This window comes from Salvelinus sp. IW2-2015, linkage group LG7 (assembly GCF_002910315.2).
Source record: "Salvelinus sp. IW2-2015 linkage group LG7, ASM291031v2, whole genome shotgun sequence".
Lineage (NCBI taxonomy): Eukaryota > Metazoa > Chordata > Actinopteri > Salmoniformes > Salmonidae > Salvelinus > Salvelinus sp. IW2-2015.
The window spans coordinates 27197905-27269993 of NC_036847.1; the positions used below are offsets into that span (position 1 = coordinate 27197905).

The 72089-nt window shown below is 40.8% G+C and overlaps 1 protein-coding gene across 1 annotated transcript; it reads left to right on the forward strand.

Annotated features, from left to right (window-relative positions):
- Window positions 1-32940: 32940 nt before the first annotated feature.
- On the forward strand, window positions 32941-36105 carry LOC111966745 (cerebellin-4-like). Its single transcript, XM_023991645.2, has 3 exons — window positions 32941-33320; window positions 34926-35042; window positions 35812-36105. The coding sequence occupies exons 1-3, from the start codon at window positions 33024-33026 to the stop codon at window positions 36007-36009; spliced, it is 612 nt and encodes a 203-aa protein (XP_023847413.1). The 5' UTR covers window positions 32941-33023; the 3' UTR covers window positions 36010-36105.
- Window positions 36106-72089: the final 35984 nt, after the last annotated feature.

Genomic DNA, 72089 nt, shown 5'->3' on the forward strand with positions numbered 1-72089 from the left:
TTCCTGAAATTTTTATCCTAGTAAAAATTCCCTGTCTTAGGTCAGTTAGGATCACCACTTTATTTTAAGAATGTGAAATGTCAGAATAATAGTATAGAGAATTATTTATTTCAGCTTTTGTTTCTTTCATCACATTCCCAGTGGGTCAGAAGTTTACATACACTCAATTAGTATTTGATAGCATTGCCTTTAAATTGTTTAACTTGGGTCAAATGTTTGGGGTAGCCTTCCACAAGCTTCCCACAATAAGTTGGGTGAATTTTGGCCCATTCCTCCTGACAGAGCTGATGTAACGGAGTCAGGTTTGTATGCCTACTTGCTCGCACATGCTTTTTCAGTTCTGCCGTCAAATTTTCTATGGGATTGAGGTCAGGGTTTTGTGATGGCCACTCCAATACCTTGACTTTGTTGTCCTTAAGCCATTTTGCCACCACAACTTTGGAAGTATGCTTGGGGTCATTGTCTATTTGGAAGACCCATTTGCGACCAAGCTTTAACTTCATGACTGATGTCTTGAGATGTTGCTTCAATATATTCACATAATTTTCCTACCTCATGCCATCTATTTTGTGAAGTGCACCAGTCCCTCATGCTGCAAAGCACCGCCACAACATGATGCTGCCCCCCCTGTGCTTCACGGTTGGGATGGTGTTCTTCGGCTTGCAAACCTCCCCCTTTTTCCTCCAAACATAACGATGGTCATTATGGCCAAACAGTTGTATTTTTGTTTCATCAGACCAGAGGACATTTCCAAAAAGTACGATCTTTGTCCCCATGTGCAGTTGCAAACCATTGTCTGGCCTTTTTTATGCCGGTTTTGGAGCAGTGGCTTCTTCCTTGCTGAGCGGCCTTTCAGGTTATGTCGATATAGGACTCGTTTTACTGTGGATATAGATACTTTGGTACCTGTTTCCTCCAGCATCTTCACAAGGTCATTTGCTGTTGTTCTGGGGTTGATTTGCACTTTTCGCACCAAAGTACGCTCATCTCTACGAGACGGAATGCGTCTCCTTCCTGAGCGGCATGACGCCTGCGTCGCCTCATGGGGTTTATACTTGCATACTATTGTTTGTGGTACCTTCAGGCATTTGGAAATTGCTCCCAAGGATGAACCAGACTTGTGGAGGTCTACAATTTTTTTTCTGAGGTCTTGGCTGATTTCTTTTGATTTTCCCATGATGTCAATCAGAGGCATTGAGTTTGAAGGTAGGCCTTGAAATACATCCACAGGTATGCCTCCAATTGACTCAAATGATGTCAATTAGCCTATCAGAAGCTTCTAAAGCCATGATGTCATTTTCTGAAATTTTCCAAGCTGTTTAAAGGCACAGTCAACTTTGTGTATGTAAACTTCTGACCCACTGGAATTGTGATACAGTGAATTATAAGTTAAATAATCTGTCTGTAAACAATTGTTGGAAAAATTACTTTTGTCATGCATAAAGTAGATGTCCTAACCGACTTGCCAAAACTATAGTTTGTTAATAAGAAATTTGTTGAGTGGTTGTAAAACGAGTTTTAATGACTCCAACCTAAGTGTATGTAAACTTCCGACTTCAACTGTATATGTTAGATTTGAGTGTATCTGGCAAACAGCTCTAGTGCTCTGATTTAACTACTAAGTCCACAGTCTGTTAACAATCACTCTATTCAGATAAATATCTAAAAGTAATATAACTTTTATTTAGACAAGGAAATTATACTCTTTAGTATTTCAGACTAGTCTGGTTCCACTCCTGTGAGCAACATCCAATCAATAGTATTTCCGTTTCCTATGGAAACTATGAATCCTTTGAATTAGGACAATAATAACTTTTGATCATTACCAACACTCCCCTCCATATGTTTTTGGACAGTGAAGCTAAACAAAAATATTTGTCTCTATGCTCCAGAACTTTAGATTTGAGCATTAAGATGGCCAAAACATAACACAAAATACAACCAAAACAAACTGAAAATTCATCCAATGAGTTTGTAGAGTCACAAGTTTGAGGTAGTCGTTGTGTGCAAGGGATATGGAACCAAATACTAAACTTTGGACTACTTGATGCATTTGGAAAGTATTCAGACCCCTTGACCTTGTCCACATTTTGTTACACTACAGTCTTATTCTAAAATTGATTACAAAAATAAAATTCCCTCATCAATCTACACACAATACCCCATAATGACAAAGCAAAAACAGGTATTTAGAAATTTTTGCAAATTTGTAAAACATAAACAACTGAAATATTACTTTTACATAAGTATTTAGACTCTTTACTTAGTACTTTGTTGAAGCAACTTTGGCAGCGATTACAGCCTCTAGTCTTTTTGGGTATTGCGCTACACGCTTGGCACACCTGTATTTGGGTAGTTTCTCCCATTCCTCTTTGCAGATCCTGTCAAGCTCTGTAAGGTTGGATGGGGAGCGTCGCTGCACAGCTATTTTCAAGTCCGGGCTCTGGCTGGGCCATTCAGAAACTTTTCCCGAAGCCACACCTTTGTTGTCTTGGCTGTGTACTTAGGGTCGTCCTGTTGGAAGGTGAACCTTCGCCCCAGTCTGAGGTCCTGAGCGCTCTGGAGCTGAGAGTCTTTAGGTGCCTTTTGGCAAACTCCAAGCGGGCTGTCATGTTCCTTTTACTGAGCAGTGCCTTCCGCCTAGCCACTCTACCATAAAGGCCTGATTGGTGGAGTGCTGGAGAGATGATTGTCCTTCTGGAAGGTTCTCCCATCTCCACAGAGGAACTCAAGAGCTCTGTCAGAGTGACCATCGGGTTCTTGGTCACCTCCCTGACCAAGGCCCTTCTCCCCTGATTGCTCAGTTTGGCCGGGCGGCCAGCTCTAGAAGGAGTCTGAGTGGTTCCAAACTTCTTCCATTTAAGAATGATGGAGGCCATTGTGTTCTTGGGAACCTTCAATGCTGCAGAAATGTTTTGGTACCCTTCCCGAGCTCTGTGCCTCGACATAATCCTGTCTTGGAGCTCTACAGACAATTCCTTCGACCTCATGGCTTGGTTTTTGCTCTGACATGCACTGTCAACTGTGGGACCTTATATAGACAAGTGTGTGCATTTCCAAATCATGTCTAATCAATTGAATTTACCATAGGTGGACTACAATCAAGTTGTAGAAACATCTCAAGGATGATCAATGGAAACAGGACGCACCTGAGCTCAATTTCGAGTCTCATAGCAAAGGGTTTGAATTCTTTTGTAAATAAGTTATTTCTACAAACCTATTTTCGCTTTGTCATTATGGGCTATTGTGTGTAGATTGCTGATGAAAAAAACATATTTAATCAATTTTAGAATAAGGCTATAACGTAACAAAATGTGGAAAAAGTCCAGGGGTCTGAATACTTTCCGAAGACACTAAGTGAATTTGTCCAAATACTTATGACTTGTTCACATAGTGAGAACTAAAACCATAAAGTGCTTATATTTATAAACAGTAAAACAGATATGTATGAAAACAACCTTAAATAAAAGGTGACATTCAATACCATTGCCTCATATAAAACATTTGATCTCAAATCCAAAATGCTGGAGTATAGAGACAAATTTAAGACTTTAGCTTCACTGTCCAAATCAAATCAAAGTTTATTTGTCACGTGCGCCGAATACAACAGGTGTAGACCTTACAGTGAAATACTTACTTACAGGCTCTAACCAATAGTGCGGGAAAAAAGGTGTGTGTGTGTGTAGGTAAGTAAAGAAATAAAACAACAGTAAAAAGACATTTGAAAATAACAGTAGCAAGGCTATATACAGACCCTGGTTAGTCAAGCTTATTGAGGTAGTATGTACATGTAGGTATGGTTAAAGTGACTATGCATATATGATGAACAGAGAGTAGCAGTAGCGTAAAAAGAGGGGTTGGCGGGTGGTGGGACACAATGCAGATAGCGGTTAGCCAATGTGCAGGGCACTGGTTGATCGGGCCAATTGAGGTAGTATGTACATGAATGTATAGTTAAAGTGACTATGCATATATGATAAAACAGAGAGTAGCAGCAGTGTAAAAGAGGGGTTGGGGGGGGGGCACACAATGCAAATAGTCCAGGTTGGTTACCTGTTCAAAAGCCTTATGGCTTGGGGGTAAAAACTGTTGAGACGCCTTTTTGTCCTAGACTTGGCACTCCGGTACCGCTTGCCATGCGATAGTAGAGAGAACAGTCTATGACTGGGGTGGCTGGGGTCTTTGACAATTTTTAGGGCCTTCCTCTGACACCGCCTGGTGTCGAGGTCCTGGAGGGGAGTGCATGTACTGTAGACTACTTTAAATGTTTTGTTAACAACACAGACAGAAGGAAGTATGAGCTAAAGTTTGATTATATAGACCTCTGTGAAATAGATGCATGTTATGAAAGGCACTTAAAATTAAGATCATTTCATTGGTCACTTGCACACAAGGTCCAACCAAAATTTCGCAATTTCTCTTTGGGGGCTTATGTCAAATTTAAGTGATTTTTTTTATTTTTACATTGTATAGAAGTATGGACTCATAGCTGCGTAATGATATATCATACACTACAGTTGGAGAAATATATGGGAAAGCAATGCTACATTAAAAGTTGATAATCTTGTATACCCAATTTTGAGAAAAAGCCTTTCAAAGTTTTAACTTCTTTGTCTACACCCATTCAATATCATTCACACCCTCTTAAGTCTTAGCCCCACCCATCTCTTTAAGGATTTACATGGGGACACCTGTCTGTTTATGGCCTTGTGCTAAACTGAGTGAAAGTGGTGAAAGTAGTAGGCTACAATAAGGAATAACTCCAGGTTAAAATAAATCTTATCTAATCTTTGGCCTATATCTTAACCTGACTTTGGTGCAGGGCATGTTGGTCTTCACATTATTGTCTCTGGTAAACACACACTATATCAAACCAATTCAAATCAAAGGGAAGTTTATTTGTCACATGCAAAGGATACAGCAGGTGTAAACGGTACAGTGGAATGCTTACATGCAGCTTATGTAGCCTGTCTGGCTACTTTTCTGCATTGTGTTCTGGTATATTGGTAACGAACAGAACTCTGGGCACTTGTTGCTGGTTTCTGGTATTTCATTTATCTGGATTGGATGAAATAAATGCAATACAATACAATGAATGGTGAGCTTCTCAATGATGCACACAGTGCACACCTATTCTCAGTAGAATCAAAACAGACTCAGATACTGAACATTCAAGGGATCCACATATTTCTGTGAAATATGATTACTCCAAAGTAATTATGTTCTAGATGCTATAAAAGCTCTGAATTATAAAAATATATATGTTTTTGTGTCGAACAATTCACATTACAAAAGACCACCGGCTATACTATAAACAGTGACAAACTAGCCACATATGTATGCAATAGACATAGCCATTCAACTGTAGACCTACATACCTGGATTGGATTAAATAAATGTAATATAATTAATGGTGAGATTCTCAATGCTGTACACAGTGCACCCTAATGTGAGGAAAGGTAAAGTGAGCAAGTGCCAGCACGAGGGAAGCTACGTTACAGACAGCCTGCTAGCATGTACTGTAGCTAGCTAGCCTAACATTGCACCACTCGGTAGAAAACGATTTTAGCACAATAATATTTGATCACAAAAGGTTCGCTAGCAACAAAACAAGTTTCACTTGTTCGAAACGTTTATACTACATGTACAGGGTAAACTCCTGTATAGCAAAGCCACAACAGAACACAAAAAAATACATGAATTGCACTATAATGGCGACAAACGCTGCCCACAAACTGTTAGGGGTTACATAAAGCTTTCCCAACAGAGCTTTCTTTTCAGCACCATAGAGTTAATCCTTACCACCGCTACACCTGCCTATCAGCAGAGTCTTGTCTGGCAGCGAAACATTTCATTCAGCCTCATTTACTGCATAAAAAAAAAACATTGTTGATGTGGCTGACTTGCTTACACAAATGTGATTTCTACTGACAATTGAGATGTACAAACTATGGCATAAGGGGACGAAGAGCGGATCCGTAATTTTGACTAAGACATTAATGAGCGCGCTAGGATGGACTTAGTGAATATAACAATTTGTTCAGCACTTTTGAAATGTACAGCAACTGAATCAAGAACATAGGCTGTTCTTACAGTATTCTCCCTGTACACCAAGTCAGAACCGTAGGATAAATAAAGGAGGTATACAGTATAAGCAGACAATGAAAGCTCTTACAATATTCAATCATTACATTTCTCTAAAACAGGCTATAGGCTACATGTGCACCACCAAGTCAGAACAGTAGGCCAAGGACCAAATTATCAGGGTGAGGCACATGGGCTACTAACAGCTTACCACACAACATACACTTAGGATTACATTCTTAGCTACAGTATACATATCTCCCTGCATATTACATAATTTATGCAGCAGCATACAATGCATTTTTGGACTGTGCTGTGTTCACTTGAACAGGAAGGTGGAGTGGTGGTCCTTCTTGTGGGCAAATTTTGTCATCAAACTTTGTCATCAAAGTCTTCCATTCTCAGGATTTATGGTGCTTTCAAGACAACAGGGACTCAGAAAAAAACAAGGTTGAATCATGACATCAGTGAGCTTCAGGTCCAAGAGTTCCCGACTTGGAATTACGAGTTGGATGACCATTCAAAAGTTCCCAGTTGTCTTGAACTCACTGAAGTCTGAGATTTCCCAGTTCCGAGTTTCTAGATGTTTTGAACGAGGCTGAAGTCATGCTGGCTTGACAGCATGGCCAATTTATTCAACCTTTTCTGGCCATTGGTGTTGCATGTGAATGTTTATCCTTTCAAGCTTGGAAAATAGACCCTTAAACCCAGACTTGGACCACACACCCACTCCCCTTAATAGCAGGCTAGTGATTGCTTTGCAACGCTTGCAGTTAGCCATGGATTCCTTCCAAAACACTAATTGTTGAATTTGCGATTTCCAACTTGTTGTGTAATGTTTATCTCCACCGGCCGATGAACACCAATACATTTTATCTATAGTTTCTCCTCATCTGACAAGGATTGAAAAGGATTTGCCAGTAGATTGTCGACTTGATTCATGATGATGACTGCTAGCTTGCTAGCTAAGATTTTGAAAGTGTGATGCTGACATGATCAGTCCAATCAAAGTTACGGTAGATATAATGTGATTTGACCTAATGTTATCTGTGGCCGTTTTACCTTATCTGTGGCCTTCTTGGATGTGCACTTCTAATGTAAATCCATGGCAGCACCCAAGGGGCTTGAATTTTTGAGCTCTCCCCGTAGATTTTGCGGTGACGTAGTGTCCCCAAGAGTGACAGGACACTGAGCCAATCATGGCGCAGCTGAGAGAACATTACCAACCCCTAAGCTCCGTATTTTCCGCTGGCTGCCCCACTCCCACAGAAAGCACCTGCATTTTGGAGCTGCCTTACTCAAGGAAGCAAGAAAGAGACCATGTTTGTATGCGGCTTTATTAACTGAAATGTATATATATTTACATTGTTTGCAAACTGATATGTGACACGTATTAATGCCAAAATAACATTAAAAAAATATATACTTTTTAAATTGTATTTTTTATTTAAACAGGTGGGGCTCAAAACAAATCGGGCTCTGCCCCACCTGCCCTGAATGACAGGTTACCACTGATCAGCGGTAAAATAGCTGAGCAGCAGGATGAATATAATAAATAGTAGCAGCAATACGGTGTGTCTATGTGTGTGCGTGTGAGAGAGAGAGTGTTAGGAGAGTCATGTGAGTGTGCATTATCAGTGCAGATCGTCCGAGGGTGAAGGTAGACAGCCATTGATTAGCTGTTCAGCAGTCTTACTGTAGTGATGAACTAGGTCGTCTGCATCATGCATCAACAATCGGATCTGTATTCTGAGAGCCTGTTTCTGTCATGCCCCCGACTTTGGTGCAGGGCATGTGATGTCCATGGCCTCTTCATCGCAAAACTCTTGATCTGTGCCAGCAGCCTGAAGTACCGAGTCAGGTGTTGTTGCCAGTCATAACTTTCCACCAGCACTGTACCGTCCACCAGTCCAACCAGCTGTGGGATGTTGACCCCACGCCAGCAATTTCTGACAAAGTGTTCACTCTGGTCTTTCTGAAGCATTACTTGATGAGTCCGAAGCACCAGTCCGGGGCAAACTTGGTATGGCCAGCAATCAGAAAGTGGAGGTCCAGACTGTGGTGGAGCTTGTGCATGGTCTGCCAGGCACAATACCACATCACAAACTTTTTGTTGTTTTGGCCACTGCAGTTATCACAATTTGGTGAAGAAATGGTGCACGTAGTTGATGACTGCACTGCTGCCTTTGCTGGCTGACATGCCTTCATCTATCAAGTAGTTGACTTGTTGTGGTATTCCTTCACAGCAGACGCCAAACAAGCCACCCTAGCGTGGAGTTAAAAAGTAGACGGTAACTGGCTGCAGAGGGTCAGAAGGATAGTGCAAGGTTTCCCAAACTCGGCCCTGGGGCCCTCCTGGGTCCACTTTTTTGTTTTTGCCTTAGCACTACACAACTGATTCAAATAACCAATTCATCATCAAGTTTTGATTATTTGAATCAGCTGTGTAATGCTAGGGGAAAAAGCGTTCAGTTTTGTTTAGACATATAGCTAACTAAAGTTCATGAACCACAATACCAACCCATATCTTTACATACACTGTAAATAAAATAAAATTGTATTGGTTTTGTACACATATTTTGCAGATGTCATTGCAGGTACAGCAAAATGCTTATGTTTCTAGCTCCAACATTGCAGTACACCTAACAATACACACAAATCCCAAAAATGTAAAGAAAAAAATGAAGAAATATCAGAACCAGCAATGTCAGTGTCCGGAATATACAGTATATAGAGTGCCTTCAGAAAGTATTCATATCCCTTGACTTTTCCACATTTTATTGTGTTATAGCCTGAATTCAAAATTGATTAAATTCATTTTTTCTCACCCATTTACACACAATACTGTATAATGTCAAAGTGAAAAGATGTTTTTAGACATTTTAGCAAATTTATTGAAAATGAAATACAGAAATATCTCATTTACATAAGTATTCACAACTCTGAGTCAATACATGTTAAAATCACCTTTAAGCTCGGTCAAATTGGTGGTTGATCATTGCTAGACAGCCATTTTCAGGTCTTGCCATAGATTTTCAAGACAATTTATGTCCAAACTGTAACTAGGACACTCTATAACATTCTATGTCGTCTTGGTAAGCAACTATTGTCCTGCTGATAGGTTCATTTGTCTCCCAGTGTCTGTTGGAAATCAGACTGAACCAGGTTTTCCTCTAGGATTTTGCCTGTGCTTAACTCTTTTCCATGTATTGTTATGCAAAAAAACTCCCTAATCCTTGCCGATGACAAGCATACCCATAACCAATGTTCCCTCAATTTCTTTTGTCACTGATCAAATTTCACGTCTGCTGAGTGCAAACTTGAGTGTTGTGAAAATCCTTCCAGTATGCGTTTATTGTGAAAACTGAGACTGTACCCGTTTTAAGTTCCATATATGTTTGTCGTTGTTGTACTTTTACCCCTTTTTCTCCCCAATTGGTATTTACAGTTTTGTCCCATTTTCTTTATTTTATAAATGTGTAAACATTTCTGTAACGTAACAAAATGAGAAAAAATCAAGGGGTCTGAATATTTTCCAAATGCACTGTAGTAATACGCTCTAAACCGCTCTGGTGACAAACTTTGCTGCCCTCTTTCCAATCATCCACATGGCTGGGAGAACCTATTCAAGTAAGTAAATACATTTCATTTTTTTTTTTTTTTTTAACGATGTATTATTAGCTAACTAGCTACAGTGAGCTGCTAACATAGCTAACTAGCTATCGAGCCAACTTTACATAATGTATAGCTAGCTAGCTAAGTGAATGAAATATCACCAGCTACCTAACTTTATATTAGCTAGCTATCTTGATGTATTTATCATTATAAAAACTCCAAGTTCATTTGTAGGTAGCTAGCTAACAGCCATGGAGGAGGGTGAAAGGATCAAAGTGAGAGAGTAGGGTATTCGATAGAGCAGGTACTTTTGTATTGTTCCAGTCCCTAGAAGTGAGGACAGAGATAATAGTAACATAATATTCAGTGTTGTCTAATTTGAGCATAATGAATTCTGTTTCTTGTGATGTTTTCTGTCCTCAGATACAGAGAGCTGTGAAAGCCTGTCTGCAGATGAATAGGTCCCAATGAAGAGCAGTGGTTCTCAGTCCTGGTCCTGAGGACTCAAAGGGGTGCACATTTTTGTTTTTGCCTTATCACTACACAGCTGATTCAAATGATCAACTCATCATCAAGCTTCAAGTAGTATTTATGTATTAATTTGTGATGCGATCCTTGATATGATCCTGCTGTTCTCACATGCTACACATGCACATACTGTATGTGTGCACATGCATCTATCTATCCAATGTTACACAGAACCCAAACCGGCTGCACGCGTGCGCCATCGTGCGCTATTGTGCATACATTTATTTTGTCCCCCTACACCAAACGCGATTACGACATGCAGGTTCAAATATTTTTTTAAACTCTGAACCAATGACATTAATTTGGGGACAGGTCGAAAAGCATTAAACATATATGGCAATTTAGCTAGTTAGCTTGCACTTGCTAGCTAATGTGTCCTATTTAGCTAGCTTGCTGTTGCTAGCTAATTTGTCCTGGGATATAAACATTGAGTTGTTATTTTACCTGAAATGCACAAGGTCCTCTACTCCGACAATTAATCCACACATAAAACGGCCAACCGAATCGTTTCTAGTCATCTCTCCTCCTTCCAGGCTTTTTCATCTTTGAACTTATATGGTGATCGGCATCTAAACTTTTATAGTATTACCACGACGACTGGCAAAAAAGTTAATCTTTCAATCACCCACGTGGGTATAACCAATGAGGAGATGGCACGTGGGTACCTGCTTCTATAAACCAATGAGGAGATGGGAGAGGCAGGACTTGCAGCGCGATCTGCGTCAGAAATAGAAAGGAGTTCTATTTTAGCCCTTGGCATCGCAGAAGCTCGTTGGCGCGCGCGAGCAGTGTGGGTGCAATAATTGAATAACATGGATTTCTAAATTTATTTTGCAACGCACGCGACGTGTCCGGTCTGGTCAGCATGTTATCATGATTTGTTATGAGATATTATACTTTAGTAATCCACAATGACCTGGTGATGTAAAAGACTAATAATAACATTATCTTCCATATTCCTACAGATACCTTGCAGTTAGAGATTCCTTTAAAACGATTGCATACAGTTACCATGTAGGGCACTGCAAGGTTGGGTTACCAGGGCCATCTGGGACTGCCTCCTGGAGGATTCAGGCATGTGAAGGCTACCTATGTCCTGCATAACTTCATGAGGATGGACACGAGGACCAGGAGGGGTTCTGCAGCTCACCGCCGTGTGCCAGAGGAGAGGTCTGCTGCTCTGCAGGATGTTTCAAGGATGGGGGTGAGGAGGCAATCCTTGTGCAGGAGATCTTCACCTCCTACTTCTTTGAAGAGAGTGCTGTTCCCTGGCAACACCATAGACTACACTATGCACAACCAACGGCTCTTTTAAGAGCAATCCATATTGCAATAAGAGTATTCTTCCATTTATTTAGCTATGTGAACTGCAGTTATTCAATTCCCAGTTTCTCTCCTTTTGATTTTTACTTCTCAGGTGACGGTGCTGTTTAGGTAAGGGTGATGTCTTTACAATAAATATTTTAAGAGTGACCCATATTTATTTATTTTTGAACAATTAGACACCATATAATCCACACCTACACACTCGTGTATCAATCTGATTGATGGATTGTGTTGTGCAGTAAGCAGTCTCAGGTGTATACTGGCCAAGACACTTCCTTTTTTCTATTTATATAACTACGCTATATTGTTTGTCCTTGTGTGTCTGTGCATGTTTTTCATTATAAAGTAATCTGCAGCCACTTTGGTCACCAGGTGAGGCCACACACAGATTCCTGTTGAACGCTGTCTCTTTAACGACCTTGTTTTCTTAATAACAGTCTCTCTCCTTCACTTCATCCCCCTCCCCCCTTCTCCCTAAATCCTCTAGGTTATATCAGCTGTGTTGTTGAACCCCTCCCACATCTGAACTGGCTACATAGAGGGCACATCATGATCAGAGGTGAGAGGTCACTTGGTCGGGTCAATATGAAATATTATCAACGAGATTCTTTACATTGAAATACAGATAGAGATGTAGTAGTCCCAGAGTTAATGATCCAAGGTCAGTTTTGCATTTCACCTGCTGATGATTATGATGACTGACAGTGTTAAAAAAACAAAAACACAAGGCTTAATCATGCTATCTCTCTCTCTGTCTGTCTCTTGTCTGCAGGTGTGTTTTGATGTGAGAGAGGAGAGGCCAACCCCCAGTCCCATCATCGCCACCTCACCCGCTCTTAAGATAACCTTCGGGCCAACTGGGGGCCCAAGGCTGGTTAGGAGATGCTGCTAGAGACACTATTATGTATTCGTGATGAACTGAGAGAATATTAAGCTTAGTAACACTGTAATTCATTAATCATATGCTGTCTTCCCTGCTTCTCTGTTCTTACCCCTTTCCCCTTTCTGTCTTTTACACTCTCGCACCTCTCTCCCCATCTCCTTTCTTCCTCTGTTTTTATAAAGCACACCAGATGTGCATTGAAGTACAGATTGAACTGTATTTGCAATATAATATTACAATTATAATATTTATAATGCATGTATTAAGTCTCTCATTTGATGAAATACTACACTTATCCTGTGTCCTCAGGTCAGTGCAGATGAAGGGAATTAGATATTGAGATGAACCAGTTTTAGAGTATTTACATGATGCATAGGAAGTGTAGTGTACAGTTTTTTAAATGCTGTTTCTGTATATATTAATTACAAATCACTATATATACGACACCATCCTTGGCACAATAAAGTTATATTATATTCTACTCAATCCATAGGCTTCATTAATGCCATTCAGACTATTTTGAAGTCGATACAACTGGCTATGATAGCTGAGGTTCATAGCTAGGTTCTGAACTAATATTTATACCAAACGTTTTAGGGTCCATACACAGATTGGCTACATAGCTAGCTACACATCCATAGGCATACAGGTATTTTATCCTCCACTACACAATAAGCCAGAAAATAGTTAGCTAGCTACATTACTTCAGCTGTATTCCATGGCAAATATCAAATCAAATTGTATTTGTCACATTCAACGAATAGAACAGGTGAAATGCTTACCATAGCATTAAAAGCTTACTTATGAGCCCTTAACCAACAATGCAGCAAGGTAAGCTTACAAAATTGTACATTCAATTGGCAGTAAATGCTTTAGTTAGCAAGATTCTTTACATCCACTGTTTCACAGACGACAGCCTGGTTTGCTGGTTTTCTCAGGAGTCCCTAAAACATTAAGCAACACGAATTACAATTTCATACTCATGTCACAACACCCATAAAGCTAGCTAGCCAATGCAGCGAGACCCTCTTTGTCATCCATAAGTGGGAACACCGCCGCCACTGCTGCAGCGAGACCCTCTACGGCATCTACGTCATCCACAAGCATGACCACGAGATCAATGGCACGTTTTTTTAAATACACACCACAGGTAGTGTCATAAGTATTGCGACAGTGAAGTAAAGTGGGTCATTTTGGCAGTATACTCATGTGGGCTAATTGGCATTTAGATCAAAAGATGAATATGAGTCAAATGTATAGTTGTTTTTTCTGGGTTAGAAAAAAGCCTGAAACACCAGTTTGCTGTCTAAATATTTGCCTGTCATATTCATCTTTTGATCTGAAATACATATTCCATGAGTACACAGCAAGAATTAACAACTTTGCCACACTGTTCCATAATTTATGGCACTAACTACACTATACAAGCAGTATTTAGTTAACATAAATTTCACCTTCTATGATGTTATATTATGTAATGCTTGTATGAGTTGTTTTTCTCTTCCCTTCCAGAGTCAAATTAACCGACCACAGGAAGGACAGGAAGAGGAGAGGAGTTGTCTGGTTGTTGTTTTGACCTCCCTCATTGTAACTTTCCTTTCACACACGTGTCAATTCTGTTTAAATTCAGTCAATTCATAAAGTAAATTGTTACTCAATTCTAGGGATAGCATTCATTATTAGTGTTACATAGATTTCTGAATTGACAATTGACTCACACACCAGAGAATTCACAGATGCTCTTGTTGGTCTCTTACAAGACTTAAGGTGAATCGATTTTTTTCATTTAAAACCACCTGAAAACCAGGGTGTTGGAACTTTCTGTGAAGTTATGTTCCATGGAATGGTCCATGATGTCCAGGGGCCATTTGCTTGTTTAGCTGGTTATGGCTACACATTTTTTTTTCAGAGAGAGATACACATACCCTCTGCTCTTCTCCTCATGGCACCTCACATTTCCAGTGCCCTGCCCTTTTATAGGCCGTCATTGTAAATAAGAATGTGTTCTTAATTGACTTGCCTAGTTAAATAAAGATTCAGTTTAAATGAAATGTATCTCCTTCTGCCTGAGGAGGCTGGTCGAGATGAATGGTGGTGGCTAACCATATGGATGGAGCAGAGGCAGATAGAGGGGAGAAGGTAGGCAGACTGTTGAGGAGGTGGGTTGACTATCTGTATTATTCTCTCATGGGAGAATCTAAACTGTATTTCCTTGACTCCTCACGTCCTCTCTCCTCGCCTCCTTCTCAAAGCCCATTGGAGGAGAAGTTCAGAGAGAGGGAAGGTCAGGTTACTGGGAGGTGAGGAGAGGGGATGTGAGGAATCAAGGAAATGCAGTTAAGATTTTCCAACTGAACTTATTCCGCTTACTACGTCCTTGTTATTAGGCTTTTTGAGTATACAATTAATGCAATTCATAAAGTAATTAGTTACTCAATACTTAGGATAGCATTCATTATTAGTTGTACATAGATTGCATGAAAATTTACTGAATTGAAACTCACACACCGGAGAATTCAGATGCTCTTGTTGTTTTTTTGAAGACTAAAGGTGAAATTTGTATTCACCTGTACTGCCGTGTCACCAGTCACATAGTTCTTTCAACACACACCATACACAACAACACAACACCAACACAACAACACACACACACACACACACAACACACACACACACACAACACACACACACACACCCACACACACCACACACACACCACACACAACCACACACACACACACACACACACACACACACACACACACACACACACACACACACACACCTCTCCTCCACCCCTCTCCAGTGCCCTGCTATCTATCTCTTTATGGCCATGTTTGAAGTCCCCCTACTACGTCTAGTCTATGAGTATGAACAGTTCCTGTATCTGTCTGCAGTTGTGCCAAAAATGCTTGTGTTGTTCTCTTACAGATTACATAAATATAACAGTTAGAATCAGGAATTCCCCAGGTAGCTGTTTAGGCCCCTTGCGTTTTTCAATTTTTACTAACGACATGCCACTGACTTTTAGTAAAGCCAGAGTTTCTATGTATGCGGATGACTCAACACTATACACGTCAGCTACTACAGTGACTGAAATGACTGCAACACTCAAGAAAGAGCTGCAGTTAGTTTCAGAGTGGGTGGCAAGGAATAAGTTAGGCCTAAATATTTCTAAAATAAAAGCATTGTATTTGGAACAAAACACTCACTAAACCCTAAACCTCAACTAAATATTGTAATAAATAATGTGGAAATGAGCACGTTGAGATGACTAAACTGCTTGGGGTAACGCTAGATTGTAAATTGTCATGGTCAAATCATATTAATGCAGTAGTAACTAAGATGGGGAGAAGTCTGTCTATAATAATGCGATGCCTCTGCCTTCTTAACAACACTATCAACAAGGCAGGTCCTACAGGCCCTAGTTATGTCGCACCTTGAATACTGTTCAGCTGCGTTGGTCGGGTGCCACAAAAAAAAGGACTTAGGAAAATTCCAATTGGCTCAGAACATGGCGGCACAGCTGGCCCTTGAGTACACAGAGAGCTAATATTAATAATATGCATGTCAATCTCTCCTGGCTGAAAGTGGAGGAGAGATTGACTTCATCACTACTTTTATTTATGAGAGATATTGACATGTTGAGCGTACCGAGCTGTCTGTCTAAACTACTGGTACACAGCTCGGACACCCATGCATACCCCACTAGACATGCCACAAGAGGTCTCTTCACAGTCCCCAAAACAGACTATGGGAGGCACACAGTACTACATAGAGCCATGACTACATGGAACTCTATTCCACATCAAGTAACTGACGTAAGCAGTAAAATTTGATTTAAAAAACAGATAAAAAACACCTTATGTTTTTGCCCCTAAGGTGCATTCATCAACTAATCCTGGACAGTCGTTTGTTGAAAATCATTACAGTTCTTGGCAATGGCAGCTGGTGTCCAGTGTAGGGCCTCGTGAGGTTGGGCCTCAAATGGAAGGCCTCGTCACCACCGAAGACATGGGGAAGGCAGTCCCGGAGGGGCCCGCCATCACTTCCCTATCTACTCATATAGCTACCTCCCTATTGTTGACTATGCTCTACTAATTATATTGAAATAATCATCAACCATCATTAACAATGCCTTGAAACAGTACAATTCAGTCTATGACTGTACCAATATACTGTAGCCCAGGCCAACTCTACACTCCTAGAAAATATCTAGGACCTAAAAGAGTTTTCCAGCTTACCCCATAGGAGAACTCTTTGAAAAACCGTTTTTGGTTCCAGGAAGTACCCCATTGGCTTCCATTTAGAATCTATTCCCCAAAGGGTTCTACATGGAACCCAACAGAGTTCTACCTGGAACCAAAAAGGGTTATGCTATGGGGATTTGGTGACAGTTAATCATTGAAAAAGGATTTAAAACCAATTTTAAACCAACTTTGGGAAAAGTAATAGGCCTAATGAACATTCTTTAAAAGTACATCTGCTGTCACATAGGGGCTATTAACTAGAAAGCCCTTTAGCTAGGTCAGTTTGACATAAAATATATTTAAAATCAATAAATTATGGTATCAAAGGATTTAAAAACTTACTTGAATTTAGCTTCCCGAAGACAAATCACCAGGCGTTCAACTGGGCTGATGGACTCCAGGTAGTTAGAAATCCATCCTGGTGATCCTGGCTCCAACCATCTGGAGCAGGTGATCGAACTGGCTTCGGTCCAGACGAAAGTAGCGTTGGAATTCTCTCCAAACAGTCAAAGCTCTTGAATGAGACTGTGGAACTCCCCTGCCTGCTTTCGAAACCTCAACCATCCCTGGACCCACACAGACCTGCGCTTTCGGTGGGGCTGGTCCTGGTCCAACAGCGTAATCAAGTCCACCTTCCTCAACATTGGTCTCATTGTTGGAAGAGCCTACTCTCTACTATCATTATTGCAATTCCCTCCAAAACTATTGGAAATTATTTTTACATTTAAACTGTTTTTCACAATTCCTGACATTTAATCCTAGTAGAAATACCCTGTTTTAGGTAATGTAGGATCACCACTTTATTTTAAGAATGTGAAATGTCAGAATAGTAGTAGAGAGAATGATTTATTTCAGCTTTTATTTCTTTCATCACATTCCCAGTGGATCAGAAGTTTACATACACTCAATTAGTATTTAGTAGCATTGCCTTTAAATTGTTTAACTTGGGTCAAACGTTTCGGGTAGCCCTCCACACGCTTCCCACAAGTAGTTGGGTGAATTTTGGCCCATTCCTCCTGACAGAGCTGGTGTAACTGAGTCACGTTTGTAGGCCTTGCTTTTTCAGTTCTGCCCACAAATTTTCAATAGGATTGAGGTCAGGGCTTTGTGATGGGCACTCCAATACCTTGACTTTGTTGTCGTTAAGCCATTTTGCCACTACAACTTTGGAAGAATGCTTGGGGTCATTGTCCATTTGGAAGACCCATTTGCGACCAAGCTTTAACTTCCTGACTGATGTCTTGAGATGTTGCTTCAATATATCCACGTCATTTTCCTTCCTCATGATGCACCAGTCCCTCCTGCAGCAAAGCACCGCCACAACATGATGCTGCCACCCCGTGCTTCACGGTTGGGATGGTGTTCGTTGGCTTGCAAGTCTCCCCCTTTTTCCTCCGAACATAACGATGGTCATTATGGCCAAACAGTTCTATTTTTATTTCATCACACCAGAGGACATTTCTACAAAAAATACGATCTTTGTCCCCATGTGCAGTTGCAAACCGTAGTCTGGCTTTTTTATGGCGGTTTTGGAGCAGTGGCTTCTTCCTTGCTGAGCGGCCTTTCAGGTTATGTCAAAATAGGACTCGTTTTACTGTGGATATAGATACTTTGGTACCTGTTTCCTCCAGCATCTTCACAAGGTCCTTTGCTGTTGTTCTGGGATTGATTCGCACCAAAGTACGTTCATCTCTCGGAGACAGAACACGTCTCCTTCCTGAGCGGTATGACAGCTGTGTGGTCCCATGGTGGTTATACTTGTGTACTATTGTCTGTACAGATGAACGTGGTACCTTCAGGCGTTTGGAAATTGCTTCCAAGGATGAACCAGACGTGTGGAGGTTTATTTTTTTTTCTGAGGTGTTGGCTGATTTCTTCTGATTTCCCCATGATGTCAAGCAAAGAGGCACTGAGTTTGAAGGGAGGCCTTGAAATACATCCACAGGTACACCTCCAATTGACTCAAAGTATGTCAATTAGCCTATCAGAAGCTTCTAAAGCCATGACATTTTCTGGAATTTTCCAAGCTGTTTATTAAAGGCACAGTCAACTTAGTGTATGTAAACGTCTGAACCCCTGGAATTGTGATACAGTGAATTATAAGTGAAATAATCTGTCTGTAAACAATTGTTGGAAAAATGACTTGTGTCATGCACAAGTAGATGTCCTAACCGACTTGGCAAAGCTATAGTTTGTTAACAAGAAATTTGTGGTGTGGTTGAAAAACGAGTTTTAATGACTCCAACCTAAGTGTACGTAAACTTCTGACTTCAACTGGTCATTTGTCACCGAATAAATAATATTGATTCATGCTACTAAATACAAATGAATGAATTCAAATTTTAAGAAATTCTGCAGTAAAGCATTTTTTATTATGTAATCTCACTATTTTTTTAACTGGATATGTGTGCAACAAAAGTTAAACATTTACATTTTGCTACTTTCTGTCAAGTCTAGACATACAATTTGATGCATATGTTCGATAAATCCAATGTATGCACCACACAGAACGTACTGCAACTGCTTCTGTAACAAAATGCTGCAAGGCAAACGGAGCGTTCCATTGGAAATTAATGTACTTCTGTTGTACCATAATGTATTGGTGCTGTCAGTGTGATCAAGGCGTTAAAGGGAACATTGCCCATAACATGATGCAGCCACCACCATGCTTGAAAATCTGAAGAGTGGACCTCAGTGATGTGTTGGATTTTCCCCAAACATAACGCTTTGTATTCAGGACATAAAGTTCCTTTCTTTGCCACATTTTTTTTTTTTTACAGTTTTAGTTTAGTGCCTTGCAAAACAGGATGCATTTTTTGGAATATTTTTATTCTGTACAGGCTTCCTTCTTTTCACTTTGTCATTTTGGTAAGTATTGTGGAGTAACTACAATGTTGTTGATCCATCCTCAGTTTTCTCCTATCACAGCCATTAAACTCTAACTGTTTTAATGTCACCATAGGCCTCAGTGAAAACCCTGACCAGTTTCCTTCCTCTCCTACAACTGAGTTAGAAACGACGCCTGTATCTTTGTAGTGACTGGGTGTATTGATACACCATCCAAATAACTTCCCCATGCTCAAAGTGATATTTAATGTATGCTCCCACCCCCCATCTACCACTAGGTGCCCTTCTTTGCGAGGCATTAAAAAACATCCATGGTCTTTGTGATTGGATCTCTGTTTAAAATTCACTGCTTGACTGAGGGACCTTACAGATAATTGTATGTGTGGGGTACAGAGATGAGGTAGTCACTGTTATTGAACACAGAGTTAGTCCATGCAACTTATGTGACTTGTTAACTTTTTGTCACTACAGGGGGTGCTGTTTCAACTTCGACATTTAGCGTTCCCAAATTAAACTGCCTCGTACTCAATTCTTGCTCGTACAATATGCATATTATTATTACTATTGGATAGAAAACAATCTCTAGTTTCTAAAACCGTTTGAATTATGTCTGTGGGTGAACCAGAACTCTTTCTGCAGCGAAATTCATGACAGGAACTGCGAAGTCTGAAAACTAGGCTCTGTTCTCAGATCAGTTAAAGGTCTGTATGTATCCTATGGGTCGACATGAACTGCACCCGCCTTCCCCTGGATGTCAGTAACCAATGAGAATTGGAATGGAGTGTCTACGTAGCTCTCAGACCTTATAAAAGGCCATGACATGCAGTGTCCGCTCTTTTCGACTTTCGTCAAGACGCAGAGGAGGACATCAGGATGGCATGCTCAAACGCTCTCGTTTTAGGCCCTATATATATCCGTCTGTGATTTAATTCGATATAGGTGTTAGAAACATCATAACGAAGTTATTTTAAACCGAGTTATATCAGTTTATGTGAGTATATTGCTATTTTCGGTATTTCCTTAGTATTGCACCATGACGATTTGGGCATGTCTGTGCGACATAGCTATTGTTAGCTGCTAATTCCAAAGTTGAAGAGGATGTTTTACAACCGTGCAACGATTGTTTTGGACAAAGGACAACTTGCCCAAGATTCTGATGGAAGCTCGTCCAAAAGTAAGAGCTATTTATGATGTTATTCCGTATTTATGTGGAAAAATGTAAAAGTGTTTGGCCGCTATTATTGCGGCACTGGTCTGGCTGTAACGCACACTGTATGTCTAGTAAAGTTAATTTTAAAAATCTAACACAGCGATTGCATTAAGAACTAATTTATCTTTCATTTGCTGTCCAACTTGTATTTTTTTGTCAAGTTTATGAATAGTTTTCGATTAGAATAGGTCCTTCTCCAAAATGGCGCCGGACAGATTGCTCTAAGTTTTGGCCACTATTCTCATTGTATAACCACGATTTGTGCCGCTAAATATGCACATTTTCGAACAAACTCTATATGCATTGTGTAATATGATGTTATAGGACTGTCAGCTGAAGAATTCTGAGAAGGTTAGTGAAAAAATTAATATCTTTTGGTGGCTTATACTTATCGCTATGTTTTTGCTTGAATCAATGCTGTTGTGATGTTTGCTATTGTGGTAAGCTAATATAACGTTATATTGTGTTTTCGCTGTAAAACACTTAGAAAATCTGAAATATTGTCTGGATTCACAAGATCTGTGTCTTTCAATTGCTGTACGCTGTGTATTTTTAAGAAATGTTTTATGATGAGTAAAAAGGTAATACACGTTGCTCTCTGTAGTTATTCTAGTCGCTTTGGTGAGTTTTGTGATAGTGGCTGCAATGGTAAACTATGATTTATACCTGAAATATGCACATTTTTCTAACAAAACATATGCTATACAATAAATATGTTATCAGACTGTCATCTGATGAAGTTTTTTCTTGGTTAGTGGCTATTTATATCTTTATTTGGTCGAATTAGTGATGGCTACCTATGCAGGGAAAAATGGTGGAGAAAAAAAAAGTTGTGTCTTTTGCTATGGTGGTTAGCTAATAGAAATACATATTTTGTCTTCCCTGTAAAACATTTAAAAAATCCGAAATGATGGCTGGATTCACAAGATCTGTATCTTTCATTTGGTGTCTTGGACTTGTGATTTCATGAACATTTGATTATATGATATCCCTGTGGCTTTAGGCTAGGCTATGCTAGTCAGCTTTTTTGATGGGGGGGATCCCGGATCTGGGTTTGTGACTCGTTATTAAGCACATTTTTACTCCTGAACTTATTTAGGCTTGCCATAAGGGGTTGAATACTTATTGACTCAAGACATTTCAGCTGATAATGTTTTATCAATTTGAAAAAGATTCTAAAAACAAATCCAATTTGACATTATGGGTATTGTGTTAATTCCAGCGACACTACATCTTATAGTAAATGCAAGCTGTTACACAACAAAATGTGGAAAAAGTCAAGGGGTGTTGTAACGTGTACGCTAATAATCAGGAAGGAAGTACAAGGAGTGAATTTAATAAATAAACAAACATGGAACAAAACAAGAAACACGAGTAGCGTACAGACATGAAACATATAAACAGAAACAATAACGCCTGAAGAAAGAACCAAAGGGAGTGACAGATATAAGGGAGGTAATCAGGAAGGTGATGGAGTCCAGGTGAGTCTCATGAGGCGCAGGTGCGCATAACGATCAATCAATCAATCAATCAATCAAATCAATCAATCAAATCAATCAAATTTTATTAGTCACATACACATGGTTAGCAGATGTTAATGCGAGTGTAGCGAAATGCTTGTGCTTCTAGTTCCGACAATGCAGTAATAACCAACAGTAATCTAACCTAACAATTCCACACTACTACCTTACACACACACACAAGTGTAAAGGGATAAAGAATATGTACATAAAGATATATGAATGAGTGGTGGTACAGAACGGCATGGCAGATGCAGTAGATGGGTATAGAGTACGGTATATACGTATAGATGATTACTGTAGGGTATGTAAAACACTTAAAGTGGCATGAGTTAAAAGTGCTAGTGGTACATGGTATTGCATAAAGATGGCAAATGCAGGTAGATGATATAGAGTACAGTAATATATACATATGAGAGGTAATGTAGGTATGTAAAAATTGTACGCTAAAGTGCCCCAACCACCAACCCCCAACCACAACCCCACCACAAATACTGCCCATGCGGCCGCTGCCAACCTACTGACTCAACTCCAGCCACTTTTAAAATGGGAATTCGTGAAATATGGTAAAAATCCACTGCCACCTTGGAAGCCAATGCACTAATACCATGTTTTTTACTATTACCCTACATTACCCATTCTCAATTGTATATATACTGTCTCATATCATTTCTACTGCATCTCCTCTATGGCCAACAGACCACAGCCAACCTTGAACTATACATAACGAAACGAATCCTGACGTTAAGCTAGACACATTACACATTTTTATTACACATGTTCAAATAAATAATTTGGATCTTGTTTGCTAACAATCGATACAATTTCATTATGATTTATTCTAACAATGTATAATGTTTCATTGCTTAAATGGCTAGTGGTACATTTTTACATAATTTCCATCAATTCCCATTTTTAAAGTGGCTGGAGTTGAGTCAGTATGTTGGCAGCGGCCGCTAAATGTTAGTGGTGGCTGTTAACAGTCTGATGGCCTTGAGATAGAAGCTGTTTTTCAGTCTCTCGGTCCCTGCTTTGATGCACCTGTACTGACCTCGCCTTCTGGATGATAGCGGGGTGAACAGGCAGTGGCTTGGGTGGTTGTGTCCTTGATGATCTTTATGGCCTTCCTGTGACATCGGGTGGTGTAGGTGTCCTGGAGGGCAGGTAGTTTGCCCCTGGTGATGCGTTCTGCAGACCTCACTACCCTCTGGAGAGCCTTACGGTTGTGGGCGGAGCAGTTGCCGTACCAGGCGGTGATACAGCCCGACAGGATGCCCTCGATTGTGCATCTGTAGAGTTTGTGAGTGCTTTGGACAAGCCGAATTTCTTCAGCCTCCTGAGGTTGAAGAGGCGCTGCTGCGCCTTCTTCACAACGCTGTCTGTGTGGGTGGACCAATTCAGTTTGTCCGTGATGTGTACACCGAGGAACTTAAAACTTTCCACCTTCTCCACTACTGACCCGTCGATGTGGATAGGGGTGCTCCCTCTGCTGTTTCCTGAAGTCCACAATCATCTCCTTTGTTTTGTTGACGTTGAGTATGAGGTTATATTCCTGACACCACACTCCGAGGGCCCTCACCTCCTCCCTGTAGGCCGTCTCGTCGTTGTTGGTGATCAAGCCTACCACTGTAGTGTCATCCGCAAACTGATTGATTGTTGCGTGCTGGCCACGCAGTCGTGGGTGAACAGGGAGTACAGGAGAGGGCTCAGAACGCACCCTTGTGGGGCCCCAGTGTTGAGGATCAGCGGGGTGGAGATGTTGTTACCTACCCTCACCACCTGGGGGCGGCCCGTCAGGAAGTCCAGGACCCAGTTGCACAGGGCGGGGTCGAGACCCAGGGTCTCGAGCTTGATGACGAGTTTGGAGGTACTATGGTGTTAAATGCTGAGCTGTAATCGATGAACAGCATTCTCACATGGGTATTCCTCTTGTCCAGATGGTTAGGGCAGTGTGCAGTGTGGTTGCGATTGCGTCGTCTGTGGACCTATTGGTCGTAAGCAAATTGGAGTGGGTCTAGGTGTCCGGTAGGGTGGAGGTGATATGGTCCTTGACTAGTCCTCAAGCACTTCATGATGACGGAAGTGAGTGCTACGGGGCGGTAGTCGTTTAGCTCAGTTACCTTAGCTTTCTTGGGAACAGGAACAATGGTGGCCCTCTTGAAGCATGTGGGAACAGCAGACTTGGGATAAGGATTGATTGAATATGTCCGTAAACACACCAGCCAGCTGGTCTGCGCATGCTCTGAGGACGCGGCTGGGAATGCCGCGAATCACGATGGTGATAGGTGTGCGTAATAATGAGTAAACTGGTGACAACGAGTGTCAGAGAGGAGGTGCGGGAGTAGGCGTGACAGTACCCCCTCCCTCCAGCCGCAGGACGCCGACGGTCCCGAGGACCAGGAGCGGGCCGATTGCTTCTGCTGATGCTTGGGAACCTGCAGAGCCAGTTGAGGCGCGGGAGCCTGTAGAGCCAGCTGAGGTGCGAGAACCTGATGAGCCAGCTGAGGCGCGGGAACCCGACGAGCCAGCTGAGGCGCGGGAACCCGACGAGCCAGCTGAGGCGCGGAAACCCGACGAGCCAGCTGAGGCATGGAATCCCTACGAGCCAGCTGAGGCATGGAATCCCTGCGAGCCAGCTGAGGCATGGACGCCCTGCGAGCCAGCTGAGGCATGGAAGCCCTGCGAGCCAGCTGAGGCATGGAATCCCTGCGAGCCAGCTGAGGCATGGAATCCCTTTGAGCCAGCTGTGGCGCAGGAACCCGACGAGCCAGCTGAGGCGCTGGGAACCCGACGGGCCAGCTGAGGCATGGAATCCCTACGAGCCAGCTGAGGCATGGAAGCCTGACGAGCTAGCTGAAGCATCCCCAGTAGCTTCGGCAATGGAAGCCTGACGAGCCAACCGTCGGCACCCGCCTTTGGACCCAACGTCACCAGTAAAAAATGTTAATCCCTGTTACTTCCCTTTGGTGAGGCGTTATTCTGTAACGTGTATGCTGGGAATCGGGAAGCAAGTACAGGGAGTGAATTGAATGAATAAACGAACATGGAACAAAACAAGAAACACGAGTAGTGTACAGACATGAAACATATAAACAGAAACAATAACGCATGAGGAAAGAACCAAAGGGAGTGACAGATATATGGGAGGTAATCAGGTAGGTGATGGAGTCTCATGAGGTGCAGGTGCGCGTAATGATGGTGACAGGTGTGCGTAATAATGAGTAAACTGGCGACAACAAGCGCCAGAGAGGATGAGCGGGAGTGGGCATGACAGGTGTGAATACTTTCTGAAGGCACTGAGTATACAAAACATTAAGAACACATGCTCTTTCCATGACATAGACTGACCAGGTGAATCCAGGTGAAAGCTATGATCCCTTATTGATGTCACTCGTTAAATCCACTTCAATCAGTGCAGATGAAGGGGAGCAGACAGGTTTAAGAGTCATTTTTAAGCCTTGAGACAATTGACACATGGATTGTGTATGTGTGCCATTCAGAGGGTGAATGGGCAAGACAAAAAATGTAAGTGCCTTTGAACAGGGTATGGTAGTAGGTGCCAGGCACAGCGGTTCATGTCAAGAACTGCAACGCTGCTAGGTTTTTCATGCTCAACAGTTTCCCATGTGTATCAAGAATGGTCCACCACCCAAAGGACATAGAGCCAACTTGACACAACTATGGGAAGTATTGAAGTCAACATGGGCCAGCATCCATGTGGGACGCTTTCGACACCTTGTAGACTCCATGTCCCGAAGAAATTGAGGCTGTTCTGAGGGCAACTCAATATACTGCATATAATGGTGTGTATAGACAGAATGGACAGTATATCGACAGAAAGTGTGTTTACAGCAATAGTTATATAGGATGAGCCTTGACTAGAATACGTTATATACATTTGAAGTGGTCAAACACAAACAGTATGTAACCATTATTAAAGTGACCATTGCTAAATGACTATGTACATAGGGCAGCAGTGTCTAAGGTGTAGGGTAGAGTACTGGGTGGTAGCAGGCTAGTACCAGTGACTAAGTTCAGGGCAGGGTACTGGGTGGAGGCCGGCCAGTGGTGACTATTTAACAGTCTGATGGCCTGGAGATAGAAAGATAGCTTTGATGCACCTGTACTGTCTGCGCCTTCTAGATGGTAGCGGGGTGAACAGGCCGTGGCTCGGGTCACAGAGGTAATTTATCATCTTCTTGACCTTTCTGTGACACAGGGTGCTGTAGATGTTCTGGAGGGCAGACAGTGTGCCACCCTCTGGAGAGCCCTGCGGTTGTGGACGGTGCAATTGCCATACCAGGTGGTTATACACTCCAACAGGATGCTCTTAATGGCGCATCTGTAGAAGTTTGTGAGGGTCTTAGGGGCCAAGCTGAATTTCTTCATCCTGAGGTTGAAAAGGTTCTGTTGCACCTTCTTCACAAAACTTTCTGTGTGGATGAACCATTTCAGGTTGCCAGTGATGTGTACGCAGAGGAGCTTGAAGCTTTTCACTCTTTCCACTGCGGCCCCGTCAATGTGGATTGGGGCATGCTCTCTCTGCTGTGGTCCTGAAGTCCACGATCAGCTCCTTCGTTTTGTTGACTTTGAGCGAGAGGTTATTTTTCTTTTCCTTCCTATTTTCACTCCGCCAGGCGCCTCACCTCCTCCCTGTAGGATGTCTCGTCGTTGTTGGTAATCAGGCCTACCACTATTGTGTCGTCAGTAAACTTGATGATTGAGTTAACTCTTAAGGATCTCTACAGATCGGTGTCCCACACTCGGGACGGTTGAGCTAACGTGCGCAAATGTGATTAGTAACAAGAATATTACCCAAGACATAGACATATCTTATATGGGCAGAAAGATTAAATTCTTGTTAATCTAACTGCACCGTCCAATTTACAGTAGCTATTACAGTGAAAACATACCATCCTATTGTTTGAGGAGAGTGTACAGTTATGTACTTGAAAATGTATATATTGACCAATTAGGCACATTTGGGCAGACTTGATAGAACATTTTGAACAGAAATGCAATGGTTCATTGGATCAGTCTAAAACGTTGTACATACACTGCTGCCATCTAGCGGCCAAAATTGAAATTGCGCATAGAGTCCAAAGTCAGATAATGCATTTCAAAGATGATGGAACAAGAAAATACAAAAAATGTATATTTCTTTCTTTGTATTATGTTTTACCAAATCTAATGTGTTATATTCTCCTACATTAATTTCACATTTTCACAAACTTCAAAGTGTTTCCTTTCAAATGGTATCAATAATATGCATATCCTTGCTTCAGGTCCTGAGCTACAGGTTTGGGTATGTCATTTTAGGAGAAAATTGAAGAAAATGGTCTGATCCTTAAGAGATATTAACTAGCCTCTCAAAGCACTTCATGATGACAGAAGTAAGTGCTATGTGGCGATAGTCATTTAGTTCAGTTACCTTTGCTTTCTTGGGTGAAGGAATAATGGTGGACCTTTTCAAGCAAGTGGGGACAACAGACTGGGATAGGGAGAGACTGAATATGTACGTAAACAATCCAGCCAGCTGGTTTGCGCATCCGCCGAGTACCCAGCTTGGGTTGCTGTCTAGGCCGGTAGCCTAGCGAGGGTTAACATGCTTAAATGTCTTACTCATGTCGGCCACGGAGTGTCTCGTGTCTGAGCCATTTAATTGCGATTCCACTTTGTCCCTGTACTGTTGTTTCGCCTCTTTGATTGCCTTACGGAAGGCATAGCTGGTCTGTTTGTACACGTCCATGTTCCCCAGTCACTTGTCATGGTTAAATGCTGTGGGCTCGTGCTTTCAGTTTTGTGTGAATGCTGCCATCTATCCAAAGTTTTTGGTTTGGATAAGTTCTAATCATCACAGTGGGAACAACATCTGCATCATTGAACTCGGGGCCCTGGGTCTGAACCCGGCACGTGCAACTGGGTCCTGGACTTCCTGATGGGCCACCCCCAGGTGGTGAAGGTAGGAAACAACACCTCCACTTTGCTGATCATAAAGGACAGCAACGACCCGAGCCACTGCCTGTTCACCCTGTTATCATCCAGAAGGCAAGGTCACTACAGGTGCATGACAGCTGGGTCTGAGAGACTGAAAAACAGCTTCTATCTCAAGGCCATCAGACTGTTAAATAGCCATCCCTAGGCGGCTTCTACCCGGTTACGTAACCCTGCACCTAAGAGGCTGCTGCCCCATATGTATACTGTAGACTTGAAATCACTGGCCACTTTAATAATGTTTACATATTTTTGCTTTAATCATCTCATATGTACAGTTGAAGGCGGAAGTTTACATACACTTAGGTTGGAGTCATTCAAACTCGTTTTTCAAGAACTCCACAAATTACTTGTTAACAAACTATAGCTTTGCCAAGTCGGTTAGGACATCTACTTGTGCATGACACAAGTACATTTTCCAACAATTGTTTACAGACAGATTATTTCACTTATTAATGCACTGTATCACAATCCCAGTGAGTCAGAAGTTTACATACAGTAAGTTGACTGTGCCTTTAAACAGCTTGGAAAATTCCAGAAAATTATGTCATGGCTTTAGAAGCTTCTGATAGGCTAATTGACATAATTTGAGTCAATTGGAGGTGTACCTGTGGATGTATTTCAAGGCCTCCCTTCAAACTCAGTGCCTCTTTGCTTGACATCATGGGAAAATCAAAAGAAATCAGCCAACACCTCAGAAAAAAATGTAAACCTCCACACGTCTGGTTCATCCTTGGGAGCAATTTCCAAATGCCTGAAGGTACCATGTTCATCTGTACAAACAATAGTACGCAAGTATAAACACCATGGGAAAACGCAGCCGTCATACCGCTCAGGAAGGAGACGCGTTCTGTCTCCTAAAGATGAACGTACTTTGGTGCGAAAAGTGCAAATCAATCCCAGAACAACAGCAAAGGACCTTGTGAAGATGCTGGAGGAAACAGGTACCAAAGTATCTATATCCACAGTAAAACGAGTCCTATATCGACATAACCTGAAAGGCCGCTCAGCAAGGAAGAAGCCACTGCTCCAAAACCGCCATAAAAAAGTCAGACTATGGTTTGCAACTGCATATGGGGACAAAGATCGTACTTTTTGTAGAAATGTCCTCTGGTCTGATGAAATAAAAATAGAACTGTTTGGCCATAATGACCATCGTTATGTTCGGAGGAAAAAGGGGGAGGCTTGCAAGCCAAAGAACACCATCCCAACCGTGAAGCACGGGGTGGCAGCATCATGTTGTGGTGGTGCTTTGCTGCAGGACGGACTGGTGCATCATGAGGAAGGAAAATGATGTGGATATATTGAAGCAACATCTCAAGACATCAGTCAGGAAGTTAAAGCTTGGTCGCAAATGGGTTTTCCAAATGAACAATGACCCCAAGCATACTTCCAAAGTTGTGGTGGCAAAATGACTTAAGGACAACAATGTCAAGGTATTGGAGTGGCCATCACAAAGCTCTGACCTCAATCCTATTGAAAACTTGTGGGCAGAACTGAAAAAGCGTTTGCGAGCAAGGAGGCCTTACAAACCTGATTCAGTTACACCAGCTCTGTCAGGAGGAATGGGACAAAATTCACCCAATTTATTGTGGAAAGCAACCTGAAACGTTTGACCCAAGTTATACAATTTAAAGGCAATGCTACCAAATACTAATTGAGTGTATGTAAACTTCTGACCCACTGGGAATGTGATGAAAGAAATAAAGCTGAAATAAATCATTCTCTCTACTATTATTCTAACATTTCACATTCTTAAAATAAAGTGGTGATCCTAACTGACCTAAGACAGGGAATTTTTACTAGGATTAAATGTCAGGAATTGTGAAAAACTGAGTTTAAATGTATTTGGCTAAGCTGTATGTAAACTTCCGACTTCAACTGTATATACTATATTTTATTCTACTGTATTTTAGTCTATGTCTCTCTGACATTGCTAATATTTATATATTCCTTATTTCCATTATTTTACTTTTAGGTTGTATGTATTGTATGTGTTGTTGTGAATTGTTAGATATTACTGCACTGTTGGAGTTAGAAACACAACCATTTTGTTACACCTGCAATAACATCTGCTAAACATGTGTTTGTGACAAATACAATTTGATTTTGATTTGATTTATGCACTTCCTGATGAACTCAGTCACCGAGTCAGTCTATACATCAATACTATTCTCAGAGGCAACCAAGAACATTTCCCAGTCCTTGTGCAATTAGACTTTTGCTTTTGATCCAACCCCTCCGAAAGACATACAGTACATACATACATACACACACACACACACACACACACACACACACACACACACACAACACACCAACACACACACACACACACACACACACACACACACACACACACACACACACACACACACAACACACACACACACACACACACACACACACACACACACACACACACACACACACACACACACACACACACACACACACACACACATACATACATACATACATACATACATACATACATACATACATACATACATACATTACATACATAACCATACATACATACATACTTGTAGCGACCCGCACAGACAGCGGTGTGTTATGTGGTAGGCTATTAGTGGGTTGTGTTGTACTTACCAGTGTTCGCGGTGTCCGACATGCCAATCAACCTGCTATCTGCCAATCACGGGGATGCCTGGAATGTTCTGATGCCGGGCATCCTGGTGTTTGGCGGAGTGGCGTGGAGGGGGGTTGGGCAGGGGGATGGAGCATTGGAAGTTAAGACCAGGTTTAGCCATTGTTCTCTCTCTTACGTCTGGGCTTCACAAGAGAAGGTCACGGTTGGCTTGTGGGGTATCTTTCGTTTATTTGGCGTGGGCTACGGCCAAACAGTAGCCTGTGTAAAGTTGGGTTAATAAACCGTCAATTCGTAAACTCAACCCTCTGTCTGGACAATTGTTCCTTTAGGATCTTGTCAGGTCATTACAATACATACACTGATTTTGGAGGGCTGCCTCTGGCTGCTGGCTCACCTCTCTAACCTCTAGGCTACCTGCCGCTAGTCTATTTCTTTACCTCAGACAGTTCAGGGTATTGCAATGTCAGGAAAGTACCTTGTACAGACAGACAATCACAAGAGAAAAACCCACAACCATTCACAGTGCCTCTGTGACCAATAAGTATTTTTATCCCTAGATAGTTAGCCTCTTGAAGTGTCCACTGCTGACCATGTTGTGATGGCCCAAGTTTGAACAATCTCCAAATGGCTTACATGTCTCCCTCCCACTGATCATACAACTGTCTGAGGTGAATGCAACAGCCAGTCAATATTATGTCATAACTGATGCTTCTTTGACCCAATAGTTTTACTCTAAATTCAGTGGTTACCATTAACCAGATGTTGTTAGGACCATTCTTACAGTGACTAATGTACAGTATGCACTATGTGGCAAGTCAGTTTACAGTGAGGTATGTCGGCCTATAATGGGGCTAAGCAGCATTGTCATTGTTTAAAATCTCTATATCCTATCATTTACTTTGAATAGGCAATAATTGGCAGCGAGATTTCTATTTTTAATAAAGCCCCAGAGTCTGTAATTCCAATGACAAAACAGTTTTGTTCCCCTCTCTATAGATTGCATTTGTTTTAAAATGAATTAATTGCCGGGGGGCTGCTGTTGGAATATTAATTCAATTTGTGCTCTGTTCCAAAGTCAAAAGCTGAGCAATTTTATAGAGGCCTCTCTTCACACACCAGCCACTGAGCACACACTGGTTGAATCAACGTTGTTTCCATGTACTTTCAATAAAATGATGTTGAACCAACGTGGAACAGATGTTGTATTGACATCTGTGCCCAGTTGGCAGCTTTGTATAATATAACAGAGCATCATACTCTTGACGGTCTTTTTAGCTAACATTCCACTCCTTGCCACTCCTGTCATGACATGTAATAGCTGAACAGAGGGTGCAACCAGTCTACATGCAGAAGTGTGTAAAACTTTGTAATTCCATTAAGTGGATACCATACCATTTAATGGATCCATTCAGGTTAGTTTGGTGTCATTAAGGGACTCTTTTTTTAAGGGTTAGGCTTTAAATTGTTTAAATACAGCTTATTATACGTTTGCGGTAAATAAATACCAAATATCCACTGTTCTAAAGAAAAAGCTTTGTTTGATCTCCAAACAATTATGCCTATGACCAAAGATCGAATTGATTAATAACAGTCTAGTCCATACCTTGGCTTGCATCCACTATGTATCCAATCTCATTGTTGTAACTTTCTTGAACGAGGTCAGGTATAGGCTACAGAAATACTGAAGTGAGGAATATGTAAAGATGAAAGCCTGGCGATAAAGATGCATAATAGTAGAAAAGCGAACTGTGTGAAAAATATTTGCATACATACGTTGGTAAATGAATGCGTCTGGACCGTGCGTAGGCATATCACCACGGGGACTAGCAGTCATACCGCGTAATTTGGAGTCGCAGAGCATCAACCAGTCATTGCGCTTCTTCTTCTCAGATTGAAGCCCTCATGCAGCCACCTATTTCGGATTATTATTTTAATCACAAACATCATGTAAAAGAAAATGAGACAAAGAGAAAATAAACTGGATCGTCATTTCGATCAATTGTCAACATTTGAAGATCTGGATTTTGTTGAAAATATGTCTTTCGCCAATATAGCATACGGCTGGATCCAATAAGAATTTTAACGCGTCAGAAACGTGTGCGACTGGGGGACCAGAGAGGACTCGGAACTTCATACGGAGTCTTTTAAAAAAATGGTGCTGTTACGGTTGTTGTACAAGGTGATGGTAAACTCTCTTGTTCTTATGTTCAGTTTGGCGTTGATCTCTGAGTTTGTGGGAGCTCAGAATGACACGGAGCCTGTAGTCCTGGAGGGCAAATGTCTTGTGGTTTGCGACTCTAATCCGACTACGGATTGGAAGGGCTCGTCCTCTCCTCTTGGCATTTCGGTACGTGCGGCAAACTCCAAGGTCGCTTTTTCTGCGGTCCGGAGCAACAATCACGAACCGTCGGAGATGAGCAATAAAACAAGAATCATATACTTCGACCAAGTAAGACGGTTTTGTATATTTTTGAGATAGTAGATAATGTTTCATTTTACTTCAACTTTATAACATCAAAGTTGCCGTGATAAAACTGCACTGCAATGCTGTGTAGGATCCACGTTTTAGGCTACATAACTAATTGACGACATAGTGGCAGGGTTTTTCCCCCAGCAAAACTAAATTGAAATAATAAAACTAAACACAAATAATTGGAGGGGTCTAACAGTTGGTTTAGAGAGCAACCTACATGTATCAATAATAGTTCATTATTGATTGACTGATTGGTTGATTTTAATTTTAATGATTGATCAACAATAATGGGCATAGCTCACGTGATCAAACACAATAAAGGGCTATAAATGACCAGCAGGCAGAAGCAATGGTAGGGGTTCATCTGAGAATAGGACATAGCACACTCCCTGTCACAATCACACATGCACCTGAATTTACCCCTCATTCTTTACACACACACACACACACACACACACACACACACACACACACACACACACACACACACACACACACACACACACACACACACACACACACACACAGTCTTGACAGCTAACCTTTGGCACACAATTCAGTCCCATTCAAAATCCTATTTTTCGTAACCCCAAACCCTAAACCTGACCTTAAGCCAAAAACCTAACCTTAACCTGACCTAAAACTAACCCTACCTCCTAACCCTAATTCTAACCCTAACACTAATTCTAACCCTAACACTACTTCTAACCTAACACTAATTATAACCTTAACCCTAAACCCCCTAGAAATAGCATTTGACCTTGTGGGGACCAACAAAATGGCCCCAGTTGGTAAAATGTTTGTTTGCTTACTATTTTTGTGGGGACTTCTGGTCCCCACAAGAATCGTTAAACACGTCCACACACATACACACACACACACACACACACACACACACACACACACACGCATGGTAGAGGTGCTTGTTTTGGCTTCATCAATTTTATTGGGTGGTACCAGGGCCATTTCTAGCATTTTGGGGGCCCTAAGCAAGATTTGGTTGGGGGGCCCCCCCACATCACAGGCAAAATATTTGATCCTAAAATCACTGTGATAGTACAACTCCTGGTGGCACATCAACTAGAAGGACCTTACATACATCACCTCTTCATCGCCAAAACCTTAGATAAATCACCTCAACATAGCCAAGACTTTGCATAAATCATTGGCTGAATCTGCCTAATTGGAAGCCTATTGGGCAAGATTACAGCTGGGGTTTTTAGTCATCGCTGTTGTTAAAGAATCATTAACTCTATATCTGGCAGTTGGTCCTAGAGGTTTGTGGCGATGTGCTTGATTGAAGTCACGCTCGCAAATCTCTTTGTGTCTTGTAGGTTGAGTCATAGGCTGCATGGAATGTCACATTACATGATTAAAACTGTCAGTACATTTTTTTCTCTAAGGAGTTGAGGGGTCTACAACTGCTGAAATATCAGATTTAACACTACAGCCTTGTCACCCTAATTTGAGTGTCACCAGATGAAAAGCTGGTGGTTAAGCCATAATTATTTGAATAGTTAGTTGAACCATTGAGGATAATATATATTCACCTTCTAAAATGCTTTATTCTTCTTTCTCTAGGTTCTTGTGAATATAGGCAACTATTTCACATTGGAGTCAGTGTTTTTGTCACCCAGAAAAGGGATCTACAGTTTTAATTTTCACGTTATAAAAGTGTACCAGAGCCAGACTATACAGGTAAGCAATTTGTTTTGGCCTAATTGATTCAGCAATTTAGCTCCAGTTATGATATAATTTGATTCCCCAGAGACATAATTTGATATACATTTGCTATGGCTACATTCTTTGAAAGGGCCTTCTAATGGGGTTATTAACAGTGTATTACAGATTAGGAAATGTGTCTAAGACTATTGTGTCTAAGTCTATTCTGGACTATTTCCTGTGTAGGACTATTTGGACATATTGGATTTGCATTGACAGAATGGTGCATTGCAGGTTATGAGAGGAAGCTGAAACAAATCTCTGACAAATAACTTAATTTCAATAGATGAGCGAATTACCTGTGTTAATGTTAGCTAATCTTCTAATTTGGTTATGTATGTTTGCACAATTGTAGCCTCAATTTCCAGTAGTTTCATTGCAAATCTCCAAAGCCTGGAGAATTCTGAGCTCTCTAACGGTGTGAAAAGTGTGAGGAGACTACATTTGTTTATTAAACATACCATCTTATTATTCTGGCTATTTAAGAGAGTGACAAAACTAAGCTAAAAAATAATGTTGTTTTTTCAAAGTACATTGTCAAGGGAAGGGCTTCTGCATACTGTTCATATTTTAACCAAGATCAGAAGTGAATAGCAAATAGCTACAGTAGATAGCTGTGGATGATTACAATGTTTGGCTATGGGCATACAGTAATATCATGGGGACATTAACTGTAGGAGCATTAGCTGTATTTCTCCCCTGTCTCATTTATTTTTTCTCATTGCTGTCTCTTTGGGTCATCTAGGTGAACTTAATGTTGAATGGTAAACCTGTCATCTCAGCTTTTGCGGGTGACAAAGACGTAACTCGAGAGGCAGCCACCAATGGAGTTCTGCTCTTTTTGGATAAAGAGGACAAGGTCTACCTTAAACTGGAAAAGGGGAATCTAGTTGGCGGATGGCAATACTCTACGTTCTCTGGTTTCCTTGTTTTCTCTCTGTAAAAAGAAAGAAAACCTCACCATTCAAATGACTTTATCAACAATGTGTTGTTACTGTATAATTAAAACATTTCTACATCAGTTGGATCTAGCCAAAGGATGGATGATATTATGTTCCATGGTCAAGGATTGCTACAGAGAGAAGAAAAGCGACATTGGAAAGAGTTGATGTTTGATAGAAATGGGAATCCCTCTACAAATGCAATACTGCTCCAGAAAATGCCATAGTACAGCTCATTGCTATGCTCATGTTACTTGACAACTTCAACAGAGGAACAACACTTCACAACAATTCTTCCCTCACAAACTTAACAGTCCCAGAATATGTTTAGCATCTTTTAAAAAGTTTACATGACAGGCCTTTTCAAGTCACCATGCCTCTTTTTAGGATGTCTTTCCTATGGGGGGAATGGATTTGTTTTTCTTGGCAAGTGTGGCATGTGTGATATTACAACGCCGAATTCAGAGCAAAGTCTATCTTCCAACTATGAAATGACCCCCTCCTTGCGTGTACAGTCACACACGCTCTCTGTAGAAGTGATAACTAGTGTCACACTTGTCTTCATTTGGAGGGTGTCATTCTAACACCAGGATTAACTTGTGAAATGAGTCTGACAATGCAGGTGTTGAATTAATAATTGAATGCACCTTTAAATAAGACCAGGTAGATTTTAATCAGATAAATTGACGCTCTGGGAAAGTAGACATAACCAGAAAGTTAGAAAATGTTTGAGTACACCAGACAAATCCTGTCTCGTCTGATGAAACAAAAAGTTGTGATTGCATAGGACTGCATCAGAGAAGCAGGTCATTGCAAATATCAACAGCACAAGTTTATTTTGTCTGGCCATTCTCATTACAAGAAGAGATCTGGCTATTAAACAACCATATGTCTAAACAGATGTTGTAATATTGTCGTTGAACTGAGAAGTAGTGGAGGCTCAAGTTAATGCTCAAGATTTGGACACTGCAGTAGGTCTGGCCTTTTGACGTCACCATTGACCTCCCTCCCTGTCATGTGTTGGTTAGTACTTTGACCTTAGATGGGTACATCAGTGGAGGCATATGTGATACTTCGTTGAAGAGATCACAATTGTATACTGTATGTTAGCATTTGATTTTATGCACAATATTTTCTTTATTCATTTAATATTTACGCATTGGTTTATTCATAATAGTTTGTTTGATTTAAATGCTTATTTGAATGAACCGATTTGGCATTTACAGCCAATGATTTCAATTTGCTATGTCGTCAATGACTGCCACATAGCCTGTAGCACCTGCAACCCATGTGAAATTCTTTCTTACCATTTGTTTACAGTGCATTTTTACAATATTCGTTTTTTTACAATATCTTAAATAATTGGGAGATTTGAGGGATAATTATTCGATCCAATCTATCAACAGATGAAATGTAAAGAAATAAGGTGTGTGAAATGTGAATAATGTAGATAGTTCCATAAGACTAGACATTTTCCACACAAACTTAATCTCACTCACCTTCTCTAACCTTTCCCCCTGAAATACACGTAGGGAAAGTGTCCTGTTGGCCATTTTGCTTTGATAGAGCAGCTGTTGTGTTCACTCTTAAACTTATGTAATTGTATGGTCAACAAAAACCTTTCCTGAGTAAATATAATGTCACTACATTATTTATTGATTTATATTATCTAAACTCAGAATGGTTTGATTTTCTCATAACATATTCCTGAGTTGACAATTGCTTTTTGTGCATATACTGTAACTATCATGGTTGTGAGAATATATGTTTTGTCTGTGAATGTTATGCCTCTGTGGATCTCAAAAGTGTGTCATTAGAGAAATGAATGGTTTGCCTATTTCACAATTCCTCGGCTGGCAACTCAAGTCACTTTAATGTCGGTGCGTATACTGTAGGCCTACTGTGCGATCGTTGTAGGCACAGCTCTCAAATTAACATGCTTTACTACTGGATTCCTTTCTTTCAAGACATGAATGATGACTCCAACTCCCACCAAGAAACCACACCTTGGAGGGTAGCTATACAGTTAACGTGTATTACATTAACCAGATATGCGACATCTCATTTGTGAAATAAAAATGTTATAATGGACTGAATACTTTAACTTGGCCTCATTATGGACGCTGGAGAAGAATACAACTCAGTATTGTATTTCAAATTAATGAATGCACAGAATGCAAAATATATATATATATATATATATATATATATATATATATATATATATATATATATATATATATATATATGTTTACAATTGTCTGTTGTGGCTTCTATAATGTGACAAGTATTGAGTGACTCAAATTAAGTATGACTGATTTTAATTGAAAGTATTCTTGATTTGCAATATATGATCTATCCCTTGCAATTGAGAATCTAACTCCCCTTCACTTGATTGAGAGACAATTTACCCTAACAATTTATACTTATGTCAACGGATGGGAACGAAACCCAAACTAGCAAAGCGAATTATATTCTATAATAGCAGCCTAGTTATTAGGCATGCATCAATCCAATATGATGCTTTTTTTTCAACAAAGATCCACCATTTCCCGATGGTTCATGCACTGTGGTTGTATGAATAACCCCGAATAGGTTTTGTTTATGGATACAAGAAGAATTCAACATACCACATGAAGCTATGTAATCAATGTAACAAACCATTGGTACAGATATGTGTTCAAAAACATGGATGGATTATTGTTGAGATTTCCAAGAGCCTTATCATGCAGGCATATTGTATTACTTTCAAATTAAATCTGTGTTGAATTGTGGTCTTTATTGGTATACAATAATGTCATAAAAAAATAATTTGATTTATCAGCAACATAACTTCATAATCATATTTAGGCCACGTTCATGTTCTCTGTGTTTTAGAGTGTGGGTCTGAATCCATTCTGTCTGTCTTACAACTATCTTGATTTGAATTGGTGTAATACTATGAATAAATTATGTATATTCAGAATCAGCTATTCTCTCAGAGAGATGGGTTTATGATCAAATAATTAATCACTGCATAATGCCAACTATTTGGAATTTGGCAAAGGTGCTTGTTGATTATGAAGTGAGAAGTTTTATATTCATCTCTATTGTAGAATGGAGAGAGACATTACTCTTGAGGTACTGTTTCCTGTCTTGGGCTTTGATTAGCAGGGTCGTTCCACCAATTTGGTGCCTTTTGAGAAGTGTAACTTGGTCAAGAAAACCTTTTGATTTCACCTAATTTTAACATTCTGTCATAAAGAGCACATGTTCAACTTTTAAAAATAAGTTTCCCATCTCAAGAGGTTAAATAAAAGAAGTACTACAGTAAGTCCTATTAAGTGCCAAATAAAGTAACAGGGTTGACTGTAACAAGGTTGACAATTTCTTCTTAAATCAACCTTAAATCCCCTTGTAACAGGGGGGATGAAATAAAACTTGTTGTGTGCAGTAGGGAGTGGCAATTGAATGCAAGCTTCACAAAAAAAATTATGAAATTGTATAAAAACATTCTACCCTGTCTGTCTTTGGTAACAGGGTTGACGTGTTATGCTCACGGCTGGCCCACTCATTAGACAGGATTAGGCAGCCGCCTTAGGCGGCAGATTGACGAGGGCGGCATATTCTGAGCTAAACTGACCAAGACGCAACCTCCAACAACAACAAAATGACAATTTCTCTCAACCAGCGGCATATGGGCTTTTTAGGTGAGCGCTGATGCCGCCCTTTGAAAATGCAGGGGCGCCAAATATTTTTGCTTGTCCATTCCTAGCGCGCCTCTCCAGGGAACTATTGGAGAGATGCATCTCTGCAGCGCAAAACAATGATCTTACATAAATAATGTAGCAGATATAGGACATGGTAGAAAGAGTATGTGGCCTTTTCTCTAGCCTACTGGCTGTAGATAAAATGTATGACTATGTAATGAGACGGACACTTTTTACATCATGCATGTTTCTCCCATCAAATAGCCTAACCTAAATGGCACTCAATCAAATAATCAAATGGACAATCACAACTGCTTTCCAGGTGTTTCACCCCATTGTCATGATCAGTGGTTTCAAGTTTGTATCAGTACAATTTTGACAAGCTGATCACAGCGATAAGATTAAATACTTGTGTAAAGACACTGCAAATAGGCTCGTGATAACATCACATTTATTTATTCAACCTTCATTTAACTAGGCAAGTCACTTCCGAGCAAATTCTTATTTACAATTACAGCCTACTTGGGGGATAGTGGGTTAACTGCCTTTTTCAGAGGAACAACAGATTTGTATCTTGTCAGCTCAGGGATTTGATCCAGCAACCACTAGGCTACCTGCTGCCCCAGGTAACTAATATTCAGAGCTTAAATAGCCAAATTGATTAGTCACAGGAATCAAGACTAATAAAGCCAGTGCAATGGCTTGTTTTATAAACGGTTGGCCTACCTCATGGATCGGGATTCATACAATTCTATTGCTGTCTGACATGGTAGGCTACACCCCAGTAAGCACGAGCCAACATCTTTTGAATGTCTTTTTTTGGTCCTATCCGGACGTCATTTTTGGGGTGTTTTACAAACAGTAGGCTTACCACATAGATGGGCATTCATAAAATTAAATTTCAGGAAACACTGTAGGCTACACCTCAGTAAGCATGGACCGACGCCAACGCCTTTTGGATGTCTTTTCTTTGGTGCAGTTCCGGACCGGCCTTGATTTCCACATCCACGGACATTGGTTTTTGGTTCAGTCCGGACCAAATCCGAACCAATCATAGACGTCTATGTTTGGTTCAGATTTTGTCCGGTCTGGACCAGCCTTGATTTGGCCTAAACATAGATGTCTATAAAATACTTATTTTCAACTTTCATTCAGAACCAAAAATTTGCCTGATTTCAACATCTGGAAAATACATATTTTCAACATCTGTAAAATATGTATTTTCAGCATCAGGAAAATAAGTATTTTCAGCTTTCATTCAGAACCGAAAATTGACCTGATTTCAGCGTCTGGAAAATACATATTTTTCAATGTCTGGAAAAGATGCCTTTTCAATGTCCTGGAAAATATGTATTTTAAACATACGGAAAATACCTTTTCACCTTTAATTCAGAACCTAAATTGAACCTAACTTCTACTTTTTACGTTATTTTGCTTACTGGGACCATTCTAGTTTTGTGTGGGGGGGGGGGCATTTTTTGGTCTTGCCTATGGCGGCAGAATGGCAAGGACCGGCCCTGGTTATGCTCGACCCACTCAGTTTTTCAACACAAAACTCCAGCAACTTGCCAAAAAGATTAGAACCAGCTCACCAGCTGACTATTTGGTCTTGCCTATGGCGGCAGAATGGCAAGGACCGGCCCTGGTTATGCTCGACCCACTCAGTTTTTCAACACAAAACTCCAGCAACTTGCCAAAAAGATTAGAACCAGCTCACCWGCTGACTWTTWGSTSTTGCCTAWGGCGRMAGAAWGGMAAKGACCGGCCCTGGTTATGCTCGACCCACTCAGTTTTTCAACACAAAACTCCAGCAACTTGCCAAAAAGATTAGAACCAGCTCACCAGCTGACTATTAGATGTTCAATAAATAAAAAAGGAATAGTTCACCGTATTAAAACGAGAGTTCAGTGTTGGGGTTGACCTTCAAATGAGGGACAGACGTAAATTAATGAATCACTAATCACGTTAAATAAATAATAATCTTCAGAAATGACCTATACATCTGACACAACCTGATGACCAGCCCTTTGACATGTGACCTGTCTGCTGTTGTGTGTGAGGTTTGTTTTGATCATTGGGTGGGAACATTCAGTATTTTTTTAAATTATCAAATACATAGAAGGTATTACTCAATGTCTGATACAACTCTGATTCATTTCTCGATCCTCAGATTCTGGGGGCTACAATTCAATATTGGTCCACACTTTCTATATATCAAAGGGACACAAAACGCACTCTTTTTGTGGAACGACATTTTTGTATTATCAAAGATATAGAAGGTATTGCTCATTTATCATGGTTTGATAGAACTCTTATTCAACTCTAGTCCTCAGATTCTGGGGGATATATTTATCCTTGAAATATGTTTTGTCTGTTGCTGTATTGTTGTGATATTTGTCAGCCTATGTAACTTGGCCTTCCAAATGACTCCTCCACTGAAGCCCTATAACACAACGTTTAGGCTATAATCGAATGAGATGTACACACATACTGCAGGAGTGATTTCTTTGGTGTGGGACACGCAGTATGTCAGTGTGTTGTGTGTACAGGCTTTGATTGCATCCGGTGTGACATGTGACCCCTTAACTGAATAATAAATCTTAGATAACTCTAACAAACAAGCAAAAATTGGAAGATAGCACTATTTGGTAAAAGACCAAGTCCATATTATGGCAAAGACAGCTCAAATAAGCAAAGAGAAACAACGGTTTCTGGAGTCCAAATTGAAGATTTTGTTTTTCAACCGCCGTGTCTTTGTGAGACGCGGTGTGGGTGAACGGATGATCTCCGCATGTGTATTTCCCACTGTAAAGCATGGATGAGGAGGTGTTATGGTGTGGAGGTGCTTTGCGAGTGTGCAAAGCTGTCATCAAGGCAAAGGGTGGCTATTTGAAGAATCTTAAATATAAAATTGATTTTGATTTGTTTAACACTTTTTGGTTACTACATGATTCCATGTGTTATTTCATAGTTTTTATGTCTTCTAGAAAATAGTAAAAATAAAGAAGAACCCATGAATGAGTAGGTGTTCTAAAACTTTTGACCGGTAGTGTACATCCCATTAAAGTTGAGTTGTGACGAGTGTGGGTGGACTGTACCTCCGACCACATCGAGTCGCTGTCAGTTGATACTTGTAGAAATGTCCATTCTTTAATGCTTTCCTTATACCTATGTTTGTCCTGTGTACATGAATGATTTTCTTTGGGTGCTGAAATCTGTAGTTTCTGATAAAAGTAGCATTTTACTGGACCTCTGCCAAGGGAGCAGTTGTTTGTTAATGGAGAATGAGCAGCTTGTCATTGCACGGCCAATTTTTTTGTTTATGCAGGGGACACTTAGAATGCTATTATTTTGTATCAATTCCAAATCCAACTGACAACTCTATAACAATCAGGACAAGCAAAGGTACACAGTAAGCGTTAAAAAATTGATATTTATAAAAGTATCGAGTTTGAAGTTTTAACTTTGGATTACAGGGAGCAGTTTGACAGACATCACGTAAAATGTATTTGATCAAAACCTAAAGATTTCAGCACCCAAAGAAAAGCTTGCATTTACACAGGACAAACATAGGTACAAGGAAAGCATTAAAGAATGGACATTTTTACAATAGTGACACGATGTAGTGGTGGCATACTCTTCTGGGATTAACGCACTAGAAGCCTGAATCCAATATGACAGGAATCTAAACTACAGCTTGTATAAGGCAAGGTATCCAAGAGGAATCCACACAGTACCGAGTCTTTTATTAGTTGTGTTCATGTTGTCACATTGGTCTGTTAACCATAGTATTTTTTGAATTTATCTTATTTTGACATATTTAATAAGGTTTCTACAATCTTAGAAAAAAAGGTGCTATCTAGAACCTAAAAGGGTTCTTCGGCTGTCCCCATTGGAGAACCCTTTTAATAACCTTTTTTGGTTCCAGGGAGAAATCTTTTAGTTTCAGGTAAAACCTTTTTGTGTTCCATATAGAACCCTTTCCACAGATGTTCTACATGGAACCCAAAAGGGTTGTACCTGGAACCAAAAAAGGTGCTCCTATGGGGACAGCCGAAGAACCCTTTTGGAACCGTTTGCTCTCATTTATAGGTTCACAATAGCATAGTGCTGAACGTGAGAATCTCCTCTTGACAGAATCATTTTTTCCTAATGTGTTGTGTACAGTTGACTGTGTTGTCTTTTCTTCAGAGACCCACAACTACTGTAGTAATAAACATCCCCTTCATGCACTGCAGTCTTTTAAGCTCATCTCATGTACAGTATCTAATGAATGCTCACCGACACTATCTAATTTCAGCGTTATTTATCCCTCTTATTGGGACGGTAGTGTTCAGTGCAGTGTGTGCATGACAATTCTATGCTTGATAGAAGTTAAGCCTCTAGATGTATTCAGTGTTCTAATATCAAGAGAGAAGGAATTCATTTCTTTGTGTCACATTATTCATTCGAATTGTAAGTACAGAAAGCACAAAATGATAATACCATAGTGTTTTTAATAATGTTTATTCCTTATAATCCTTTGGCTACATTGGTGAGCAAGTAATTCAGGGATAAACATGCAGGGAGGAACATGTGAAGATGGTACAACCATAAAGCAAGGGTTATATGACTATCCATATAAAATGCTACTGTATATTCTACCTAATCCATTATATATGATTATACCAGCTTTATATGGTGATATACAAGCAAGATGACAGCAGTGAATAAGAATGGTCGAGTGACATTTCATTGTGCCGGAACTCTCTGAAAAGAAGAACCATAGACTAGATTCATTCCTCTGTATTAACTCCATCTGAACGACAGTCCAGCAGTGTTTACCAAGTTGAGAATGTGCCAGGGCCCTCGTGGGCCAGCAAGGCTCTCTTTGCTCATTTTACTGATCACTGAAGGGCAACACTGACAGACCTACGGTACACAGCTGTTGTCACGGTACTGGTCTGTTTATGAGTCACTGGTGGATGGTGGCATTTTAAATTGGGAGGACAGGCTCATAGTAATGGCTGGAACGTAATAAATGGAATGGTCTCAAACACCTGGTTTCCATGTGTTTGATACCATTCCATTCACTCCATTCCATTATTATGAGCCGTCCTCCCCTCACCAGCCTCCTCTGAATTCTGAGTAGTAGTGTGCACTGGGCTTTAATACCGTGTTTATAGTGTTCTCAGTGATGACATAAGAGATAGTCTATGTTTTGTTGTGAGATGTTAGATGTTCTGCTTCTCTCGCCAATTCAGTCTGTACATGAGTCTTTAATTTGATATTTTTATTAAATATTTTGAGTTTTTCCCCCAATGTTTTAAGTAGTTCAACAAGAGCAGTGGTTTTTATAGTCCCGTAGCCCTTCACACATTCAACCTCCAGCTGCATACCCCCTCTAGCACCATAATTGTAAGCCTCCCACACACACACTATACGATACATTTATTAAACATAAGAATGAGTGTTTTTGTCACAACCCGGCTCGTGGGAAGTGACAAAGAGCTCTTATAGGACCAGGGCACAAATAATAATATAATATTAATCAATAATTTTGCTCTTTATTTAACCATCTTACATATAAAACCTTATTTGTTCATCGGAAATTGTGAATAACTCACCACAGGTTAATGAGAAGGGTGTGCTTAAAAGGATGCACATAACTCTGCAATGTTGGGTTGTATTGGAGAGAGTCTCAGTCTTAAATAATTTTCCACACACAGTCTGTGCCTGTATTTAGTTTTCATGCTAGTGAGGGCCAAGAATCCACTTTCACATAGGTACGTGGTTGCAAAGGGCATCAGTGTCTTAACAGCACAATTTGCAGGATACTCTGAGCGCAGCCATATCCAGAAATCTGGCAGTGGCTTCTGATTAAATTCAATTTTCATAGATCCGCTTGTTGCAATTTTGATGAGGCTCTCTTGCTCAGATATCGGTTAGTGGACTGGAGGCAGAGCATGAAAGGGATAACGAATCCAGTTGTTTGTGTCATCCTTTTCGGGAAAGTACCAACGTAATTGCGCACCCAACTTCGCTATATCACATTTGATATTGTCCGTAAACTTGAGTTCATTTGCATACAAAAAAATCATAGAATGGTGGAAAGACCTATGTGTTGTCCTTGTTAATGCAGACAGAGAAGAGCTCCAACCTCTTAATCATAGCGTAAATTTTGTCCCGCACATTGAATATAGTTGCGGAGAGTCCCTGAGAGTCCCTCAGCCTCCAGTATTTATGCTGCAGTAGTTTATGTGTCGGGGAGCTAGGGTCAGTCTGTTATATCTGGAGTATTTCTCCTGTCTTATCTGGTGTCCTGTGTGAATTTAAGTGTGCTCTTTCTAATTCTTTCTTTCTTTCTTTCTTTCTTTCTTTCTTTCTTTCTTTTTTTCTTTCTTTCTTTCTTTCTTTCTTTCTTTCTTTCTTTCTTTCTTTCTTTCTCTCTCTCTCTCTCTGAGGACCTGAGCCCTAGGACCATGCCTCAGGACTACCTGGCATGATGACTCCTTGTTGTCCCCAATCCACCTGGCCGTGCTGCTGCTCCAGTTTCAACTGTTCTGCCTATGGAACCCTGACCTGTTCACTGTGATTACTATTATTCGACCATGCTGGTCATTTATGAACATTTGAACATCTTGGCCATGTTCTGTTATAATCTCCACCCGGCACAGCCAAAAGAGGACTGGCCACCCCTCATAGCCTGGTTCCTCTCTCGGTTTCTTCCTAGGTTTTGGCCTTTCTGGGAGTTTTTCCTAGCCACCGTGCTTCTACACCTGCATTGCTTGCTGTTTGGGGTTTTAGGCTGGGTTTCTGTACAGCACTTTGATATATCAGCTGATGTTATAAGGGCTATATAAATACATTTGATTTGATTTGATCTGTAATCCTAGGTTCAGATCATTCAGGTGAGAAAAAACATCACCCAGATAGGCCAGTTGTGTGAGAAACTCATCATCATGCAAGCGATCAGACAAGGGAAAATTATGGTCAGTAAAGAAAACTGTAAGCTCGTCTCTCAATTTAAAAAAAAAACAGCGCACTTCTGTATGTTGTAAAAATATTACATGGTCACTGCCCGTATCATTGCATAGTGCAGAAAATACACGAGAGTTCAGGTGCCTTGCTTTAACAAAGTTAACCATTTTCAATGTAGTGCCCAAAACGTCTTTCAAGCTGTCAGGCATTCCCTTGGCAGCAATAGCCTCTCGGTGGATGCTGCAGTGTACCCAAGTGGCGTCGGGAGCAACTGCTTGCACGCGCGTTACCACTCCACTATGTCTCCCTATCATGGCTTTTGCGCCATCAGTACAGATACCAACATGAGCAGCAGCAACATTTGGCTACATACAGACCGTTAGTGGAATTCCCACGAGAGAGTAATGGTAAATGTGATTGGATGTTAATTATTTGACTAGGCTACCTGTATTTGACATTGTGTTGTTATTTCGCTGAACACTAGATGGTTTAATTGTATTTTTGACAGTGAAATGAGGCTACTCAGGCGAGAAAAAAAAAATGTATAGCCCCGTTGGAAAATATAAATGGACTGTTTGAATACCCCGAATGCAGTACCCCAGTTTGGGAATACCTGAACTAGTGGATTTAACCAGTGGATGGCTTATTTTGATACAACCCTCATGTCCACTGTCTTCAGACCTCTGTTTAATCTGGTTTACTTCTACAGACACCAACTCTCATTTGTTCATCAACGCGTGCTCTTTAAATAATGCTGGTGCATTATGCATTCTTATTTAAGTCAGCTCGACCATCTTACACAGCTTCCTCATGAAATAATTACATGTTTTTCCTTCATAAGAATCAAACAAAATATGCATTAATAAACTTAAAAGTGCATGTCTAACATTAAACGTAAATGATCCTATTGTGTTAAAAACTATTTCCAGAGATGGCTGTAAAATACCTCCTATTTGCACAGAAGACACTGCCAAATGCATAGCTAAGTATGCAAATTAGCATGTGACAACATGGCTGGTTGTCATTAGGCTTGGCGAACTTGAACCCAAGTTTGCATGCAGTGCAATCTCTCAGCTGAACACCGTTTGACTGGGGCTGACTGCAACATGACAAGTGCTGATTTCCTGAATGGCAAATGAAAAGCTCATTTGGTAGTTTAGTGTTTGGCATGCCGTGGATATCTGAAGCTCTCCGTTTATGATCAGACTCTCAGCTCATTTCTCACACTGGCAGGTCAGTGCTTCCAGGCATGATGCCTTGTGTCCACAGGGATATTGCTGCTGGGCTGGACCGGGTTGGCTAGCTGGTTTTGGTAAAGCTTCAGTGTTTTGAGGTGGAGTCAATTAATAAAGAAGGGATGAGTTTCTGTAGATTATCCTGGTCATCCTGGACTTGCCTAGTTAAATAAAGGTTGCATGTCCTGCCTGCACAGTGTCCTCAGAAGTTTGGTGTTTATCTCACAATTGTTTATGTCAGTGTTTTTCACATGGTAACAAAGTCTGTCTGTGTGAAATTATGTAAATGTGGCAAACACTAAAGGTGTACACTAGATTTATTTTAATCTTTATGTCTACTGTAAGCACTGACGTGACACTGTAAAAGTGGTTTTCCCACAGTGATATTAACCTGTATTACCTACCTAGTACCCTTCTGTTAGAACTACTATTGATTACACTAATGGTAATTAATATTAGCCTGATGTCTTTCCAATCAGTTTTTCACCACTGGGATATATGCTTCATGATTAAGATTAGTGCACTTGCTATAGTTTACCCAAGCTATTATTCATTACAATTCAATAATTTAGCCAAGCTTCTTCTTCATATCACCTGTTCCAAATAACAGATGCACCACTCCATGCCTAACAGTGATTAGTCTCAGTTAGTCCATACACTCCATACTAAAACAGCAGTCACTGACATCTGTTAGCGAGGGCTAACTCTTGGACAGCAACATGTAGAGTAGGCATATGGTGTGGTGTTCAGAGTAGATGATAGTTGTGAGGAAGGTGGGTTGCCTGTTGTTTTTTTTTAAACAATGAATATTCTATGTTGATATATTGCATTGTAGTGAACCACAGAAATGCGTATGGGTAAATACTAATATATTCTAATTACTCAGAAGAGACTCATTTGTGAATCAATTAAGTGAACAATGCACAAGTACTGGCCATCACTTTCTTTATGCTTTTTTCAACAGCATGATTATGTGACAGTTAAAAAATGTAAAAATACCAGCTCCAAGTGATTTTAATTTGGGAAATCTGTTCCCAAGTATTCCCACGCATAATAGAGACACACATGATAATATACAAATGTAAGCAAGGTTTGAAATTATTATGTTTTACTCAGATAATGTATCTGTTTGGTCTTCTTGAGGTTAATTTGCAGTCGTCAAATTATTTGTAGTTATGTTCCGGCCCCCCGACCATCCGCTCAAGAAAAAAACATCAGCCCGCAGCTGAATGTAGCTGATGATCCCCGCCTTACACCATGCAGAAAATGATGTTACAGTATTTAACATTCAAGGGCATAGAACATTTCCATATTAGGATAGCGAGAGGATATCATTATTTTCAATGATCACATTAATTCATCTTCAGTACAAAGCCTCTGTTTGAAGAAATTAACTACAAATGACATCTGAAACTCTTAAGATACTCTTAACATATTGAAGCATTCCTTAGCATACATTTGGGAGTGAGGACTTGCATTATCCAATGGAAATGGGCTCTGTGATAATGGATGATGAGGAAGAAGAGAATCCACATGGTCTCTTTTACCTTGTCTCAATCACTAGAGCAGAAGGGTAGACGTGTAGAGACCACCTTGTCTAAATCACTAGAGCAGAAGGGTAGACAGGTAGAGACGACCTTCTCTCAATCACTAGAGCAGAAGGGTAGAGGGGTAGAGACCACCTTGTCTTAATCACTAGAGCAGAAGAGTAGACGGGTAGAAACTACTTTGTCTCAATCACTACAGCTGAAGGGTACAGGTAGAAACTACCTTTGGGCATCCTGGCAGCCTCAATTAAAATCCAGTTAAAATATGCGTTTGTGAGAGCTGATGGAAAGTAAGCAGGCAACCTGTGGAGGGTATGAATATATCAATTATCTGTCAGTCAGAATAAACAGGACAATATACAGCAGTCTGAGGACGCAGCCATCTGCAGTAACACACCCACTCACCTTTCAAACTGTCTCCAGGCAAAAGGGGTTGTGGCTGAGTGGATATGAACCTATCTGACCCTAAATGGCCCATGATCCAGCTTGCACATCAATGTAGGACAGGCTCTATTGTGTAAACAGCTATTTTTAACTGTTTGTTCACATCAGGAATTGCTCTAAATATTATTTATTTGTTTGCTAACAAAAACAGGGATAACCTAACCTTAGGTTATGCCCAGTTCCCCACAGTTAGAAGTAAACTTCCTGAATTGCAGAGGTGTTGTTTCCATTTAGTTTAAAAATTATACTTTTTGCAACTATTGAGCTGAGACTCATCAGTGTCTGTCTATGCAGGGGGCCCTTGACATTAAGCCAAGCTGTGTTGGAATGGAGCGCTGCTCAAATGAATGGCTCATTCAGTGTACTTGTGCAACTTCAGTTGATTAACAGTAATTAAATCAGAAATCAGAAATAACTATTTAATTTAACACTCTTCAGTTGATGATGTCTTCCTGTTCTTAGTCCACGAGGGAGCATTGCATTAAATGGATTATGAATCACTACTGTAATATCAACAGGAGGCTTAAAGACTGGAGTCTGATTGATTGGACATGCACTCAGATTTACTGTTAGAGCTGTAATGTACATTAGTACGTAAAGATTACAGCACATACACTGGTAGTAGAACTAACACTCTGTCTTAGAAATGTAATGACTTCAACTACTTTTACACAACATCCTCTTCATAAAGTAGTTAAGTTATGCTCAGTCCTCTTATCCAGTCACTTTGCAAAGGAAATAATAGGCCTGCCAATTAACTATGTGCTTTGCAATTACAGTATGTCCTCTTTTCTTAGTGGTTGATTGATGTAAAAAGACCATTCACAGCAGTCACTCAGCAGGTTGCATCGACCTCAAGTGTCTTTATTAACTGTATGACTGTACTACCAAAGTGCTTCTAAATCAATCTTAAGAAGTATATTCTACAGGACAAAGGCTGATTACGTTGATGTGCCAAAAGCAGAATCATGCAGAAGATGAATAAGTTGGGCTTTTGCTGATAATACATAACATAAATATAGGTGGTTCATAGAAAAAGCTATTAAAGTTGTATAAAGCATAGTTTGAGTTCATACAGATCATCCTTGTGTGAGAGAAACATTCCCCTTACTCCCTCTTTTGTTTTTATTTTTTCTTGTCAGAGGAAGCTTCATGGCCTCAAGGGGAAACATCCTGGCATGACAGAAGATCAACCCAAAAGGCCACTGAACCAGTGTCCTATTTCAACAGCATCACACTCTTTGTTGTACAGTACTAGTGACCTTTCAAATACCACTACGGGTCACTTTGGGATTGGCAGAGATACAATACAGTATGGTCTAAAGGTCTAAAATATAGAATAGGTCATCTTCTGATCTTTTTGAATGTTTTTATAGTAATAATTGATTGCATTTCCATATCACTTCTAACTAGGTCTCTAGATCCTTGACATTATTTGGGGTAACTCAACCTACACTACATGACCAAAAGTATGTGGACACCTGCTCATCGAGCATCTCATTTCAAAATCCTGGGCATTAATATGGAGTTGCTCTCCCCTTTGCTATAAGAACCTCCACTCTTATGGGCAGGCTTTCCACAAGATGTTGGAATATTGCTGTGGGGACTCAGCCACGAGAGCATTAGTGAGGTCGGGCACTGATGTTGGGCGATTAGGTCTGGCTCACAGTCGGAATTCCAATTCATCCCAAAGGTATTCGATGGGGTTGAGGTCGGGGCTCTGTGCAGGCCAGTCAAGTTCTTCCACACCAATCTTGACAAACCATTTCTGTATGGATCTCGCTTTGTGAATGGGGGCATTGTCATGCTGAAACAGGAAAGGACTTTCACCAAACTGTTGCCACAAAGTTGGGAGCACAGAATCATTTAGAATGTCATTATATCCTGTAGCGTTAAGATTTCCCTTCACTGAAACTAAGGGGCCTAGCCCAAACCATGAAAAACAACCCCAGACCATTATTCTAAACTGTATGTGTAAGGGCCCAGCTGTAAAAGAGACCTTGGTCTCAGTCTGTGTTCCTTGTTGAAATAAAGGTATAATAATAATACAATTCTTCATCCACCAAACTTTACAGTTGGCACTATGCATTGGAGCAGGTAGCATTCTCTTGGCATCTGCCAAACCCAGCTTCGTCCGTCGGACTGCCAGATGGTGAAGCATGATTCATCACTCCAGAGAACGCATTTCCACTGCTCCAGAATTCAATGGTGGCGAGCTTTACACCACCCCAGCCGATACTTTGCATTGTGGCTGCTCGGCCATGGAAATCCATTTCATGAAACTCCCAACAAACAGTTATTTTGCTGACGTTGCTTCCAGAGGCTGTTTGGAACTTGGTAGTGAGTGTTGCAACCAAGGACAGACAATATTTACTCGCTACGAGCTTCAGCTCTCGACGGTCCCGTTCTGTGATCTTGTGTGGCCTACCACTTTGCGAATGAGCCGTTGTTTCTCCAATACGTTTCTACTTCACAATAACAGCACTTACAGTTGACCAGGTAACCACTAGCAGGTCAGAAATTTGACGAACTGACTTGTTAGAAGGTGTCATCCTATGACTGTGCCACATTGAAAGTCACTGAGCTCTTCAGTAAGGCCATTCAACTGCCACTGTTTGTCTATGGAGATTGCATGGCTGTGTGCTCAATTTTATACAGTATACCTGTCAGCAACGGGTGAGGCTGAAATGTCCGAATCCACTAATTTCAAGGGGTGTCCACATACTTTTGTATATATATATAGTGTATGTCTCCAGGCTTCCTCTTCCGCTTCCTCATAAAAATACAGACAATTATTAAGATAGTTAATATACAGTGTTACCAATTCGGTTAATGTACCTCAGTAGTTTTTAACAGCAAACATTTCATGGTGAAAGCACAGCTGAAAAATCCCTTGATGGTGCAATGAAATGCATAATTATGGAGTGACAGACTGGCCCAAGAGGATTTTGATGTAGCACTTGAAAATAATTTGATGACAGTGGTAATAATTACAGTCTGAGCATGCTGTAAGACCTGAAATAACAGACTAATTATGACCCTCACAGTCTGTCACTGAACTCTAAGTCAAGTGTAGTATAGTCTGAGTCTATTTTGGATGAAATCCTTACTTGAGAAATGCACATAGAACTCTCACTCTCAACTTTCTCATGAATCATGCATGATGTCAACGAGAGATTTGCCATTTCAGTTAGGATTCAGCCCACAGTGAGGACAATCTGTTAGTATTTTTGTCAGGTTCTGTTCATAGTTCTTCACAGAGATACAGAATGACACATATGACTAAGGTATGAACGTTACAGATTAATGACGTCTAATCTCTCTATCTGGAGATCAAGTATACAGGTGTGGTTTAATATAATGATAACTATGTCTAAAGTGAACGAACAGCTGTGATAGCCATCCATTAACAATTCAGACCTCATATATGGCCTGCCACATTGTCTTCTGAGAGCATAGTGGGATGGCTTCCAAAGTGCAGGATGACTGTTGAATTGGAATAAAGCACACATTCAGCTCAGATAATGTGATTATTTTACTGTAGGTGGCAACATTGTAGCCTAAGTATTACAATGTTTTTGACAGCTAAATGGTTGATTCTTCTCACATCCTTGACTCTTACAGTAGCAGAAAACTGCATTATTTCTCAAGGAATATGCATTCAATTAATATTTTTTATTCATGTCCTGCAACTTGCTCTTACCTCCTCAAAATAATTTAAATACAGAATTACTCTCACTACCCTCCTTGTCAGAACTATACAAACCAATAGTAGGATTGGGACCCGGAAACCAGTCTTTGCTTGAAGCCATGTCACAAATGAATAACAAATCCCCTCATGGTGCCCACGGCTTCTACTCATCAATATTTCCCTCCGTTCTTGAGAGCATCAACATCTAAAAGTCCGTGGGAGTACCCTCAGTGGCATTGCATTAATGGTCCACATAATAACTGAGCTTACTGAGCTCAAGATAGGATGTGATAGGATGTGTTGGNGGGGGGGCTGAGAGCAGAGACGAATACACACTTCTGTTGTAACTGTTGTACAAATAAAGTTGTATTGTCTTGTTTTGATACTGTAGCCCAGTTCATAATCTCAACAGCAGTTATTTTCTGATGTGATTGATTGTGTTGAATGTCATGGACCACATGGCAATTCATCTCTCATTGATAATAACTCAATTCTACTTATAGCCCCAAAGCAGCCGTTTTATCTCAATATCAAATCATTTCTGGGTAACAATGAAGATCCTTACTGTTATTTTTACATTTTATTAAAATGGTCAACAATAATTTTACTAGGACTGTCTGGGAGGGGCCTAGTTGGACAAGCCTAATGCGAGGAATATATAACCTGAAAATTAGCTGGTTTTGGCAGAGAGCTTTGAAACTCTTTTTGTTATTAGTCTATTAACATACCGCCTGGGGATGTCGCCAAGTAGGCCAAAACGCCATCCCATCAAAACAGGCTGAAATTTCAGTATTTTCAAACAGCTCTTACACTAAATAATTTTCACAATTTCACAGTATTATTCCAACGTCATAGTGTGGAAATACAGTTGAAGTTGGAAGTTTAAATACACCTGAGCCAAATACAGTTAAACTCAGTTTTTCACAATTCCTGACATTTAATTCTAGTAAAAATCACCACTTTATTTTAAGAATGTGAAATGTCAGAATAATAGTAGAGAGAATGATTTATTTCAGCTTTTATTTATTTCATCACATTCCCAGTGGGTCAGAAATTTACATATTCTCAATTAGTATTTGGTAGCATTGCCTTTAAATTGTTTAACTTGGGTCAAACGTGTTGGGTAGCCTTCCACAAGCTTCCCACAAGTAGTTGGGTGAATTGTGGCCCATTCCTCCTGACAGAGCTGGTGTAACTGAGTCAGGTTTGTAGGCCTCCTTGCTTTTTCAGTTCTGCCCACAAATTTTCAATAGGATTGAGGTCAGGGCTTTGTGATGGCCACTCCAATACCTTGACTTTGTTGTCCTTAAGCAATTTTGCCACCACAACTTTGGAAGAATGCTTGGGCCGTCATTGAAAATAAGAATTTGTTCTTAACTGACTTGCCTAGTTAAATAAAGGTAAAATAATTTAAAAAAAGAAGCACTGCCACAACATGATGCTGCCACCCCCGTGCTTCACTGTTGGGATGGTGTTCTTCGGCTTGCAAGCCTCCCAATTTTTCCTCCAAACATAACGATGGTCATTATGGCCAAACAGTTGTATTTTTGTTTCATCAGACCAGAGGACATTTCTCCAAAAAGTACCATCTTTGTCCCCATGTGCAGTTGTAAACCGTAGTCTGGCTTTTTTTAAGGCAGKTTTGGAGCAGTGGCTTCTTCCTTGCTGAGCGGCCTTTCAGGTTATGTCGATGTAGGACTCGTTTTACTGTGGATATAGATACTTTTGTACCCGTTTCCTACAACATCTACACAAGGTCCTTTGCTGTTGTTCTGGGAATGATTTGCACTTTTCACACCAAAGTACGTTAATCTCTAGAAGACAGAACGCATCTCCTTCCTGAGCGGTATGGCAGCTATGTGGTCCCATGGTGTTTATACTTGCGTACTATTATTTGTACAGATGAACGTGGTACCTTCAGGCATTTGGAAATTGCTCCCAAGGATGAACCAGACTTGTTAAGAACTTGGCTGATTTCTTTTGATTTTCCCATGATGACAAAAAAAGAGGCACCGTTTTTGAAGGTAGGCCTTGAAATACATCCACAAATACACCTACAATTGACTCAAATTATGTCAATTAGCCTATCAGAAGCTTCCAAAGCCATGACATAATTTTCTGGAATTTTCAAATCTGTTTAAAGCACAGTCTAAACTTCTGATCCACTGGAATTGTGATACAGTGAATTATAAGTGAAATAATATGTCTGTAAGCAATTGTTAAAAAAATTACTTGTGTCATGCACAAAGTAGATGTCCTAACCGACTTGCCAAAACTATAGTTTGTAAACAAGAAATTTGTGTAGAAGATGAACAGCAGAGGGGCTAAGGATCTTGGAGATGGGGAAAAGGCCGATAAAAAGGGGGGAAAGTTTACGGGACTCCACGCAGAGGGGCAGATCCCGAGTGAACAGCCATACACCCTGCCCGAGATGAGAGCAGGTGAGTATGGATCCAGTGGCGGTCCGCCTGTCGCCGATACCTGGAGGTGGTCTTGAGAAGAGCAGACCGGGCTCTCTTCCAGGTACGGCGACAGCGGCAGATGAACATCTGGGTCGAGGGTATGCTGACCTCTTCCTCTTGCTCAGGGAAGAGCGGGGGCTGATATCCCATGGAACACTTGAAAGGGGAGAGACCAGTGGCCGAGCAGGGTGTTGTGGGCATATTCCACCCACACAAATTGCTGGCTCCAGGTGGTGGGGTTGGCGAAAATGAGGCAATGAAGAGCTGTCTCCAGGTCCTGATTGGCTCGCTCCGAACGGCCGTTGAACTTGGGGTGAAACCCAGAGAACAGGCTGGCCGACGAGCCAATGAGGGTGCAGAACGCCTTCCAGAACTGGGACAAGATCTGAGGACCGTGATCGGAAACCATGTCCACCAGAAGTCCATGTATCCGGAAGACGTGCTGCACCATGAGCTGGTCCGTCTCCTGGCTGAGGGTAACTTGGGAAGGGGAATGAAATGGGCGGCTTTGGAAAACCTATCCACCACCGTAAGGGTAGTGGTGTTGCCATCTGATGGAGGGAGATCAGTGACGGAGTCCAGGAATATATGGGACCAGGGGAGGTGAGGAACAGGGAGTGGTTGAAGGAGGCCAGCCGGAGCTTGCCGTGGGGTCTTATTCTGAGCACACACAGTGCAGGCGACAACAAACACAAAGACATCAGGAGCCATGGTGGGCCACCAAAAACGTTGTCGTACAAAGTCCAGGGTCCGATAGGATCCAGGATGGCAAGAAAGTCTGGAGGAATGAGCCCATTCCATGACCGGGGAAGGGCAGTGTCCGGGACAAACATCCAGTTAGCCCCCTCTAACCAGTGCCTGCACTCCTCCAACACTATCTTCACCACGAGTAGTTCTTGATTTCCCACGTCATAATTCCTCTCAGTGGTGTTAAGACGATGGGAAAGGAAAGCGTGGGTATGCAACTTTTGGTCCTGGTCAGAACGCTGGGACAGGACAGCACCCACTCCGACGTCCGAGACGTCGACCTCCACCATGAACTGACAGGATGGATCTGGATGGGAGCTGTAGTGAACCAATGCTTGAGGTTTGAGAACGCCCGGTCAGCAACTGGAGACCACATGAGCGGGACCTTGGGACAGGTGAGTCCCAAGTGGCGGTAGAAAGCGTAAATGGCGGTAGAAAGCGTTGCAGCTGCACTCTGGATGTGGGTTGAGGCCAATCCACCACCGCTCTCACCTTGCCTGGATCCATCTGCATATTTCCTGCAGTGATGAAGTATCCTAGGAAGGAGATGATGTAGCGATTGAATTTGCATTTCTCAGCTTTAACAAAAAGCTGGTTCTCCAGGAGACGCTGGAGGATCTGTTGGACGCAGAGGACATTTTCTTGAGCTGAGTGGGAAAAAACATGTCATAGAGGTAGACAAACACGAACCTGTTCAACATGTCACGGAGAACATTGTTAACCAGGGCCTGGAACGCTTCAGGTCCGACTTTTCCCAAACCCGCAGGAAGACGTCCAACAGTCCAGTCGATAAGGGAATTGTTCCTCTGGAGCCACGAAAACCCAACAACCTTGGGTACCTGAGGAGATTTGATGAGCAGAAATTGCATGGACTCACTGTGGTTACCTGACACTTGCAGGTTGATAGGAACCATATTGTGGGTGTCTCTGCCAATAGAGCGCCCACCCAGCGCTCTGACGTCCATGGGAAAGGAGAGGGGTTGAGTGGGGATTCCCAACTCAGACACCAGGGCAGTGTCCATAAAACTCTCGTTGGCCCCGGAGTCAATGAGGACCCGGAAAGACTTTGACCAGTCACCCCACAGTAGGATGGCATTGAGAGGGGTACGAGTACTGTGAGACTGGAAATTCTCCGTATGGCCCACCAGCGTACTCTTAGCTACTGATGAGCCTGCTCTTTTAATGGACAGGTAGAAATGAAATGACAGATAGAACCACAATACAGACAGCTCTTGGTGTTCAGTCTGCGTAAACGTTCGACAGGAGACAATCTAGCTCTGCCAAGTTGCATAGGCTCCGGAGGAGGCGAATCAAATCAAATCAAATTTTATTGGTTACATGTACAGTCGGTAGACCTCTGTGATTCCTGGGGGACTCGGGTAACCTCAGATTCTCCCTGTAATATAGACGCCGGGGACTTCCGGGATTCCTTGGAGGCGAGGTGGGATCCTTGGATGAGCGAGTGTGACTGGGAACAGACCTCCCTCTTACATTCCCATAGCCGCCCATCGATCCATATGGTCAAGGCGATGAGAGAGTCGAGATCTATGGGCAGCTCCCGGGCTCGAGCTCGTCTTTAACCTCCTCTGATAAAGGAACGTGTTGAATAGGGATTCCGTGTTCCAGGCAAAAGCACATGGTGGATTGTTGCTCCCACACCGCCGTAGCCCAAGCGAGAGTTGTCCCGGACATCAGCGTTATAAGGTACGCTATCTTTGAGCGGTCCGAGGGAAAAGAAGAGAGCTGCAGCTCGAAGATGAGGGAGCACTGGGAGAGAAACGCCCGACAGGTTCCTGAATCTCCAGCGTAGCGCTCCCGAGGAGGTAAGTGGGGTTCTCGGGAAGCCGGGGTGGGCTGGAAAGATGCGTTACTGTTGTGGCTGGCTGCCTAATAGACATTCCGCGGAATTGCTCCAGCAATGTATTGAAAGTGCGGTCATGGCGTTCCGCCAAGGTCTGGAATCCTTTCCATAAGATTTTGAAGTAACTCCTCGTGACTTCCAATGGTGTCTCCTTCGGAGGAGACAGCGTTTCAGAGCTGGTCCAAGTCTGCTGGCTCAGTCATGGCCAGTTCGTACTAACACGACTCAGGATGAGACCCAGATACAGACACAGGAGGCAGACGGTTCGATTCTCAGATGTTTTTTTACAAAACAGGAGGCAGGCAAACGGCAGGTCCAGGGCAGGCAGAGGTCAGTAATCCAAGGCAGTGTCAAACAGGGACAGAACGGCAGGCAGACTCAGGGTCAGGGCTGGCAGAATGGTCAGAACCGGGAGGACTAAAAAACAGAGATACTAGAGATACTGGAAAACGGGAGAACATGCTGGTAAGACAAGACAAGACAAACTGGTAACAGACCAACAGAAAATGCAGGTATAAGTACAAACATGTACAGTAGAATATAATTATAATGTATGAGTGAAGTAATGTGTTTCGAGTCCTGATAAAAAACTAACAGAACAGACATCAAAGAAGAGATCAAAAACAAACAATATGTTCATCTTTCGTCCATTCTGAGGAAGGACAAAAAATAAAAGTACTGAAGCATACTAGTTTAATTTGCCATTCAAATGTAATTGTTATTTACTGTGGCTACATTTGAGAGCCCAGTATTTTCTGGCATCTCTCTACCAGGATATCTATGAACCTAGAGGAGGTTGTGTTTGTTTCATATAGCACCAATATCTTTATTGCAGTATATATGTTCTGTTCTCATTACAATTCTAAAATACAGAAGAGCTTTCAAGCAACGTTAACTCATGATTTTCATCATGTTGAACAAGCCATATTGGCCTTTTAGCTTCTTACTGTAAGTAGACCCGGACATATAACTAATATAAGTGATATCATCTCCTAAATTAAAATAGTATTCATAAATCCCATGTCTAGATTAGGTTAAACTACTATGGAACATTTAGCTCAGGAGCAATAGAACCACACCGCTTTATGAACTGTAAACCAGAATTATTCTGAAAACCAGTATTCTTCTGTAAACCACGATTATTCTATAAACGATCATTATTCTGTAAACCAGGATTATTCTGTAAACCAGCATTATTATCAACATAAACAATGGTTGTGGCAGATTGTTACTGCACGCTTGTTTGCGTTGTTAGTCCAATTGGAAGCTGTTTGATAGATAATGCTTTAGCCACACAGACCATGTTTTTAGCTCTCAGCATCTATTCCATAGTCGTAATGCATCTGTTGATAGGGGGGGATAACAATAGCAAAGCAAGAAAAGCTGCTGTGTGAGGTATAAAAAAAAAAGCCAGGGCACGAGGATGCTGTCCCTGTATGGTGACTTGGCAGGAAACCCAATAACTCTCCACCAACAATGAAGTCCCCTGAGAGAAACATGCCCTTATCCTGAAGGACACTACTGCCAAACACTCTGAGATGGCCGGGCCCCTCCAAAAGAAACAGCAAACTGCTGTGGTTTATGTGCAACGTAACAGATTAGTTCATATTTGTGTGAGTGGGTGTGTGTGTGTGTGTGTGTGTGCCTGTGTTGGTGCCTACTTACAGTATGTGCGTGTGTGTCCGTGGCCCCTTCTGTGTCTGTCTGTGTCCCCTCTGAGCTCCTGTCCAAGACAGCTGTGCAGTGTTTTTTCTTGGGGGTAATAATGATGCATTTTCACTGAGAGGTCCCAGTGGATTCAGCTCCAAGGTCCATCGTGGTGGTCTGTGGTCTGTGGGATTGGCTTGATGGGTTTGGAGCGAGAGATAGATATGCCATCAGCAAATGAGGGACGAAGGTTAGTTTTAAGGGTAGTGTTTCATTATGATGGAGGAATTAGTGTTAAAGCTATGAAAAGGTCATGACAAATAACTTATTGCAATCATCTTGGGTCAGTTAATTAAAAAATATATCAATACCATGGTTCATCTTCATCATCATCATCACCTTCATTATTTTATCATTATGGAATCTAAATTGTTACGATGCTTACCATTTTGCCACCAACATCATAGCCAAATAATAGAGTAATTCAAATCATTACATTTTTTAAATTAAGTCATAAATTGCCATGAGGAAATAAAACAAATTGTTTATGCTGAGCTCATGGGCTCGTTGTTTTATTGATTTACAAGAGTTTTTATTGCCTCCGTCCTTACCCTTACCGGAGCTAGTGATCTCCAAAGAGTTGAGTATGGAACAGTCTGTCATCTATCAACCACACGGGCTTCTCTCTAGATCCGCCACTGTCTAGTTTTGTTCTTCATTTTGGTGGTATGCAAGAAGAAGAAAAACACATTTAGAATCAGAGACAGATAATTAAAAAGCCAGCTGAATCCGTTCCCACAGGAGGATGGTATATTTACTGCAATGTCAGCCAGATGCAAATCTTTAGGCAGAACGAATACATTTTAAATGCATAAACCTTGTGACTGCCTGGATGGACTCTGTCAATCAGACACTGTGACCTCATTACTTTGGCTTTGTGGGATTTTTTGTATAATGTAGTTTACACGGTAGTGGTGAGCTGACAAGGATACTGAAATTAGGGTCAGGGGAAGATTAGTTGTCATAACGATCATTCATTATCATCGTCATTATCAATGTCGTTATGATTCTCCTTTTTCTCCTTAAACTGAGCAAATATTTCTTAGATTTTGCTTTACAGCAATGATGTTGTTTGCTCTTCCGTGATAGAACCAACCCTGTCTACCCTAGAATGATTCTCTTTGGCTGTTGAACTCCAATCGTAAAATAGATTGTTTATAAATATAATTTTGACCCTGTCACAATGTTAATACATTTGACAAATAGCGTCATGAAAAATTTAAGTTGTTGCCTTGTCAGGAACCATTAAAGGTCTAATCCAGCTTCCATTGCCAGTCAATATCCTGCTCCTTCCTGTCTGCTCCATTCAAATCACTTTAGGAATCTTGTTTCACCTTGACACATTCTCTAGTCATGTGTCTTCTGGGCTGCCTGAGTGCAGCTAGTGCCACCCACAAACGTACTGGGGGAATTTGGATGCACGCACACAAGCACTGACGTATGTACATATGCACACACGCACTCATGCAGGCACACACACAAAGCATGCACACACACACACACACACACGCATGACACACACAGCACACACACACACACACACACACACACACACACACACACACACACACACACACACACACACACACACACACACACACACACACACACACACACACACACACACACACACACACACACACACACACACACACACACACACACACACACACACACACACACAACAAGTCCTACGGAAGAAAGCTTGATGGAGATGTTTCCTATACTGTCTGAAGCCGTCTCATCTATCAGGAGCCATAGATATTATTCAACCTTCATTCAAATGCTGCGACACGTTTGTGATGACTCATTGTGTCTCGGGTGGTGGTGATACCTTAGACTGTTCAAGTTCAAAAGTTTTTTGTCTTTTCTACTTTTTTGACCTGGAGGCCAATGCAACCATAATGAAGGATTTTAATGGTTGCTGCAGGCTAGGATAATAATGTTTTTATTCAATCACTTTTAACCTCTAGAGTTAAGAATGAAACTTTTGAGAGGGCACCAAGGTAATATGAAATGTCTTAATTGGTGAGTATCGTACTGTCTCAAATACTTCCGTAAAACAATAATGACTAAGTAGTCCCAGTTGCCAGACACACGGAATGACTGGAGGCATGGCTAGTGGCCTAGAGACCACAGCAATGTTCTGATTCTAAAAGTTGAACTTGACAATTGTGCAGTAAGGCAATGGAGCTGTCTAGCTCTTCATTACAGTGGAACACTTCATTACAGTGGAACACTTCGTTACATTGGAACACTTCATTACAGTGGAACATTCGTTACAGTGAAACACTTCGTTAGAGTGGAACACTTCATTACAGTGGAACACTTCGTTACAGTGGAACACTTCGCTAGAGTGAACACTTCATTACAGTGGAACACTTCATTACATTGGAACACTTCGTTACAGTGGAACACTTCATTACAGTGGAACACTTCGTTACAGTGGAACACTTCATTACAGTGGAACACTTCATTACATTGGAACACTTCGTTACAGTGGAACACTTCATTACAGTGGAACACTTCGTTACAGTGGAACACTTCATTACAGTGAAACACTTCATTACAGTGGAACACTTCGTTACATTGGAACACTTCGTTACAGTGGAACACTTTGTTAGAGTGGAACACTTCATTACAGTGGAACACTTCGTTACAGTGAAACACTTCGTTAGAGTGGAACACTTCATTACAGTGGAACACTTCGTTACAGTGGAACACTTCGCTAGAGTGGAACACTTCATTACAATGGAACACTTCATTACATTGGAACACTTCGTTACAGTGGAACACTTCATTACAGTGGAACACTTCGTTACAGTGGAACACTTCATTACAGTGGAACACTTCGCTAGAGTGGAACACTTCATTACAGTGGAACACTTCATTACAGTGGAACACTTCGTTACAGTGGAACATTTCGCTAGAGTGGAACACTTCATTACAGTGGAACACTTCGTTACATTGGAACACTTCGTTACAGTGGAACACTTTGTTACAGTGGAACACTTCGTTACATTGGAACATTTCGTTACATTGGAACACTTTGTTACAGTGGAACACTTCATTACAGTGGAACACTTCGTTACAGTGGAACACTTCATTACAGTGAAACACTTCATTACAGTGGAACACTTCGTTACATTGGAACACTTCGTTACAGTGAAACACTTCGTTAGAGTGGAACACTTCATTACAGTGGAACACTTCGTTACAGTGGAACACTTCGCTAGAGTGGAACACTTCATTACAGTGGAACACTTCGTTACATTGGAACACTTCGTTACAGTGGAACACTTCATTACAGTGGAACACTTCATTACAGTGGAACACTTCATTACAGTGGAACACTTCTTACAGTGGAACATTTCGCTAGAGTGGAACACTTCATTACAGTGGAACACTTCGTTACATTGGAACACTTCGTTACAGTGGAACACTTTGTTACAGTGGAACACTTCATTACAGTGGAACACTCATTACAGTGGAACATTTCGCTAGAGTGGAACACTTCATTACATGGAACACTTCATTACATTTGGAACACTTCGTTACAGTGGAACACTTTGTTACAGTGGAACACTTCGTTACATTGGAACACTTTGTTACAGTGGAACACTAGATGTTCATGTTCAGTTTTCTCTGTCTTCAACATTTGATAATGTGCTACAGTAGAAGCAGGGTTGCAAAGGGAGGGTATAATAATGGAAACTATCGAAGTTTACCAGTAAACTTTCATAATTTTGGTATCTTTCATGGATTTTCTGAAATCTATCACAAGACATCTAAGTGGCCCTTTTGGTTATTTCAGATTATCACAGGTGTTTGTAATGATGTCTGGCCCTCTGTGTGGATTTATCACATGTTAAATAATTGAAGAAGATTATTTGAAAAAAAATTGAATGACAAAGCTGTAAAAGATTAACTTAGTGAATGCCATTGGTGTTTAAATATGTTGGTTTGATTTTTTTAAATGTTCTTACAAACTTGCATTTATTTTACAATGTCAATATGTATTTACCCTCAATGTTTCCCCAACAAACTGGTGGCAATTGTCAATAGTTTTTTCTTGAACCATATGGTCTATCTATTTCTACTAGAAACTTTTGGACAATATGGACACAGATATTATAAATTAATACCATATAAAGTGCTCAGACACCTTCCCCTTTTCCACATTTTGTAACGTTACAGCCTTATTCTAAAATGGATAACGTTTTACAAAAATCAATCTACACATAATACTCCATAATGACAAAGTAAAAACAGGTTTTTAGAAATTTTTGATAATTTATTTACATAAGTATTCAGACCATTTCCTATGAGACTCGAAATTCAGCTCAGGTGTTTCTATTGATCATCCTTGAGATGTTTCTACAACTTGATTGGAGTCCAGCTGTGGTAAATTCAATTGATTGGAAATGATTTGAAAAGGCACACACCTGTCTATATAAGGTCCTAGAGCTGACAATGCATGTCAGAGCAAAAACCAAGCCATGAGGTTGAAGGAATTGTCTGTAGAGCTCCGAGACAGGATTGTGTCGAGGCACAGATCTGGGGAAGGGTACCAAAACATGTCTGCAGCATTGAAGGTCCCCAAGAACAAAGGTGCCTCCATCATTCTTAAATGGAAGAAGTTTGGAACCACCAAGACTCTTCCTAGAACTGTCCGCCCAGTCAAACGGAGCAATCAGGGGAGAAGGGCCTTGGTCAGGGAGGTGACCAAGAACCTGATTGTCACTCTGACAAAGCTCCAGAGTTCCTCTGTGGAAATGACAGAACCTTCCAGAAGGACAACCATCTCTGCAGCATTTCACCAATCAGGCCTTTGTGGTAGAGTGGCTAGACAGAAGCCACTTGTCTGTAAAAGGCACATGACAGCTCGCTTGGAGTTTGCCAAACGGCACCAAATGACTCTCGGACCATGAGAAACAAGATTCTCTTGTCTGATGAAACCAAGATTGAACTATTTTGCCTGAATCCCAATCATCACGTCTGGAGGAAACCAGGCACCATCTCTACAGTGAAGCATGGTGGTGGCAGCATCATGCTGTGGGGATGTTTTTCAGCGACAGGGACTAGGAGACTAGTCAGGATCGAGTGAAAGATGAACGGAGCAAAGTACAGAAAGATCCTTGTTGAAAACCTGCTCCAGAGCACTCAGGACCTCAGACTGGGGTGAAGGTTCACCTTCCAACAGGACAACAACCCTAAGCACACAGCCAAGACAATGCAAGACTGGCTTCGTGACAAGTCTCTGAATGTCCTTGAGTGGCCCAGCCAGAGCCCGGACTTGAACCAGATCGAACATCTCTGGAGAGACCAGAAAATAGCTGTGCAGCAACGCTCCCCATCCAACCTGACAGAGCTTGAGAGGATCTGCTGAGACGAATGGAAGAAACTCCCCAAACACAGGTGTGTCAAGCTTGTAGAGTCATACCCAAGAAGACTTGAGGCTGTAATCACTGCCAACGGTGCTTCAACAAAGTACTGAGTAAAGGGTCTAAATGCTAATGTAAATGTGATATTTCAGTTTTATTTTTTTGTTGTAAATTTGCAACAAAAAACAACAACCAGTTTTTGCTTTGTCATTACGGGGTGTTGTGTGTAGATTGATGAGAAAAAAAACTAATGAATACATCTCAGAAAAAGGCAGCAATGAAAAAAAATGTTAAAAAACGTCAAGGGGTCTGAATACTTTCTGAATGCACTGTTTTAATGCCTTTTAATTGTTACAGTTATTTGAGTATAAATGACCAAAGTTCCGATAGATTGCCATAGATATTTTGTTCATTACCATAATTACTGAAGATTCCGATAACTTCGGTAAATTACCGGTAGCTTAGCAACCCTAACTAGTAGTACAATTGATAATGTACTGGAAGTACAGATTACTTTGACTATCATGCTATATGCTATTATTATCACAATACAACTCTGGTGGTATTTTAGGATCATATATGTACACAACAACCAAGCACAACTTGAAAACAAACATTTTTAACTATTTCTCACTGTGATAGTTTTTTTGACCAAATTACTTCTCATACCTGGGACCCACTTTGGGCTGGGACTGTACCAGAAAATGAGACTGCAGCAGCTGGTAACAGTCATCCACAACCAACATACTCCAACAACCAACATACTCCAACAACCAACATATTCCAGCAACCAACATATTCCAGCAACCAACATATTCCAATAATCAACATATTTCAACAATCAACATATTCCAGCAACCAACATATTCCAACAACCAACATATTCCAATAATCAACATATTCCAACAATCAACATATTCCAGGAACCAACATATTCTAACAACTAACATATTCCAATACAATGTTCATTTTGATTAAAGATTGATTAAAGAAATGACTCATATAGAAATGATTAATCAATTAATAGTTATCATAGATTATATATATTATATATATTATATCTAGCAATGTTTCTTTGCAGCTATTGAATAAAGACGAGACCTACAACTTTTCTTCACTGTAATATAGTTTCACTGCATGAGGCACAGTAACAGTGTCTCTGTTCTAGACTATATGTTTAATAATTAATGAAAAGATAAACAACGTGATCAACTCCACCTTATATAAACTTAAATTGGCTGCTGGATCCTCGTATATAATCCAAAGAACATAAATAGGACAGAACTCCGGTAAATAAACGTAAATTTACATTTTTATTGCCGCACAAACATTTGGGGTATGAGCCCTTCTTCACTGTGCAAGGCAATGGCAATCAATGTCACAACAACAAGACCACACAGGTGGGAATAATTATAAATTCACAGTCAGTATTCAAGAGAACACAGTCAGCCCAATCAAGAGAACCCAGCATTCTTTGCATTAATAATTCATGCACAGAATCCAGTTAGTGGGATATCCCTTGTTTAATATATTTTACCTGTTTAGGCCTCTCTCTCTCCACAGTTTGTTCTGGTTTCTAATGTTTGTCTGTTAGAGAAAAACATATCTATCATTCTTGAACCATGCAGGGAATGGCCAACTTGTCAAATTATTCAGAAAAAGAAAGTGCAAATCCTGCATAACGTCAGCTCCTTAAAATGTGCAGAATTGGCTATTGCTGGATGAGCTATCCATTTACTTTGGTACTTGGCATGCTTTTATTACTCAGGGGTGATGTGGTATTTAGAGTAATTGGCCAGGTGCTATCCTCACTAGTCAAGTTTAACTGCAGAAGCCAATAGGAACTTTCAGAGGTGCAGAGAAGAACTGGGAAGTGATTATGTGAGAGTCGTGGTGATCGGATGAAGATGATGTATGATCTAACAAATAAGACTTCCTAGTTCCAAAACAACTGCAAAACACAGCCTCCTACAAACATGATCAATTAGTCTCTATCATCTACTACTGCTCAATATACATAAAATACACACAAACAGTGGAAAAGAGATTATGAAGAACCAGGAATGTGTTTGGATGTTGTTTATGTTTGCTTTTCAGATTACTATGAAAATAACGATATTTTAAAAGCCATCCAAGTGAGTTGGGAATAATTTTTGGTTTGAAACCTGGATTATACCTTGATTCTATAAGGAAAATGGTGCAGATTCATTTACACATGGGAGAACAGATCAGATCCAACCCACAAAACTGCCTCGAGTTCCAAATGGGTTTTTCAGCTAGTTCTTTAGTGAAAGTCTTACTTTGTCATTGATGTGTTTTAAAGTAGTGTGTAACCTACTTCACGGTACAAACAGAAAGACTCAAAACGCCGTGACTGTGTAATGAAACCAAGAAAAACCAGTGCACCTAACCTAAGATCTGGTGTTTGGAAGGTGTTTAAATGTAAACCCAATGTTAGTGTTATGATACACAGAAAGGGTTTTTAAACACTGAAACACCCAATGTGGATTTTCAATCTGAATACTGGTGTTTTTAAGAGAGTGTCGTGAAAACACTTTGAGGTTTCAGTGCATGTACTGTACCAGCAGCATCAAAACACAAAAACTTTTTCAGACTGTGTCTCTCATACGATCAAGAAAGGCTAATTATTTATAACCTATTGATAGATGATAAGGGCCTATGGATATTTTTTTTTGTGCAATTCCACCTTCATTATTTCAATAGTTTATTTAAACAGATTAGAAACAGGAGGAGAGAGAGGAGTGAAAGTGGGACAGGGGGAAGCGGGAATTGAATCCCCAACTTCTGGGGCAGTAAGACGGTACATTTCAACAACATATACTTAATAAAATGAATGCAAGTTGTTTCAATGATTTGTTAATTTCATTTTTACATTTAAGAATTGATCCAACCTAATAATATGTTGCTCAAAATGTGCATTTTATGTGCAAAACCAAAGAAAGAGAAAATGTAGTGATTATGTCACACCCTGATCTATTTCACCTGTCTTTGTGATTGTCTCCACCCCCCTCCAGGTGTCGCCCATCTTCCCCATTATCCCCTGTGTATTTATACCTGTGTTCTCTCTTTGTCTGTTGCCAGTTCATCTTGTTTGTCAAGTCAACCAGCGCTTTTAGTCTCAGCTCCTGCTTTTCCCCAGTCTCTCTTTTTCTCGCCCTCCTGGTTTTGACCCTTGCCTGTCCTGTCTCTGAGCCCGCCTTCCTGACCACTCTGCCTGCCCCTGAGCCTGCCAGCCATCCTGTACCTTTGCCCCACCTCTGGATTATCGACCTCTGCCTGACCTGAACCTGAGCCTGCCTGCCGTCCTGTACCTTTCCCTCACTACTCTGGTTATCAACCCTGCCTGCCTTGACCTGTCGTTTGCCTGCCCTGTTGCCGTAATAAACATTGTTACTCCGACACAGTCTGCATCTGGGTCTAACCTTCAAATCTGATAGATTAAACTAATTGGAAGTCTGGTTTTAATCTTGCACTTCCTACTGCATCTTGCCACATGGCTCTGTCTTTAGAGGATTATGGGTAAAATGTGTTGTTGACTCTATGATTATTCGACACAATGTTTTATGCACGTAAAAAAAAAAAATCTATATTAGTATTAAGCTGCTTTCCATGAGGTGTAATGGATCACGATTAACAGATATCAAAACCGTTAGATAAAATGACGTTCAATGATGAGACAATCCATTCCCACATTTCCAACTTTTAATTTTAGAGGAAAATACAGTATCCTCCAATGATTTCAGTAAAACCTGTAGTTGCCATGCTCAACAATTGGTTAAAATGGAAAATTGGTTAAAATGGTAAATGATCAGATCAATGTTTTAAACATAAAAATACTACTGAAGAAGGTATCTAATTCTACACTAGACAGGAGGTGAAACACCATAATAGTGTTTAGAAGCTTTAGAGAGAAGAAACAGCACCAAAAAGGGAAGGATCCAATTTTGCACGAAACAGACCTCGGAAAACCAATATAGTGTTTTCAACCTTTTCCGGTAGTGTTCCCAGTCCCTGGCAAGGTGTTGCACAACACTTAATAAATGGTGTTACAAGACACCATGTAGTGTTTCAAAACATCTCAGAATGATGTGTTTCAATACCCCAGCAAAGTTAAGGTTTCGTCTCCTCCGTGTTGGTGGCAGCTTAGTTGCCACTAGTTTTGGTGTTACAAAACACTTCACTTTAAGTGTTCCTTCAGGTGGTGGAAATAGTACTAGTATGACAATGACCCTAATCTATTTAACCTATTTACTCCTCCTAGAAATTACATTTTACATTTAAATTGTAGTAATTTAGCAGACACTCTTACCCAGAGCAACTTACAACTAGTGCATTCATCTTAAGATAGCTAGGTGAGACTACCACATATCACTGTCGTAGTAAGAGTATTTTTCCTCAAAGAAATTATCAGCAAAGTCAGTGCCAGTAGAAAAAAACAGGTTTTTGGGCCATGAAATATCAACTTCCAATAATATACATTTAATAATCTTAGGAGCTATTGATAATAAATCAAGTCTTCTTGTTTCTCAAACCTTACTGCTGTGTATTTCCCACTGAGGCATTCATGATACTATGTCATTCAACTTTTCAGCTACAACTGAATATCATTTATACCCTAATTACAAGTAAAAACACACAGTGAGTTTTGCTTTCATCGCTTTTACCTTTATGGACTGCACAAGCTGTTACTTTACTTACTGGCTTCCACACAGCAGGTTTTAAAGCCATAATATCCAATTGATTTGTCAGTGAATGTTTGTGCATGAGAAGCATGTGCATGAGAAGCAAGCCAAATCATTACCCGAGGCTAACTGTAATAGTGAATGGATGACAACAGACTTGGCTGTATTAAGGCTCAGCTTCCTCTGGCTACAACAACACCTGCCAGCTGGCCAGAAGCCTAATCCTCTCTGACAACCATGGGACAACGAGTGATTGATGTCCACAATGCATCTGATAGTGTGTGTGTGTGTGTGTGTGTGTGTGCATCTCAGTGCCAAGCTGCACCTTACATATACTTTAAAAAAAAAACTGATTTAAGCCACACCTAGACATCTCACCCGGTGATGTTCAAACTTATTTCCAACAAAGGGTTGCACTGTCAAAGTGAACAAGATAGTGCTTTCAACCTAACGTTAATAAACACTCAGTTATAAATTGATTATGTTGGCTATTATAATCACTCAAGTTGAAAATGATTGAATGACCTTCATGATAAGCCTATGCCGCCTATTGTCGTGTATGTGTGTTAATGTATATAATCTCAGTCTGCGTTGTATACAATACCCTTACATGGCGTGTAAGTAACTGAACACTGCACTCTTTATCCTGTCTTGTGCCTCTCACATCCAGCTGTTTTCTGGCTTGAATTGTAAACCTCCCAACATTCTCTTACTATTAAGTCGTTCATTGGTATTTTAAGCAAAGAGTTTTGAGGTATTAGAAGTCAGCTGGCAGTAATTCCTCACAGGAAAAGGAATTCAACTTTTCCCTGGATGGAAAGAAGCTTAAAAGTAACTAAGTTTTGTATTTCCAAGTGATTAAGTAGGATGTATCGTTGTGTAGGCTTGTTATTTCTCAGTGGACAAGAGAACAATCCATATTCTAATGTGGATATATATATTTTAATGGCATCATATCTAATACTTTAATATTCTCTGTAAACATCAGCAAACTTCTTTATAAATTATGTTTCTTCAAACAGGTGTAATAGTATAATTGCCTTACTGGTCTCAATGACTTCAGTTAAACATAACGGACAATGCATACATTAAGACAACTGAAAAGTAGTAGGCTAAGGAGGTAAAAATATTCATTCTGATCAAATTGTGAGATTACATTATAACATATGAACTCAGCAAAAAAATAAACGTCCTCTCACGGTCAACTGCATTAATTTTCAGGAAACTTAACATGTGTAAATATTTGTATGAACATAACAAGATTCAACAACTGAGACATAAACTGAACAAGTTCCACAGACATGTGACTAACAGAAATTGAATAATGTGTCCCTGAACAAAGGGGGGTCAAAATCAAAAGTAACAGTCTGTATCTGGTGTGGCCACCAGCTGCATTAAGTACTGCAGTGCATCTCCTCCTCATGGACTGCACCAGATTTGCCAGTTCTTGCTGTGAGATGTTACGCACTCTTCCACCAAGGCACCCGCAAGTTCCCGGAACATTTCTGGGGGGAATGGCCCAGCCCTCACCCTCCGATCCAACAGGTCCCAGATGTGCTCAATGGGATTGAGATCCGGGCTCTTCGCTGGCCATGGCAGAACACTGACATTCCTGTCTTGCAGGAAATCACGCACAAGACGAGCGTATAGCT

Bases quoted from the DNA above. Each gene is read 5' to 3' on its own strand.
- LOC111966745 (XM_023991645.2), top strand. From the start codon at position 33,024: ATGGTGCTGTTACGGTTGTTGTACAAGGTGATGGTAAACTCTCTTGTT. The intron at 33,321-34,925 runs GTAAGACGGTTT...TTCTTTCTCTAG, and splicing joins GAATCATATACTTCGACCAA to GTTCTTGTGAATATAGGCAA. The intron at 35,043-35,811 runs GTAAGCAATTTG...TGGGTCATCTAG, and splicing joins ACCAGAGCCAGACTATACAG to GTGAACTTAATGTTGAATGG.